Genomic DNA, 72,089 nt, shown 5'->3' with positions numbered 1-72,089 from the left:
GGGGCGTCGTACAAGACGCTCATCAAAAACTTAGAAGGGTTCAACGCTGCTGAACCGAGCAAAATATTGCGGTAAGTTGTGTTTACATGTATTTCTTTGGGTCGCCCTCTCAACTCGCACCCCAATACGTTTCGCGTTGTTTTAAAAATACTTCGCCTCGGTAATGAGATTTCACACTTCTACGATCTATTCCAGGGCGTTCATGGTTGCTCTGTACCGAATAACGACATCACATATGACCCGTGAAATTAGAAAACGGCTTTGGAATATTTCGCTTCCATCTATTCCTATGGCGCTAAGCCTATTTTTCACCTCCAGTCGGACCGCGCTGGCGATATAAGCGCCACCGCTTCGTGCTTACGTCACAGATCGGTGTTGGTCTATATAAGTCAAACACGCTCTGCGTACGCGTTTTCTGCAAAACATCCTCTCAAAGCGCAGTACCTGCCACACTTGCTCTGTCTTTTCCTTCTTTTTGATTATTTAAAAAAATAAATAAATCAACCACTACCACCACCACCACCCTACCCGCGTCGTAAGGAAAGGAGAGAAGGTGGGAGTGAAGGTAGAAGGAGAGAAAGGTGAGCGGTATTGGAGGGCTACGGATTAATTTTGACCACTTGGGGATCTTTAACGTGCGCTGACAGCGCACAGTACACGGACGCCACTTCGTTTCTCCTCCATCTAAACGCAGCCGCCGCGGTTGGGTTCGAACCCGGGAACTCTGGCACAGTAGTCGGGCGTCTTACCACTGCACCACCCCGTGTCCTCTAGCCGCCCTTAAGGACGCACGCGAGTAACTTCATTTCATATATAAGCAGAACTTGACTTCATCAACATAGACAGACATTGCATGGTTACACGAATTAAGAGGAAAACATTATATCTCGTTTGGGAAATATTTGAGTGGGCATGCCTTCTAGCCACCATAGTATCTGCCACACTTGCTCTGTGGACACCTGAGCCGCGCCGTAAGGAAAGGAGGGAAGGTGGGAGTGAAGGTAGAAGGAGAGAAAGGGGAGCGGTATTGGAGGGCTACGGATTTATTTCGACCACCTGGGGATCTTTAACGTGCGCTGACAGCGCACAGTACACGGACGCCACTTCGTTTCTCCTCCATCTAAACGCAGCCGCCGCGGTTGGGTTCGAACCCGGGAACTCTGGCACAGTAGTCGGGCGTCTTACCACTGCACCACCCCGTGTCCTCTAGCCGCCCTTAAGGACGCACGCGAGTAACTTCATTTCATATATAAGCAGAACTTGACTTCATCAACATAGACAGACATTGCATGGTTACACGAATTAAGAGGAAAACATTATATCTCGTTTGGGAAATATTTGAGTGGGCATGCCTTCTAGCCACCATAGTATCTGCCACACTTGCTCTGTGGACACCTGAGCCGCGCCGTAAGGAAAGGAGGGAAGGTGGGAGTGAAGGTAGAAGGAGAGAAAGGGGAGCGGTATTGGAGGGCTACGGATTTATTTCGACCACCTGGGGATCTTTAACGTGCGCTGACAGCGCACAGTACACGGACGCCACTTCGTTTCTCCTCCATCTAAACGCAGCCGCCGCGGTTGGGTTCGAACCCGGGAACTCTGGCACAGTAGTCGGGCGTCTTACCACTGCACCACCCCGTGTCCTCTAGCCGCCCTTAAGGACGCACGCGAGTAACTTCATTTCATATATAAGCAGAACTTGACTTCATCAACATAGACAGACATTGCATGGTTACACGAATTAAGAGGAAAACATTATATCTCGTTTGGGAAATATTTGAGTGGGCATGCCTTCTAGCCACCGTAGTATCTGCCACACTTGCTCTGTGGACACCTGAGCCGCGCCGTAAGGAAAGGAGGGAAGGTGGGAGTGAAGGTAGAAGGAGAGAAAGGGGAGCGGTATTGGAGGGCTACGGATTTATTTCGACCACCTGGGGATCTTTACTGTGCGTCCGTGTACTGTGCGCTAACAGCGCACAGTACACGGACGCCACTTCGTTTCTCCTCCATCTAAATGCAGCCGCCGCGGTCGGGTTCGAACCCGGGAACTCCGGCACAGTAGTCGGGCGTCTTACCACTGCACCACCCCGGCGGACACATGAATAATATATTAATAATTGGTCCACAGGAATGGAAAGGCGCTGTACCTATGGCGCACATCCTGAAGCCTCGGGTAAGTCTCGTGAAATAGTGCATTCCCACAAAAACAGTGCGTACTTGCTGAAACACAACGCTTTGGGAGTACAGCTGACTCTATCGAAATAAACGTTTCATCAAAGAGACGATTACTTCTTACATACCATCTGTGTAAGGGGCGTTTTGCGCTATGACATGCAGGCGAATAACTGTGTTGACTGCTTTCGTAATCAGTACATTACTTTCCTGTACTGGAATTTAGAGTTTACACGCTCTATTCACCATCAGGTTTAGCAGGCGGCAATTGTGGGTACCCTGTACGTCGGAGCCGGCATAATGTTGGGCGGTTCTAAACTATAAAAGCTCACACACAAAAAATTTTTCCGAGGCACCGGTCTATCGGCCGCTGTGAGATGATTAATTCGACCCCTACCTGCAGCACGCTGCTCGAGGTTGTGGTGTGAATTCGACCACTTGGGAATGTTTAACGTGGTGGTAGGACGAAAGCTGCAGTTGCGGCGCGCGTCTTACTCTCCCACTTCTTTTTCCTTCTCTATTTTGTCTGCTGTCCTCACGATTGTTGCCCCACCGGGGTGGTGCAGTGGTAAGACGCCAGACTACTGTGCTGGAGTACCCGGGTTCGAACCCGACCTCGGCGGCAGAGCTTCGGTGGAGGCGAAAGAGGTGTCCTTGTGCTGTGCGATATCAGCGCACGTTAAAGATCCGCAGGTGGTCGAAATTACTTAGTAGACCTCCACTACGGCTCCCTCTCTCTTTCCACTTTCACTCCCACCTTCCTCCATTTCCTTACGGCACGGTTGAGGTGTTCATAAAAACTAGTGAGACAGTTACCGCTCCTTTCTCTTCCTATCAATCAATCAGTCTTAAATCAATCAGACAGCGGAGGTGGCTCTGCTACAGAGCCAGTAGCAGGCCCGTGCATTTTCTTTTCCTTCTTCCTACAGCAACAACAACGATCTAACAAGACGCGAGGCCATTGAATGGCGCAAACTACAACTGGCAGCTTCCCACACCCCCTTTTATACAACAGGATAGAGTTGTCTGTGTTGGAGTGTGTACAAGTTCAAGCCATATGTATGAGAGTTGCCGGAGCTGAGCAGTGTTTGCACATGGGGGTTATCTGAAGCGGAAAGATCCTGTTGTATAAAAGGGGGTGTGGGAAGCTGCTAGTTTGTAGTTTGCGCCATTGAATGGCCTCCCGTCTTGATAGATTGTTGTTGTTGTGGCTGTAGGAAGAAGGCAAAGAAAATGGATGCCTGTCCGTTTCGCCTCCATCGAAACGCAGCCGCCGGCGGTCGCGGTCGAACCCAGGTGCTTTGGAACAGTATAGTCGGGCGTCTTAACCACAACCAGGGCACAGATTGCATCGACGCCGTGGGAGACAACCCACGATCTACGTTGCCAGCTTCAAATCATCTTCATGTTCCAGATTTAGCAAGTAAAATTCATCTGGCAACCATTAAACAGTGTGATAATGGCGGCAATCACGCGGTCACCACTCGAATGCATTGGGTGAACGGGCAGCTTTCCCTCTAGAGTCTTTGTATTAACTCTATGACGTGTATGGTGCCGTGGGAGTTGTGCTGCCGTGCCAACCGTGCGCTCTTATGTTGTACGGTACGTAACGCGACCGTCAGACTACGTATCGACTCACCGTAGTCGGAAGGCTGCAGGCAGGACCGGAACAGAACCGTGGGCTTGCTGTTGAATTTAGGGCAACAATCCACGAACTGAATCCGATTGTCACAGAGTTTGCATCTACCGGGATGATGGCAATGATGGCCCGCAAGCTGCAGCAAGCCGGCGCATGAAAGACCACCTAGCGCTCGCCAGGCGCGAACATGACGAACATTCATTGTCTGAAAAGCATGCCAGCGTTTGCTCGGGCGCCGCTGACTGGGGCGGCTCGGTGGGCACCTGGGATGTGGGTATGTGGGTTTGAGGCTGAGGCTTATGTCCGGAAAAAAGCAAATGCTAAAAATTATTTCACGTCACATTCGTCGAGAGAACCAACGCATTCTCCTTTCCACTTTGGCCCTCGCCGCGTATGCGCAGTTCACGGAGCCGGCTCTCTGCAAGTTCAGGGGCTAGATCCAGCGACGGTTCCATTCGGGGACTGGTTCCTTTCGCCGCTCCTAATTGGTTGTTGCGTCACGTCCGGCGTGACGCCCAAAACTTCCGGAGGCGGCTCCGCGTTTTTCGCCTACGTCACGGGGCGGGGCCACCCCGTGACGTAGGCGAAAAGCGCGGAAAGGAACTGTTTTGCCGGCTGGCGCAGGAACCGCGACGAGTTGGTCTGCTTCGAGATGGAATCGCTCTGCGCTCGCTGTGGCGGCTGATGGCCGTAGTCGAGCCGTCGAGAGATGGCGAGCGCCGCGTAGCTGCTTGAGTACGGCCGTGGTAACCTTTTTTTCTGTTTTTTTTTTTTTTTGGGGGGGGGGGGGAGGCGGCGTTGCGGTTTTAGTAACCTGACGCAGTAAAGAGAGAAAAACGAGACGACGCCTTCTACATGTCTCAGGAGGTTTACGGGAACACTGGCTAAGCCTGTGTGCCGATCGCGAAGCGAAGTGGGGACGAGGGGGCGCATGCCGGGCTGCCGTCAGAAGCAAAGGTGCTCTACGCGCTTTGATCGCTACTTTGCGATCGGGAGCTCTCGGGCAACAGCAGTGCGACCATTTGAATCCGGCAGTCGTAGAGAAAAATAATTCGCATCCGTAATTGCGCGGGCTGAGTTTTTGCCTCCTCCTACATCAGCGGAAGGGGGGCAGACGGTGGCTGACTGGATCGAGTACGGTCAGATTCCATATGTCGTCGGCTGCGTCCTACATTGACAGCTATTCATGGAACGTTCGCGCATACTCACGATGCTTGAGCGGCCGATAAGGCTACGGACGCTGCACCGCTACATAGTCAGGCGCGGACGTGCGGCGCGGTGCCGGTATCAAGCATCTCGTTCGTACTCGCAATGGCGGCAGCAACTCCTCCGTCATAGAGCTAGCGTGATTCGGACTGCATACTACGGGCGGTGTAGACTTCGTTCTTAGGATATTTGCCATTCTGTGCGAAAGACAGAACTTACAAAAATTTCACATCAAGCGAGGAAGCAGACGACGCCGCCGCGTGCGCGACGCTATCTAGCGGCGAATAAGGTACTCATAAGCCAATAAAATTGCTTGGCAGTTGTTAACAGGAAGTTTCTAAGAATATTTCAGTCTATTATTCACTAGTTTGCATACTATGTAATTATTAGATTTAGTTCGTGCTTAACACCACTTTGGTACAAGTATTTGGTACCAGAAAAAGCCACATGCACGCGGTGGACACGCCTACGATCTGGCGCCATCGCTGATTGGCCGCTGTCTTTCCCGTCCTCGCCTTGAGGTGGCGCCCGCTGTCTTGCTGACGTTACAGTGCTATAGTGCCTAGAATATACTGTCAGTATATTCTAGGCACTATAACAGTGCCTAGAATATGCCAATATATTCTAGTCACTATACTGACGTTGTATTGACGCCATCTTGAAAGAAAACGGCAGAACGGTTCACGAAAGGAACCTCCGCTGGATACGCTGTTTTCACGTCCGAGTAGTTTCATTTGGCGCGCAACGCGCTTTTTGTACGCTGAAATACTGCACGTTTTCATAAATGCGTATGAATTATCACTTAGAATCTAAAAATACATCAGAGTATATAAATCAAACACGCTCTGCGCACGCGTTTTCTACAAAACATCAAACAACCCTGACGGTATCTCTCAAAGCGCAGTATCTGCCGCACTTGCTCTGTGGACACCTAAACCGCGCCTAAGAAAAGGGAGAAAGGTGGGAGTGAATGTAGAAGGAGAGAAAGGGAGCCGTATTGGAGGCCTACGGTTTAATTTCGACTACCTGGGGATCTTTAACGTGCGCTGACAGCGCACAGCACAAGGACATCACTTCGTTCCGCCTCCATCAAAACGCAGCCGCCGCGGTCGGGTTCGAACCCAGGAACTCCGGCACAGTGGTCGGGCGTCTTTCCACTCCACCACCCCGGCTGGGCAGGACACATGAATAATATATTGTAACAGTACAGAAGAAGGTGAAGTTTAGAATACAAGTGAAGGAGAAAGGCGTTGAAGAAAAGAGGACTCTTGTGCCGGACGCGCTGCCGTTGACCAGCTGAGCTTTCTGCCCTATCGTCTTGTTGTTCAGCGCTCCGGCGTCTTATCCCCGTCGTAACAAATTGGTGGTCAGGTGCGGGGTACGACTATCCTCAAGACGCATCCTCAACCGCTGGAGCTTCGTCGGAGCCGTCGCCTCGCTGGTCTCCCACCCTTTTCAACAAGAATGGAGCACACTACCGAGGAGCCCCGAACATCAACACGGGACCCTCTACCCCATCTCGCGATGTGCCTCCGACCACCACGAATGCGACGCTACCGTTTCGCGAGCCTCGTTCCTTTGCCGGCCAAGCAGGGGAAGATGTTGATGACTGGCTCACTCATTATGAACGTGTGAGCCGCTATAACCGCTGGGATTCAGTGGCTAAACTAGCCAATGTAGTCTTTTCTTTTCTGACGCAAACGGCCTTGATGTGGTATGAGAACCACGAGGACTCCCTGACAACTTGGGAATGTTTTGTCGTAGCAATCAAGGAATGTTTTGGCGACCTAGCTGCAAAGAAGAAACAGGCCGAGCAGACACTTGCTCATAGGGCCCAGGCTGCCGGAGAAACTTGCACCACCTACATAGAGGCCATACTCAAGTTGTGCAAGACCGTCGACAGCAGGATGACTGAAGAAGATAAAGTAGGCCATCTGCTCAAGGGAATTGCGGAAGATGTCTACCACTTCCTCATTGCCAAGGAAAACTTGAGTTCGGTCTCTGACGTTATCCGGCACTGCCGAACATTCGAGGCCCTGAAGACTCGCCGCATTACACCGAAATTTGGACGGCTCGCAAATGTGACTACAGTGGCTAGTATTGAAGAATCGCCATCTCAAAGCCTTCTGTGCGCCATCCGTGAAATTGTTCGAGATGAGATGTCACGACGTGAGCAGCTTGCCCGGCCCAATGGCTTCGGAGGGGACGTATATTCTCTTCCAACCTATGGGGGTGCGTGCCCGCCGATGTCCGCGAATTTCACCGACTTTGCCTGCCGTGAAGACCTATACACTCCGCGACCAAGACCGGAAGAGAGTTTCCAACAATTCTCTTGCCATCAGCGTAGAGATCCTCGCCCTTACACTAGTCGTACATCGCGCCGACCGCCGGACAACTACATCATCCCGGAACCACCATCTAGATATTCGTCGCGGCCTACCATGCAGGAACCAGCTGACACGCCACTTTTTGACCGACCTCTTCCAGTGTGCTACAGGTGTGGGGTCGCGGGTCATATTTCCCGCTACTGCAATCAGCGCGAACAGTTCAGGAATCCTCCGATGGCATCGAACCGAAGAACAGTCCAGCCCTATATCGACAACTATCGGCCAGAACATCCATCCCGGAGGTGCCGTTTTCAAAACGAAGGGCTCCGCAGCCATTCTCCAGCAGCGTCTGACCGTAGTGTGACACCGCCTCCGTCATTTCGTGTGCGCCAATCCCCGTCACCACGGCGCCGATCTCTACCACCAATGCAGGAAAACTAGCCAGCGCGGCCAATGGAGGTAAGGTCGCTGGACAATGTGCGCTGCTACCTATTATTCCTCCGTCTGTGTTCATGTTAAAGAACAAGGTTAATGTGCTCGTTGATAGTTTACCTACGATGGCGTTGGTAGACACTGGTGCCACTGTCTCAGTAATATGAGTTTAGATTTTAAGAAACTTTTGAAGAACAAAGTTATGTTTGTTTGGGACAAAACTGCTAATTTTTATGTAGTAAGTGGAGAGTTATTGTATCCGGTTGGGGTATGCAGCGTTAAAGTTTCTTTGGGGGGCACAGTATTTCCGGCAGAGTTTGCAGTACTGCCTCGATCTACACACGACGTAATCTTGGGAATTGACTTCCTGCGTATGTGCGGCGCTACAGTTGATTGTCGAACTGGAGAGCTAAGTGTTAGTGGTTCTCTTCCTCGCGAACTTTTGGAAGAGACGTCAAATTATGAAGACGTTTTGTGTGTGTGTGATGAAGTAGTCATACCGCCACATTCTGCAGTGTGTGTCCAGGTGTCCTGCTCCCGTGCTGTTAACGACTCTTTTGAGGCTACTGTGGCGCCTCTTAATTTACAGTGCGTAAAGAAAAATGCGTTAGTGCCGCATTGTTTGGTTCGCGTGAAAGAGGGCCGCACCGGACTGTGGACTATAAATTGCTCATCGGAACCAGTTATTTTGCAGCAGGCTTCAAACTAGCTTCATGTAGTGCAACTCTCCCGAATTGTGTAGCTGTCGTTACTCCTTCCCTAGACAACCCCGCTACTAACTTACCTGCTGACGAAAAGCTTCTTCCGATGATCAGCGCATCCTTGAACCCCTCACAACGACAGATATTGAAGAACCTCTTGTCCCAGCACCTATCCGTCTTTGATTTCGTGCAGTTCGACGGCTCGCAACGTTTTCCGCTGTCGCGCGCACGCCACAGGATTGACACGGGATCTGCCCATCCGATCCGTCAAAAGCCGTACCGTGTGTCGCCGTCAGAGCGTAAGATCATCACCGAGCAAGTCCAAGACATGTTGAACAGGGGTGTAATACAGGAATCCTCCAGTCCTTGGGCTGCTCCCGTGATATTGGTGAAGAAAAAAGACGGAACATGGAGGTTCTGCATTGACTATCGTCGCCTCAACTCCATCACTAAAAGGATGTGTATCCTCTCCGGCGCATCGACGATGCCATAGATTGCCTTTTTTCCGCGTCTTATTTCTCTTCAGTTGATTTGCGATCGGGGTATTGGCAGATTGTAGCACAGCGGTGGCGTAGGTAGCACAGCGGTGGCGTAGCGGTAGAACATCCGCCTCGCATGCAAGAGGACCGGGGTTCAAATCCCGGTGCCGCGCAATTCTCCACCGGATGACAAAAAAAAAAAAAAAAAAAAAAATCCGCGTGTCGATGGAATTGCATATACAGGTTTGGGGTGCGACCTGATGCCGGTGAACACCTCCGGCAACGCACTCCCTCACCAGAACAGGAGTTGGCCACCCTGGTGTAGTAATTGGCCACAACCTCCTATGATAAGCTCCATAAAACCCCGGCCCTCAGTCACCAGCGGCTGCGGAACAACTGACCACGGCGGCGGTCAGACCTGTGACGCAGCAGGGGGTGCTAAGAAAGCCTGGCTCCGCTGGACAGGCCGCCATTGGAAACTGACCCTGGCAACGTTTAATGCTAGAACCCTTGCTAGTGAAGCTAGTTTAGCAGTGCTGTTAGAGGAACTAGAGGGCATGAAATGGGATGTCATAGGGCTTAGTGAGGTTAGGAGGCCGAATGAGGCATATACTGTATTGAAGGATGGGCATGTACTGTGTTATCGAGGTTTACCAGAGAGGCGACAACTAGGGGTAGGTTTTCTTGTCAATAAGTATATAGCGGGTAATATAGATGAATTCTATAGCATTAATGAGAGGGTTGCAGGCATCGTAATTAGGCTTAATAAGCGGTATAAACTGAAGGTTGTACAGGCCTATGCACCTACATGTAGTTATGATGACCAGGCAGTTGAAAGCTTCTATGAAGATGTAGAATCGGCAATGCGAAAAGTAAAGACGCAGTATACTGTACTAATGGGCGACTTCAATGCCAAGGTAGGGAAAAAACAGGCAGGAGACAAGGCAGTAGGTGACTATGGCATTGGTCCTAGGAATAGCAGGGGGGAGTTACTAGTTGAGTTTGCAGAGCGCAATAACTTACGAATCATGAATACCTTCTTCAGCAAACGGAAGAACCGGAAATGGACATGGAAAAGTCCTAACGGAGAGACTAAAAATGAAATCGACTTCATAATGTGTTCAACCCCCGCCATTGTGCAGGATGTAGAGGTAATCGGGAAAGTTCGATGTAGTGACCATAGGATGGTGAGGTCCCGAATTAGCCTAAATCTGAAGAAGGAACGCAATAGATTAGTAAGAAAGAAACCCATCAACGAATTAGCGGTGAGGGGGAGGGCAGAAGAGTTCAGAATCTCGCTACAGAATAGGTTTTCAGCTCTAACTGAGGATGGCGACTTTACCCTAGAGGCAATGAACAATAATTTCAGAGATATCATTACTGAGTGCGCAGTAGAAGTAGGCGGTAGGATAGTTAAAGAGGATACCGGTAAGCTGTCTAAGGAGACGAAAGATTTGATTAAGAAACGGCAGAGTATGAAAGCTTCCAATCCAACAGACCAGATCGAATTGGCCGAGATATCAAAGCTAATCAATAAGCGCAAGGTGGCCGATATAAGGAAGTATAACATGGAGAAAATTGAGCATGCTGTAAAGAACGGGGGAAGCCTTAAAGCGGTAAAGAAGAAATTGGGCATAGGCAAAAACCAGATGTATGCGATAAGGGACAAGGCGGGCAACGTCATCACTAATATGGACAAGATAGTCAAAGTAGCCGAGGAGTTCTATACAGATCTCTACAGTAGCCAAAGTAGTCAGGACCGTAGTGAGATTGGCGGTAGGGAAAAACAGTCAGACGTTCCACCAGTGACGAAGGACGAGGTCAAGAAAGCACTAGAAACTATGAAAAGGGGGAAATCAGCTGGAGAGGATCAGATACCTACAGATTTGCTGAAGGACGGGGGGGATATCGTGCTAGAAAAACTGGCCACCCTGTATACGCAGTGCCTGGTGTCATCGACGGTACCGGAAGCATGGAAGAATGCAAACATTATCCTCATTCACAAGAAAGGGGACTCTAAGGACCTTAAAAATTACAGACCAATCAGCTTACTGTCTGTTACGTATAAGGTATTTACTAAGGTAATCGCCAATAGAATCAGGACAACCTTAGACTGCAATCAAGCAAAGGATCAAGCAGGGTTTCGGAAACGGTACTCTACTATCGATCATATCCATACCATCAATCAGGTGATAGAAAAATGCTCGGAATATAACCAGCCCTTATACATAGCATTCATTGATTACGAAAAAGCATTTGACTCAGTTGAAACCTCGGCGGTGATGCAGGCATTGCGAAATCAGGGGGTAGACGAGCCGTACGTGAAAGTGCTGGAAGATATATATAGTGGCTGCACAGCAACCATAGTTCTACATAAAGAAAGCAATAAAATTCCCATAAAGAAAGGTGTTAGGCAAGGAGACACAATCTCCCCAGTACTATTCACAGCTTGTTTAGAGGAAGTATTTAGAGACTTGGAATGGGAGCAGTTAGGGATAAGGGTAGATGGAGAATACCTCAGTAATCTGCGATTTGCTGATGACATTGCCTTGCTAAGCAACTCGGGGGATGAATTGCAAATAATGATTGATGACCTAGACAGAAAAAGTAGAATGGTAGGCTTGAAAATCAATATGCAGAAGACTAAGGTAATGTTCAACAGCCTCGGGAAGGAACAGCAGTTTACATTAGGTAGCGAAATACTGGAAATAGTAGGCGAATATGTCTACTTAGGACAGGTAGTAACCGCAGATCCAGACCATGAAAAGGAAATATCAAGAAGAATAAGATTGGGATGGAGCGCATTTGGCAAGCACTCGCAGATTATGACTAGCAGCTTACCGGTATCGCTCAAGAGGAAAGTGTACAACAGTTGCATCTTGCCTGTACTCACCTATGGGGCTGAAACGTGGAGGCTAACCAAGAGAGTTCTACTTAAGTTGAGGACAACCCAGAGGGCTATGGAACGAAAAATGGTAGGGGTAACATTAAGAGATAGAAAGCGTGCAGAGTGGGTCAGAGAAATAACTCAAGTTAATGACATTCTAGTGGAAATTAAGAAGAAGAAATGGACATGGGCAGGACATGTAGTGCGAAGAGAGGATAACCGATGGTCGCTGAGGGTAACAAACTGGATTCCAAGGGAAGGAAAGCGTAGCAGGGGGAGGCAGAAAGTTAGGTGGGCGGATGAGATTAAGAAGTTCGCAGGGGTCAAGTGGATGCAGCTAGCACAGAACCGGGTTAAGTGGAGAAATATGGGAGAGGCCTTCGCCCTGCAGTGGGTATAATCAGGCTGATGATGATGATGATGATGATGATGATGATTGGCAGATTCCGATGGACCCTGCTGACAAGAAAAAAACTGCATTTGATACGCCGGACGGCCTATTTGAATTTAACGTGATGCCCTTCGGCCTATGTAATGCCCCGGCCACATTTGAAAGATTTATGGACACAATACTTCGTGGCCTCAAGTGGGAAATCTGCATGTGCTATTTAGACGATGTTGCTATTTTTGGCCGGACTTTTGCTGAACATAACACGCGACTCGCTGTTGTTTTAGATTGCCTACAGAAGGCTGGCCTTGTCCTGAATTCCAAAAAGTTTCGTTTTGGTGAACGTCAAGCGCTGGTACTCAGGCATCTCGTCGACGGCGATGGAGTTCGGCCAGATCCACAGAAGACTGCAGCAGTTGCAGCATTCCAACGACCACAGACTCAAAAGGAGCTCCGCAGTTTTCTGGGGCTGTGTTCCTACTTTCGGCGATTCATCCCAAGGTTTGCCGACGTCGTCTACCCTCTGACATCCCTTCTACAAAAGGACGTCCCTTTCGACTGGACCTCAGATTGTGATGCGTCTTTCCGCCAACAAAAGTTTCTGCTTACGTCACATCCCATACTACGGCGCTTCATCCCCTCCGCTCCGACTGAAGTCCACAAGTCCACACCGATGCAAGTGGGATTGGTGTTGGCGCTGTGCTTGTGCAACGTTCGGCAACAGGCGAGCATGTGATTGCGTATGCAAGCCGTTCCCTCAGCAAACCTGAGCGTAACTACACTGTTACGGAGCAGGAGTGCCTCGCTGTAGTTTTCGCGGTTCAGCGGTTTCGGTGCTATTTATATGGACGCCATTTCACGGTTGTGACGGACCATCATGCCCTGTGTTGGCTCGTCAACCTTCGTGATCCATCTGGTCGTCTGGCACGCTGGGCCCTTCGTCTGCAGGAGTACGACTTCACTGTTTCGTACAAGAGTGGCCGCAAACACGCCAATGCGGACTGTCTTTCACGTCTTCCTCTTCCTACGACCGAATGTGACTCTGGTGATTTCGATCATTACATCGCCTACGTCGTGCCCGAGTTTCCCGACGCCTCAGGTCTGCGCACTGCGCAAGAGACCGACATAAGCCTCGAGCCACTGCTTGCGGAGGCTCGGGATTCCACTGCTTCCAGCCCATTTTGTCTCCGTGATGGCCTTTTGTACAAAAAGGCTTACTCAAGCACCGGCACGAATTTTCTGCTTGTGGTTCCAGAGAGCTACCGCTCGTGCATCTTACGTGCGATGCACGACGACCCCACTTCCGGTCACCTGGGCTCTGCACGAACGCTCCATCGTGCCCGCGACCGGTTTTATTGGCCAAAGATGCGCCAGACGATTGAGCGATATGTGGCGAGCTGCACTGAGTGCCAACGACACAAACATCCTACGTCCACGCCACAGGGCCTGCTACATCCTGTGACTCCACCACGTGGCGCATTTGAGAAAATCGGAATCGACCTTATGGGTCCCTTCCCGGAGTCATCCGACGGAAATCGTTGGATCGTGGTTTGCGCCGACTACCTCACCCGCTACTGCGACACGGCAGCTCTTCCTTCAGCCACCGCTCACCACGTGTCCCTGTTCTTGCTCCGTTCTGTGATCCTCCGCCATGGACCTCCGCGAGTGATCAGCAGTGACCGAGGTCGCCAGTTTATGGCAGATGTTGTGGAAGAGCTTCTTCGTTTGTGTGCGTCGCATTTCCGGCATTCCACACCATATCACCCTCAAACCAACGGCTTGACGGAGCGCACAAACCGCACACTCACAAACATGCTCTCTATGTACATCGCAGCTGACCAAAAGAATTGGGATACTATACTGCCGTTTATAACGTTTGCATTCAACACTGCAACACATGAGACGACTGGCTACAGCCCGTTCTTCCTGCTATATGCCCGTCCTCCTCGGTATTGTCTAGACACCATTCTTCCTTTCTCCGTCCATGACGAACCGCGCATCGCGGAAACTCTTTGTCGAGCCGAAGAAGCTCGCCGTCTCGCCCGTTTGCGAATTCTCGCTTCGCAAGAGCGTTCAAAAGCTCGGTACGACAGCCGGCATAACCATGTGTCTTATGCCCCTGGAGATTTAGTGTGGTTTTGGCGACCTCTGCGAAAGCGTGGGTTAGCCCAGAAAATGTTGGCGCATTACGCTGGCCCTTACGTTGTGCTTAAACGCGTCAGTGAAGTCAACTACCAAATAGCACGTATGACAGCAAGTGGTCGTCGTTCAGCCAGAACCGAAGTTACCCACGTCGCCCAGATGAAGCCGTGTCACTCTCGTGGAAACGAATAACTACCTCGCCCCGGGGGGGGTGGGGGGGGGGGACTTCGTTTGCCCAGGGGGAAAATGTAACAGTAGAGAAGAAGGTCAAGTTAGAATACAAGTCAAGGAGAAAGACGTTGAAAAAAAGAGGACTCTTGTGCCGGACGCGCTGCCGCTGACCAGCTGAGCTCTCTGCCCTATCGTCTTGTTGTTCAGCGCTCCGACGTGTTATCCCTGTCGTAACAATATTAATCATTGGTCTACAGGAACGGAAAGGCGCGGTACCTATGACGCACATCTGAATCTTCGGTTAAATCTCGTGAAATAGTGCATTCCCACTAAAGACAGCGCGTACTTGCTGAATCACAACGCTTTGGGAGTACAATTGACTCTATCGAAATAAACGTTTCATCAAAGGGAAAATTGCTTGTTATGTACAATCTGTGTAAGGCGCGTTTTGCGCAATGACATGCAGGCGAAGAACTGTGTGTCTACACAGTTCTTCGTAATCAGTGTTTGGAGGTGGAACTGGGAAGGAGCATTAATGGTAGCGGCTTCGAGCCGCACGAGACATGCCAGCGCCAACTTCACTAGAACAAACTCAGTTTTACAGCTCCCCATACCGCCGAGCGGAGGAGAGTGTCCCAAGTGGAGGTCGCGAGAACCAGCGGCGCTGCAGTAAACTCTTGCCCTTATTTTGCCGAGCGCGTCGTCTGCTTCACGCGGCGCGAAAGCATGGAGCGGCCAGCACACACGTAGCTTTGCGTGCTGCCGTTGCACTGTACATGTCTACAGTATAATTTTAACAACTGTGCGACAGCTTTGGCTTCGAAGCAACGCATTACCTTAGAGAACGCGTTTGTGTTATGCGCAATTCATTTGTTAATGCTATGAAACAAGTGTGAGCGCCGTCGGATTGCTCACGAGCACTGTTTCTTGCGTTACTCGCTGGTCTGTGTTCTGTAGTATGTCTTTCACGACATAGATCCTGTCAAGCAAACAAATTAGCCAACTTTTCAGTGCATAGGAGCACTCTAACCTTACACCCCAGTCACACGGTCATCTTCAAAGGCGATTGAGTTGATAGCCTTCGACATTTTCAATCGCGATTGAACTCGAAGGAGTTGTGCCGCTGCTACACGGCAAAACTCGAAGGCTATTGAAATAGTTTTGGTGTTTGGAGTCAAACGTTTATGGCACCACTATCGTTGCTTTCGGTTTTGCTTAAGGAACTAAAATCTCTCTATAAATGCAAAATAAAATATAACTGTTACCTTTTTTTAGTAACTGCAGGTGTGTAGTTGTTATTCAAGGACTTTTTCTTTTTTTTTAACACGTTGGCGTTCATACGACTGTGCTTTTCATTGTGTTTGTTTTTCTCGGCATCGCATGCTACAGTATAGTAGAGAAGAGTACATAAATAATACGCCTAAAAAAAAGAGCGATACTATTTTAAAATTATTACGGGTATTAATATTTTACCGCGTAAATTAAAGATATAAAATAATAGCGCTTGTTCACGTTTTTGCATCGTAAACGCGCTGTGCACGTGTGAGCGTGACGCTCCTCGAGTCAACGCTAGCAACCTTGCGCGACATTCGAAGGCCTTCGAGATCTCGATAGAGTTCGGAGCTGTTCCGTTGACTCGATAGACTATCGACTCAATGGCCATTGGAAACGCCCGTGTGGCAGCTTTCGAAGGCCTTCGAGTCGATAGGAAGTCGGTTCGAGGGCCTTCGAAATGCCCGTGTGACAGTGGTATTAGAAGGTAACACAGTGGCTTTCACTTTTTCTACTGCGCTCGGCAGATTGCCTCAATTACACGCAGAAATCTGCTAGCCTGGGCAGCCTGTTCGTGCAGTGCATGAAGTCTGGCTACCCGCGTCAAAAGATATAGTGAATACAGATTACGCATAAACGGCCTCCGTCGTCGCCTAATCAGAAGCGCTTTTCTTAATGTCCCACTTTCGAGGTATGGCGTGGAACATAGCTCAGGATCGGCACTCTCGCACTTCCGTATATATATATATATATATATATATATATATATATATATATATATATATATATATATATATATATATATATATATATATATATATATATATATATATATATATATCAGTTCAGTTCAGTCGTGTCCGACTCTTCGCGACCCTATGGACCATATCACGCCACGCTTTCCGGTCTCTCACTATCTTCCTAACATCCCATAACTTCGTCTGCAGCGCCTCGAGGATGCCATCTAACCATCGCGTTCGCTGCCTATCCCTTCTCCGATGACCCTCAACCTTTCCCAACATCAAATCTTTCTCCAACGACTCCTCTCTTCTCATCAGATGACCAAAGTAGCTGAGCTTTAACTTTAGAATTTGACCCTCCAATGAGCAGTCAGGGTTTATGGTAGGAAATATCGACTGATTTGATCTTCTGGCCGTCCAAAGAACTCTCAAGAGTCTCCGCCAGCACAATTCAAACGCGTCAATTCTTCGGGACTCAGCCTTCTTCACAGTCCAACTCTCGCATACATACATCACAACTGGAAAGACCATGGCACGAGTTATACGGTATATATGTATATATATATATATATATATATATATATATATATATATATATATATATATATATATATATATATATATATATATATATATATATATATATATATAAGATTCAGCGCCTCCTGAGCGACCCACTCACCTCTACAGATGTGAGCCAGTGAGCCGTTCAAGTGGGCCGTCTTGCCCATCTCTATATAGAAGCGCTACTACGGGAGTTGGCTGAAAAGAAGCGAAGAAGGGAAAGGCTGAAAGCTCAATTCGAGCGTCAGAGCTGCCCGAACAACGAGGAGAACGTCTCGCTAAACGACGCAGCAAAGCCGAGTCTGAAATGCCTAAAGCATAACCATAAGCTAAACCATAAGCATACCATAGAATAAACCATAAGTATATCCATAAGTTAAACCTTAAGCATATTCATAGCCTAAATCAGCAAGCATAACCATAAGCTAAACCGTAAGCATAGGCATAGGCTAAATCGTAAAGCCTATAAGCTAAACCATAAGCATCACCCAAGCTTTTCGCTTCGAGATATCCAGGCTTAACCTTAGCTAAGCCCCAGCCAATTTTTTTTAACGACTTCCTAGGGATAGTTTTCAGCTGTTCTCGGCGCTCACTTTTGGGAAGCCTAGCCTGACGCGGAAGCACGACGTCGAGACCGAAGTATATTGCAATAGTGCACTCTTTCTGGCTTACCATGTGTTCATGGCTCCCCGCAAGGAGCAAGATAAATGTTTATGGGGGCCATAATAAATATAAGAATACTTCTGGGAAGCAACTGAAAATCTTTTTTTTTTTAATTTCCTTGGAAATCATATAAGAGCGACGTGACTCATCGTTAACAGGGGCACCCGGCCTTGCAGGTGCAATTGGCATCCATGATATTGCATGGGTTTGCCGACACATAAAACAAAGCCGGATTACACGTGGGGAAGAGACACCGAGAGGGAATAAAACTCACCTCGAAGCTGACGTCGTAGAAGGCGCTTTTAATTTGGGCAATACATTTTTCGAATATATCCAACAGCACTTCTGCACTGTAAAGTTCCTCGCGCACTACACAGATGTGCTTGGCTGCGGGAAGTTTCTGACCGCGCACCAAGCAGTTATTCTTAAAATAAGTATCAACATTCTCGATCGCCCGAAATCCACAAAACAGCGCGCGCTGCGGAGCTTGCTCAGCCATGTCTGTTTTTCCGCGCCCTGCACTGTCGCAATTGGTAAGCACTCTTTTCGACGCACCGACTAAAAAATAACTACGGCAGAACTGCCGAGCGCTGAAAAAGTACGCATGGCCCAATGCCTTAGGGCACATCTCTAGATACAACCTGTGCTCGTCGCGTCCTGCAATTTTTTTTTTTCGTTTTTTTTTCGTTTTTTTTAAAGAGCCAATTGACATACGGTGCCCAGCTGTACTCGGTTTTCGCTTCTGGGGGGTCTAGCGTGCCGCCTACACATACATGCCACCAAAGGGAAAAGCCAGTGTGCAGGGCGCATCATTGACTTAGTTTTTGTTCATTTATCTCCTTACGTTCAAAGTTTAATATTGCTCGGGTTCCTTAAAAAAAGAAAACGAAAACAAAAAACGAAGAGCCACCAGCAGAAGCTTTCGCGCGTGGCTCTTCTACCGCGCGTGGCTCTTTCGCCGGCGGCCTTCTACCAGACGGCATGAACGGGTGGCGGCTTTATTCGTTCTGCTTCTGGTTTGTTTTTCAGCACACCCACACACGGTGGATGTGTCTTATTGTCGTAGTAGGCAGTAGCCACTTGCAGTGGCTAGTCTTGGATAGCCTGGGGGCGCTGCTGTGCGCTCGCGAAAGCTAGCAGGAGCTTCGGCGCGGCTCGTGCGGCGCAGTTAGGCTTATGCGGAATAAAGACTGTTTGTTAGCAGCTCTCGGGCTTCGTTGGCTACCGCTCAACATGGTGTCAGAAATAACGCGACTCCCACAGTAGCCAGCCTGCGGCCCCTTCCTATCGCACGGCCACCCCTTCTACGTCGGCAAACGTCAAAGCAGCGTCTACGGCCTGGACTACGCGGCCGGCACATGGCATCCTTCGTCATTCAGCCGCCCGAGGCATTCTGCTTCACTACTCCAGCCGAGTGGCCGAAATGGAGGAAGCGGTTCGAGCGTTTTTACATGGCTTCTGGTCTCTGCGACAAGTCAGCGTCACACCAAATCGACACGCTCCTTTACTTGATGGGCGACCAGGCCGAGGACGTTTTCGGAACATTCAAACTCTCCGAAGAGAACGCCAAGAACTTGCAGATTGTCCTGAAGCAGTTCGACAATTACTTCATTCCGTGGCGAAACGTGATCTTTGAACGGGCACGCTTCAACACGAGGGTCCAGCATGACAGCGAATCCGTGGAAGACTTTGTGACTGCGCTTCACACGCTTTCCATCCATTGCGAGTATGGCACCCTCCGAGAGGAACTGGTTCGATACAGGCTGGTCGTCGGTGTTCAGGATAAGACGTTGTCTGCCAGACTACAACTTGACGCTGATCTTACCCTTCAGAAGGCGCTTGAGTCCTTCAGGCAGGTCGAAAGCGTACGTCAACAGCAAGCGGAGCGTCACCCAAAAACGCTGACCGTCAACAAAGTTGCAACAGGTAGGCAACAAGTCAAGCATCCTGCAAACGCTACTCATGCCAACGACGACCGATCGCAGTCTGAACCAAGGCCACATCTACGTGCACCTGACGACATTCCGACAACGTGTCGTTGGTGTGGAAAAGACCGACACCCGCGTTCACTATGCGCAGCGCGGTCACAGGTATGCAAGTGCTGCCACAAGAAGGGCCATTACGCATCTGTCTGCATGCCACGTCGGGTTGACATCGTTGAAGCATCAGGACCAGACAGCAAACAGACATTTCTTGGGACGGTCTCATCCTTCGATACATCGATATGGAAGACGACTGTCCTCGTACAAGGCCAACCTGTCAAATTCAAGATCGACACAGGCGCCAACGAGTTTGTCCTCCCTCCCGCGACTTTCAGCATGATTCGACATCAGCCTCCGTTGTCGTGTGCTCCGCGTCAGCTTTTCGGTCCTGATGGGAGACTTCTCGCAGCCAAAGGCGTAGCTCATCTTCTACTCTCCTACCGTGGACGTGAAACGCTGCAAGGCGTCTACGTCCTGGAAGATGTCCACACTTCCCTACTCGGTGTAGCGATCGTGGAGAACCACGCATCCCTCCGAAGCGCCGCGCGCCGCGGAGGATGAAGGGGACAAAAGTACATTCCTTCTCTTCCTGGGTTGAGTAACCCAAACGGGTTGCTCGATAGCGCCTCGTTTCCCTCTTCCCTCGCCGGGCGCAGGAGCGCACCGCTAGGCGTCGCAGACGCGACGCTCATTGGCCGAAAAAGGACAAAGGGCAAGATGCGCCGAGATCGGCGGGAACCGGCTACGGCCGAGGGGAGACGACAGCGAGCCGCGACAACGGAAGGACGCAAGGTAAATACCTCCCCGCTATACTTCTTTGTTGTCGCCATCTTGCCCTTCGAAGTAGTGAGCTGCGACAACGGAAGGACGCAAGGTAAATACCTCCCCGCTATACTTCTTTGTTGTCGCCATCTTGCCCTTCGAAGTGTCAGGCCCCATCCAAAAGGATAGGGTCTCCAGCAAGACCTTCACCAGCGTTCTTTTTGGGAAAACCCAATAAACATCTGGTTCCGGGCAAAGTCCTGTTCTGTGTTGTGTCGTACTTCGCATTACCACTTTGCGGCCGTGAGAACGGCTGCCCGTTGTGTGTGATCGCGGGAGCTCGGTGTTTGCGGCCTAGACCTCAGAAGAGGCTCGACGGCTTAGTAAGAACCCCCACAACTGGCGCCCCAACGTGGTTCTCTCGTGCAGAAGCACTTGAGCTACTCGCTCCCGCCGGACACAATGCCAGACCAGCAGAGTAATCTGCCTGATCTGACGTGGCTCGCAGAGCTCAGCCCCGGGTACAGGGAAAGCCCGGCCCACGGCTCGCTCGCCGCCAACGCGACTCTACAGACGGGACAATTCGCCGCTGCAGGAGCAGCCAGCGAAACACGACGCCCGCAGGCAGATTCCGGCAGACGCCGCGAAATGCCACCCTCAAGAGTTGGCGCGCCTCTGCACTACGCGCGAACGGATTGGGGAGAAGCGCCAGGCACGCCATGTCCGCCCTCGCAGCTACCAAACGGCAGCACAGGGGCCGCGCCAACCCCGCCGACGATCTCGCCACTCGTCGCGGCACCCGAAAGCGAGGCAGCGGCAAACGCCGAAAACCTCGCAGGAGTCCTCGCCAGCGCATTCCAGCAAGCGCTGCAGTCCTTGCAATCCACCCCGCGGATCGGAACACCGATCCCAACGTACAGCGGCTACGGCGATCAAATGAGCGCCAACAGCTTTCTCCTGGCGCTAGACCAGTACGGCCAAGTCAACGGCTGCAGCGAGACCCACATGCTGCGAAGGGTGATACCAGTGGCACTGGTTGACCAAGCCGCTCGGTGGCACCGTTTGGTAGGTCACACAGCGAGCACTATGGCTGAATTCCGCAGTATGTTTAGGGAGGAATTCCTTCCTCACGACTACCAGCAGCGAATGCGGCGAGAATTGGAACTCCGAACCCAAGCTCCCGACGAGTCGCTCGTCGAATACGTCAGGGCGATGCAGGAGCTTTACGATTACGCCGATCCCAACGCTTCGAACACGGAGCAAGTGGAACGAGTAATCCGACAGAGCCACCCCACCTTTGCTCTTTACCTGCGGGGAAGTCGCTGCAGGAACCTGAATGAGCTCGCCGTTGAAGCGCGTCGGGTGCAAGCCGAAATTTCAGCTGCCCGTGCGTACCGGCCCCCGCCACCCCCATCGGATTGTCTGGAGCCCAGCTGCGCCTGGAATGGCAGTGCGCGTTCAAGGAGTGAAAACGCTCGAACGTCACGTGTTTCAGGTGAGGGCGCTTTCCCGGAAATCTCGGATCGCGCTCTTGATCCCTACTCAAACGGGCCGAGGATCATCGAAGCTGTGCGAGAGGTAAAGTGGTCAACCTCACGCCGACCGCCCGACAGAGATTACCAAACACGGTCAAACGATCGAGCGCTGGTGACGCGTGCGGACGGGCAGCGTAGCATGGTGGTGGCACCGGCTCAACAAGCTCTCACGGACGGCCGTACGCGAGAGCACCCTCGTCTGCCTAGAGCCCGGAATCCCGGACCATGTTTCTCTTGTGGCCAAGTTGGTCACTTGGCTCGTGCCTGCCCTGCGAGTCAGGGAAACGAGGTAGGCCTCCGGTAGCAGCGCCGGCGGCCGAAGCTGATCCGAGCGACGGAGCTGCATTAGTGGCACCCTCACTTCTCAGGATCGGAACACCGACCACTACCAGGGCTCCGTTCATAGACCTTGCGATAGCAGGGACTACGTTCCGAGCACTGCTCGACACTGGTGCTAGCACTTCTCTAATCGGAGACGAAGTCGTTTCCCGCCTTCGACAGAGAGGCATTCGGGTGCGAAAACGCAGCCTGCTCCTCCAGTTGGCGAGCGGAGAAGTATGCTCCGGCGGTGATGTGCGCCTCATCGCGCGTTGGAATCAGCGCGCTCGGCGACAGCGTTTCATTCATCTGCCTGCACTCACGGTACCAGTTATTCTCGGCCGAGATTTTTTGTCCCGTACGGGAATCGTGGTTGATATCGGCAATGGTGGTTATCGGGAAAGCCCGTTCGCGCCACTCAAGCCGTTCGTCACAGCACCGACCGCGACGGCCGAAAGGACAGCTTCCGAGGTGGAAAGGAGGAATACCTCCCGAGGAAGCGGCGCTCCCCCTCAGCCGCTGAATACAGCAGCTGCAGCCCGTCCCCATGCCTTGCGCGTGGGCGCGGAAGAGCGTTTACAGGGTCTGCTGGCAAACGCCGATAACCTGACAGACCATGAGCGCGGCCGCGTCTTTTCGTTGTTAGGGAACTTCGAAGAGATGTTCACGGACCGCCCCGGCTGTACCAAGCTTGTACAGCACCGCATCGAGACAGGAGACGCGCAGCCTTGGAAATCCAACCCGAGGCCGGTCAGCCCCGCCAAAAGGCAGGCGATTGACGCGGCGCTGCAAGAACTGATCGATGCGGGCATTGTTCGCCGCTCATCAAGCCCCTGGGGATTCCCAGTGGTGCTGGTCCCCAAAAAGGACGGTAGCTCACGGCTGTGCGTGGACTACAGGCGACTGAATGCGGTCACACAAAAGGATGCATACCACTTCCCGAGCGTGGACGACATTGTTTCGAACCTCGGCGGAGCGCGGTATTTTTCTACTCTGGACGCTAGCAAAGGCTATCTCCAAGTAGAGATGCGACCAGGCGACGAGTGTAAAACGGCGTTCACCTGCCACAGGGGTCTCTACGAATTCGTTAGGATGCCCTTCGGTCTGTCCGGAAGTCCGAGCACCTTTCAGCGGCTGATCGACCGTGTACTGGGAGACGCCAAATGGCATCACGCTCTCGCCTACCTGGACGACATCGTCATCTACTCCCGCCCATTCGAGGAACACCTCGAACACCTCCGAGACGTTCTGGGAAAACTCAGAACAGCAGGTCTCACGCTGAACCCCGCTAAAGCACAGCTGTGCAGGGCTGAAGTCAGTTTGCTCGGCTACCGCGTTCAGCGAGGAAAAGTAGCCCCGAAGCCTGACAAACTTCGCGCTATCCTGGAATTCCCGGTGCCGAATGATGTAAAGGCCGTGCGCCGTTTTCTCGGCATGGTGGGCTACTATCGCCAATTCATTCCCAACTGCATCCGCCTGCAAACCCCTCTAACAAAATTGTTAAGGAAGGCAGCCTCGTGGGAATGGGGAGAGGAACAGCAGGCGTGTTTTCGTCAGCTCTCGCAAGCCATCGCCGATACCGCGTCACTGAAACTCCCCGCCCTAAATAGGCCCTTTTTGATCCAGACAGATGCCTGTGATTTCGGAGTGGGCGCAGTGCTTCTCCAAAAGGAGGACGAGAAACTGCGCCCCGTGGCGTTCGCCAGCCGCGCGCTGACGCCGGCGGAGCGCAACTAATCAGTGACGGAGAAGGAATGCCTCGCTATCATCTTCGCGCTCCGAAAATTCGAGATGTACGTGGAAGGTACAAGGTTCACGGTCGAAACCGATCACATGGCCTTGACATGGCCGACCCGCTTACGCGAGCCGAGCGGGAGGCTCGCGCGCTGGGCACTGACGCTACAGCGCTTCGATTTCGAGGTGCGCTACCGGAAAGGTGCCACAAACGTGGTTGCGGACGCGCTGTCGCGCGCGCCGGTGAATGACCCGTCCCCAGCCGCGGGAGAGGAGGCGCGGCAACTTCCCCGCTCGTCGGGAAAGGAGGGCCGAAAGGAGAAATTCCTGCCTCCGGAGCACGCGCATCTCGTGACAGAGAAAACGCCGATCGAGATTGCATTCAGCAGGGAAGAGCCTATCAAAGCTCAACAGGAAGACTCGCATTGTCGTGAGATGGTCGCCAGTCTGCGTGAAGAGACGGACCAATCGACACAGCTGGTCGAAGAGCGCCCAGAATCCGCGGAGAACGCGGTAGGCGCGAGCTCTAGTGCAGCTGGTATTGCTGCGAGTGAGCTGGAGAGCTTCCTGTTGGACACTGATGGAGCTTTGCTGAAATACGTGCCTGGCAAAGAAGACTCAAGCGAGTGCTTCAAAGCCGTCATCCCCGGCCAACTGAGGCATGCTGCTTTGCAGCACTATCACGACGCAGACGGTCACGGAAGCGCACCAAAGACATGGAAGAAACTATGTCGGCTCGCTACCTGGCTAGGAATGAAGGCTGATGTATGTAAATACGTACGGACCTGCCACGTCTGCCAAGAAAGGAAGCCGCGAGGTGGAAAACCGCCTGGCCTGCTCCAACCGATTGTGAGCACAAAGCCATGGGAAACTGTGGCGTGCGATCTGATCGGACTGCTGCCGCGCAGCAAAAGAGGGCACAAATTTGTGTTAGTGATGACATGTCACTTCAGCGGAATCGCTGAACTCTATCCGCTGCGAAACGCCACAACGAAGGAAATCCTGACGAAGCTCTCAAGATTGTTCTGTCGCTACGGGTTTCCGGAGAGGCTGATCACTGACAACGCCTCGTATTTCACGGCGAAAGTTTTTCGTGATACGTGTGCCGCCATGGGCGTACGGCAGCAGCGAACGACGTGTTATCATCCGCAGTCAAATGTGACCGAACGCCGCAATCGCGATGTGAAGCCACTACTCGGGGCATACGCCCGGACGCGCAACGACTGGGATGAGCACCTCGACGCGATCACCTTTGCACTGCGAACAAGCGAGAATCGCTGCACAGGTTTCACGCCTGCCTTCCTGATGTTCGGGAGGGAACTAAATACGCCAACTGACACCATTTTGACCAAAAGGCAGGATGCTTCGTCAGGCGAAACGGCAATAGCCGACTACGCGCGGCGCATGCGTGATCGCTTGCAAAAAGCAGTGAGCGAGGCCAGCCAAAATCGCGCTAAAGCAAGGGCTAGCCAGAAGGCTGCCTATGATCGCGCGCATCGGAACGTGGAATTTCAAGTGGGAGACTTCGTTCTAAAGCGTAGCCATGTGCAGAGCGATGCGAGCACGGGGTTCGCAGCTGGCCTTGCGCCTAAATGGATTGGGCCGTTCATAGTTGCTGAGAAGCTCTCGCAGTTGAACTACAGGCTGAAAGATCCGAACACGGGTCGACTCGGCAAGCCGATCCACGTCGGGGATCTAAAACAGTACTTCCAACGGGAAGTGGCTGGCAGGGCGGCAGCGCCGATTTCGCGAAGACGCGGGAAAAGGTCAGTGCCCCCACCAACCCCCAAAGCTCGCCCATACAATACCCGCTCTAGGCGAAAACGACCTTGACGGGGTGAGTGGCCTGACAACAACACCTCGACCGCTCAGACGAGTGGTCAAGGAAGCAACCGGTTGTGAGGAAGCGAGGTGGCTACGGGAGGGTCGTATCTAGCAGTATTGTCGGTATGTCCCCTCGTGCCAAACAAAGGGGGGAAGGAAAGGAAAAGCGGATGGTGGCGAAGACGCTACCAAGCTGTTCCCCCTCTCCATCTGCTGCCGTAGGGACCGGGCCAAGTGGCAGGTAACTTTTGGTTAGAGGCGTCAAGGGAAACCAATCGGAATCCCGTATTTGTTTCCCAGAGGGCGCGGCAGGGCGGTTCGAAGTCACTCGGAGCAATTCGTTCGGCCGCCACGCCAGTCGGATCCGAAATGCCGTCACAGACAGCACGCCGCTCGGGCCAGGAATTGAGCCAGGACGGAGCCCGCCTGGTCCGGACTGACGGAGAGACCGGCGTGACGCAGCAGCAGCAGCCCCTACAACAGGAGCGGCCGCGGTCTCCGCGACGGACTCCAGCGGCGGCGGCTGAAACGTGGCAACGGCAGTTCCGGTCCGTGGCCACCTGGACGAGCCAGGAGGGTGCCGAGCCGCCGCGACCATACGTAAGCGTGGCGGCCTGGGCAAACCAGCTCCAGGTGGCGGCGGACCTCGCCCTGGATCGGGTGCCGCGAGACTTCCGCGGCCTCACAGTACGGGAAAGCTGGGCGGCGCACCCGACTTCGGGGATGGCCCCCGATCCAGGTGCCGTCTACTGCGGCACGTGCGGCGTGCTGCTGGTGCATGAGGAGGTGCACAGGGCATCGGCGGTCCACCGGGCCTTCGCGGACCGCTGCGACGCGAGGCAGGAGGCGGAGGCGGTACGAGCCAGGATGGCTCGCGACCCGGAGTTCGCCGCCCTCATACTCCGGGTGGACGTGCCAGGCGACCAGAACCCGGAGTCCCTCCTGCCTCGCCTCGAACCCACGGAGGACCGGCTCGTCATCGACGAGGATGGGATGGCCCTGGAAATGGACCTGCTGGGGAGTTTTTAAAAAAAGGAGGCGAGCCCGGACACCCCCCCCACCCCGGCCCTCTCATCTGGAAGAAGGCGGCAAGGAAATCGTTGCCGGCCTACCGTCGCCTGAATTCAGGTGACGTTCGGTCTTTAGGGAGGAGGAGTGTAGCGATCGTGGAGAACCACGCATCCCTCCGAAGCGCCGCGCGCCGCGGAGGATGAAGGGGACAAAAGTACATTCCTTCTCTTCCTGGGTTGAGTAACCCAAACGGGTTGCTCGATAGCGCCTCGTTTCCCTCTTCCCTCGCCGGGCGCAGGAGCGCACCGCTAGGCGTCGCAGACGCGACGCTCATTGGCCGAAAAAGGACAAAGGGCAAGATGCGCCGAGATCGGCGGGAACCGGCTACGGCCGAGGGGAGACGACAGCGAGCCGCGACAACGGAAGGACGCAAGGTAAATACCTCCCCGCTATACTTCTTTGTTGTCGCCATCTTGCCCTTCGAAGTATCAGGCCCCTCCAAAAGGATAGGGTCTCCAGCAAGACCTTCACCAGCGTTCTTTTTGGGAAAACCCAATAAACATCTGGTTCCGGGCAAAGTCCTGTTCTGTGTTGTGTCGTACTTCGCATTACCACTTTGCGGCCGTGAGAACGGCTGCCCGTGGTGTGTGATCGCGGGAGCTCGGTGTTTGCGGCCTAGACCTCAGAAGAGGCTCGACGGCTTAGTAAGAACCCCCACATCGGCAAGCCCGCCATCAAAGACTTGCAGATGCTAACCTTCGTCGGCACCATTGCAAAGAAGGTGAGCCCAAGAGACGAATTTCCTTCTTTGTTTCAAGGACTCGGAAAGCTACAGAGAGAGCACCGCATTTGCTTGAGCAAAGGAGCGAAACCATTTGCTTTGAGCTCCCCTCGCCGCATAGTAATTCCACTCTACGAGAAAACAAGGTTTGAACTGTAGCGAATGAAAAAAATTGGTGTCATTTCATCTGTGGATGAGCCGACTGAATGGTGCGCGCCTATGGTGGTAGTCCAAAAAACAACCGGTGATGTTAGAATCTGTGTGGACTTCACTGAACTCAACCGTCATGTCCTGAGAGAGTGGCATCCAATCCCGTCCGTCGAGCATACACTCGGGCTACTTCATGGAGCAAAGGTGTTTTCAAAGCTCGATGCCAATTCAGGGTTCTGGCAGATACCACTCAGTGAAGACAGCAAGAAGTTTACTCCCTTCATCACGCCATTCGGGAGGTTTTATCAATAGGCTACAATTTGTCATCGCGTCCGCTCCCGAGCACTTCCAGAAACAGATGTCAAATATTTTGGAAGGCGTCAACAGAGTGGTGTGCCATATGGACGACATTTTTATCTGGGGCTCAGATGAAACAGAGCACTACGAAACACTTCGCACCATTCTCCAACGACTAAAAGAAGACGTGTCACGTTAAACGAGAACAAGTGCCTGTTTCACCTCGACTAGCTCACATTCCTAAGTCACCAGCTTGACCAGCACGGAATCAGACCCGACGAAAAAAAGTTATCAGGCTGAAGTGACATACGTCCCCGGTAAAGACCTCCTCGCGGCCGACACGCTTTCTAGAGCACCTTTGCAGGAGAATAGCGACATAGAGCTAGAAAGCGATGTCGAAGCTTTCGTCCGCTGCATGAGGACAACTCTTCCCCATCAAGCAGCACTGCCTTGAGTGACTAAAAGAAGCCCAGAAATCAGATCGCGTGTGCATATATCGCCGAGAACACTGCACAAAAGACTGGCCTTCTCGACGAGATCTGCCCCTGGACGTAAGAGCTTTCTACGAGCATCGTCAGCAGCTCACCGTAGAAGATGATTTGCTACTCTACGCAACACGTGTGGTGCTGCCACTCACGTGCAGGAAATAAAATTTGTGCCTTTTGCACGAAGGTCACTTCGGCATCACGAAGACACAGGCCCGTGCAAAGGACTCCGTTTGGTGGCCTGCAGTGGCCAAAGACATCGAAACCAGCGTAAAACATTGCCAAGAATGTGTCAAGACGTCCAGCAACCGCAAAATGCCCTTTCAGAGCACTAAGTTTCCGTCAAGACCATGGCAGAGAGTTGCAATGGACCTTTTCTTGTTCAATAGATTGATTGTGACTGATTACTACTCCAGATACCCGGAACTGACTCGTCTAGAGAAGCTATCATCGAGTGCAGTGATCAGACACTGCAAATCAGTTTTCGCTCGACATGGCATTCCAGTAGTGGTGGTCACTGACAACGGTCCGCAGTTCTCGTCCTCTGACTTCACCAGGTTTGCCCAAGAATACGGATTCAAATCACATCAAGTTCACACTACAGTCAGAGCAACGGACTCGCCGAGGCTGCTGTAAAAATTATCAAAACTTCAATGAAGAAGACTCAAGACCCGTACCTGGCACTTTTATCCTACAGGGCGACTCCATTGAAAAAATGGCTACAGCCCCTCTGAACTATTGATAGGGAGGCGGTTAAGGACAAAGCTTCCTCTTATTCCCGGAATGCTTGTTCCCCGTTTGCCAGAGGTCACTAAACTGAGGAATTTTGAAACCCAATACCGCGAACAGCAGCGAAGAAACTACGATAGACGACATGGCGTGCGGCACCTTCCCAACCTTCTGGAAGGGGATGAAGTATGGGTGACGGACTTAAAGCGAAAAAGAACCGTGGTGGCACCCTCGGGCGAGCCTAGATCGTTTATGGTTGACACCGGAGACGGCACTGTGCGACGAAATCGGACCCGCCATTTTGTCCTTTCACCATGAGTTGTTGTTATTGTTATAAACTTTATTTTTCCACCGATGTAGAAGGCCCCCTACTCCCCGCCCCCGGCACGCAGGCCTATGGGACGGAGGCAGGGGCCTCCGCGACTAAAGACAGGCTAAGCGACAGTGTTTCTTCGCGGCGGGGGACTCGCTCCGCAGTAGCAGTTCCCAGGCTTCTCTGCTATTTATGTTTTCCTTGGCGCCAGGGGAATCAAGGCATTGCCAGATTATGTAATCCAGAGTACCCCTTTCACCGCAGGTTTCGCATTTATCGTCCGCCTTTTCCTCCACTTGCGTGTGGAAAAGCCAGACGGGACTTTGGGAAATTCCCAGCTTGCAGGCGCCGCCAAGCGACGGCCTCCTTGTTAGTTAGCGTTCGATCCGGTGGTGGCAGGGACCTTCTGCTAAGTCTGTAGTGTTCTAAAATTTCCTTATAAGTTTGCAGCCTCTCGTCCATCCCATCGCAATCAGGCAGCTCTACGGCTGCCTGGAAGTAGAGAGCTCGGGCTAGCTCGTGCGCCGCCTCGTTGCCGGGGACGGACTCGTGCGCGGGGGTCCAAATAATTCGAATCTTTCTTTCATTAGTTTTCCTTTCTCTAAAATTTTGGCTGCCTCCTTCGAGACCCTCCCTTTTCCAAATTTCCAGGCAGCTGTTTTGCTGTCACTAATAACTATGCTGACTTCCGTTCCAACGCAAGCGAGCGCTATTTCAACTTCTTCAGCCCTGTCTACATTTCGACTTCTAACGGACGCGGCGGCGGCGGGTATACGCCGCGGCCGTTGGCGACCGAAGCCACCGCCGCCCCCGACTTCCCGCTAGCCGCGTCCACGTAGGTGTAACGTAGGCGACCTCTCCCGGCTTCATTTCCTCCGCTTTCTTTGCGAGAGTCTCGGCCCTCTTTTGTCTCCTCTCCTTGTTGTACGTAGGGTGAATGTTTTTAGGTAGGGGAGGGGGGGGGGGCACTATTATATATTCGCGACACTTTCGTGGAATGTCTACTTGTGGCTTGTTCCTCTATCTGACTGCTGCCCCACCCAGCCGAGGATGGTTCTGCCCGTGGTGGTTCTGCTCAATCTTTCTAGTTGCGCCATGCGCACAGCCTCCGCTAGTTCCGTCCAATTGTTGTGCACCCCCATTTCGAGGAGGCGTTCAGTCGAGGTCGAGATGGGTAGTCCCAGAGCCCTCTTCGCGCATCGTCTGATCCTGCTGCCTCTGACGTCACGCGACTCCTCGCGCATGCGCAGTTTGGCCCACACTGTGCCACGCGAAATAGCTCGACGACTATCGTAGTGTTGCTTTCGCAACAAAAACAAGGCGCCCGTGTGCTGTGCCCTCCACTACGGCGTCTTTGATAGCCTGAGTTGCTTTGAGACGTTAAACAGCCCAAACCAAACCAAACCATGCAAAGCAAGTCTTGTTTCAGCGATGGGAAAACAGCATGGGAGGAACATATAGACAAGCGTCAGCCCGTGACGTCAGTGGAGATGCGGCGGCGCTGGCGACAGCAGTGACTTTCGTGGTGTAGGCAAAAGCCCGAATCGTCTGCATTGGATGCGCGGCGCTTGCTGCGTTTTCGGGCATAATTCCCGATATTTCTGCAAGCTGTGGTGCGGTTGATTGCGCCAAGAGGCACAAAAAACAAAATGGCACTTGTTTTAACATGTTCCTTGCGGTCGAATAAAGATGAGAGCGAAGGGCAGCCGCGTTGAGCGCGACAAGTAGACTTCGGTGACGGATTACCTTCGCGGCTAACGTGCGTTGCACTTCTGCACTGCAACTAGATGAGTTCGTTTGCAACCCTTAATTGTCGTGATTACTTTTCGGCGGCAAGACGAAGAGCGCAATAACAATAAACGCCTGCAGCTCGTGCCCGTTTTGATATACTATCAAGTCATAAAAAGTTTAGACGCGATATTCCGTGTGCGTATGATCCCGCAGGGAAGCTGCACTAGTTCCATTCACCTCCAGTATTGCCGGTGCATATATTCACACAGAAAAAGACACAAAACCTGCTGCGAATTGGTAACTGCAATTACCTTGAGCGGTCACTCCAGCGCGATATTGCCGATATATTACAGGCCCGCGGACTTAGTAGCTTTTTTTTTTCTTTTTTACTTTCGCGAGTTTCGAGTGACTCTTCATCACCGGTTCTTAACATCGTTATGATCCAGGCAGTCCCGCAGCATTATTTCTCATAGTCTTAAATTTTCTTTTTGAAGGTCATTATGATCCTGACGAACGTACGAATTAAATATCCACGTGCAACCTAGTTCTGGTCAAGCAGGATATTTAAGTATATATGGTACATGGAGTTTAATGTCCCAAAGTGAAATCGGCTATAAGGAGTGTAAAATAAGCATAATAGATGACGCGAGTCCGAATAAAAATTTCCAAGTATATTCAAGAACATCAGCAGGTTGCGCAAATTTCGCTGCAAGCGATCGTGAAGAACGTTAGTTTGCATCTGCGCTCATGCTTCTCTCCTAGAGAGCAAAGAGGAAAAAAAAAAAAAATGAGAGCATTCTCGCAGGCCTTCATGTATATATTAAACTGTGAATGACCTTGGCTACGCATGTAAGATGAGACAGACGTCAAATGTCTTTTTTATCGAGCAGGCGAGGTTGCCAGCGCACTATGCGCGCGAACATGTTACAATTACTAAACGATTGAGTTCTTATTAAAATATGAAATTCTATGACTTAAGTTTTAGGTAAAGTGAGCTAAAAATGTAATTTCTAGATATGTATAGTTGCCGATAATATCGTTCCTTAAGTGAAAGTGCTTGAAGCAGCTAGAAAGGCGCGCAGTCAAAAGAGTCGGCATTTGAAAGCACACTTCGTCAATCACATCGTCGTCCTCCTTGCATGCGCTAGGAATAGGCCCAGGAGTTGAGCAATGTTGACTATTAGCCTTTCTTGTACATTGCGCTTTCTCGTTTTAATTTAACTTAATCACTCACTGCAGTCGCCTACACACCGTAGCCGCGCACTGTTGAGGCCACGGATAAGGAAGCCACTGCAGCGCTCTTCGCCAGGTAATTCCAGAAGAAATTGACTGATAACGTGCTGAAATACTCTCCAGGCATAAACTAAACTATTTCTACGCAGAAGCGAAGCTTACGCTTCAAAATATTCGCACGCGCGAACTGATTTCGAAGGCAGCGTTGTTTGGCGCAGTGTAGGCACGCTGCGTTTTTGCCTACACCCCATGTCGCTGCCGATCGCAGCGCCACCTTTGTTTACAAACATGACGCTTGTCTATACACAAGATGGTCTGCCGCATGGGCGAACTCTGGCTTTGAATTGAGCATTTATTTCTCAGTAGTGAAGCATGAGAAATGGGGAAAGCTAGCCAGATTAAAAGCCTCATTTGAGGCCCTCTTATTCTTACTTTATTGTTCGACTATAAAAACGAACCAATGAAGACAAAATAACAAGCGAAAGAGGACTCAAAAACTCTCTGCTATGCAGTTTCCCTGCCCCATGGTTTTTCACGGTGCACACAGCTCAGCCTGATATAATGATACGCGGACGTGAACGTCGCGGAGAAAGAAAATGCGGAGGGTAAAGGAGGAGGAGAGACGTTGCAGCGTCTGGTCGCGGCGCGACCGCGCGGCCATGCATACTTCAAAAAAGTGACGTCAGGGCCCCTTAGTTTTTTTTTTTTTTTTACTTCCTCTAAGGGCTGCTCATGGCTTCTTTTCGAGAGAGGTGCCACTTGTGTGAGGGAATCCCTTCTTGTTTTGGCCCTCAGGCATGTTCTTAACTATTATTTTTTTTTACCCCAGCTACGACGACCAGCTGAATCAACCGCTTTTTGGCCGCGGCAACGCTCAAACTCGTCGCTCCCACACTCTAGAATCAAGCAGACAGTCAACTTTTCTCCCTCGGTATTCGACGGCAGCGTCGCGCGCGGTCAACCGCGTCTTTTGCTTCAGCGCTTCTAGCCAGTTCCAGCCAGCTGCCAGTGCCTCCTTGAGTTATCCAGGAGGCACTGCTATCCCAGCTGCGCGCGGGGGCGCGCGCACGCTCAACGTGCATTTTCTGTTGTCAGAAGAATCAAGTCTCGCCTTTTGAGGTCAGGATAATTTCATTTCTGTCATCGCACGTATAAAACCGGAGCGTGCTTTTGTTCTCAGGTACGTGCGTTGTTGTTTAGCGGTACCATGTGTCATAGCCGTGGCGACTGCGTTTGATCAGATTTTAGTGGGCATCCGTCATCGAGTGGCTGAGGCAAACGGTTTGTAAGCCGTTGTAATGGTTGTAATTGTTGCAGGCGGGTGTACGTTGGAGAAGCTGAGTGGCACAGGCCCGCGCTAATTCTAAGGCAGCGTTTCTGTTGCTCGTGAGAGCGTTTCAGCGCAGTCTACGCATATTTTACCTGGGCGATAATTCTGTCACCGACTGACTGCTCATGTCGGGCCCACATCGGACCCCTCTTATGGTTTGCCGTCTGCGGCTGCATTGTGCGCTTCAAAGTGTGTTCAGCGTAATATTTTTTTATTCAGGGAAGCGTTCTGTGTACTGGAAGCACATCTGCTTCACTCCATTGTGCCTACTTCGTAACGTTGTTGTTCCTGTTTAGTTTGAAGTATGGGGTATTGAATCTAGAGTTTTGTTCGTATAACTACGAGCTATTCGACCAGCCATAGCTTGTGCAGTGTCACAGCCCGGCAGACAATCTAAGGACCAGCTGGTTAGAAAAACCATCATGTACAGGCAGAGCCTTTGTCAATATAGCCTCTTAGTTGCTAGTATGCTACACAGTGCTGCATGAATTTGATGAGATGGACTGCACGTGCTGGTTTTTGGCCTTCAGAAGTGTAGCCTTCGGAGTGCTGTAAAATGTTGTCGCTCCGCTGCTGTCGCCTTTATGTTCTTCCAAATTGTACTGTAGTTATGTTGAGAACTGTTGCATGAGAAAGGAACACTTTCGAGCTTGAAATATTTTTTCAGTGGCATAATCAAACTGTCCACATTCATGATGTGACAGTCGCAAGTCATTGAACAAGGTACGTTGCTGGGCGAGTTGGTTATTGGTTGGTTGGTTGGTTTGTGGGGTTTAACGTCCCAAAGCGACTCAGGCTATGAGAGACGCCGTAGTGGAGGACTCCGGAAATTTCGACCACCTGGGGTTCTTTAACGTGCACTGACATCGCACAGCACACGGGCGCCTTGCTTTTCGCCTCCATCGAAAGGCGGCCGCCGAGGCCGGGATTCGATCCCGCGTCCTTGGGAACAGTAGTCGAGCGCCGTAACCACTGCGCCACCCCGGCGGGGTGAGTTGGTTATTCATTGTCAGAGAAAGAACGCTAGCAGACGATGGACAAGAAATGGGAAGAAAAGTGCATGTGTGTGTCCTCCTATTTCTTGTTCGTCGTCTGCTAACGTCCTTTCTCAGGCAAGTCGATGCTTGTTGCAAGTGTTGAGGCTTGGACATACACAACATGGTTTCTGTATCTTGTCTGCTGCTGCTGTTACAGTAGTATTTTCACTTTTGTTTGTTGTGCTCTGCTTGCATTTTCCAAATAATTTCAAAACATTGCTTATTGATAGTCCAATGAAATGAGCATTATCATTTTATGTACAGTCTGGTAGAGTAAGGAGGAAGCAGCATGGTGATCACTTGCAACCTTGTTTTGAGTAAAATTATTTGTGGTGAATGCATTGATTAGTTTATAATAACCAACTGTAGAAATTCATTGTTATGATATAAATGCAGACACGTCTGATAGGCATTGAAAATGTTTCCGTATGTGTAAGTCTTGTGAAGCCTATTATTTCATCTTTAGCAGTACTTTGTGCTCTGGTTCTTCAAGCAGGGAAAAGTTTACTCATAAGAAACAGATTTAATTCCCCCCATGAGAGAGGGATTTTCAAACATACAGTTGCTAGTAGAAGGATAAAACAACTTCTGGTTATGGTTCCCCCAAATTACTTTACTGTAACTGCATTGTTTGCGATACTATGACTGCATTTTGGCGATTCAGAACTCTGCTGCTTACTTTAGCCATGTTGTGGTGTCTAAAATGAACTAACTGTTCTACAGATTGAATTGGCAGCAAGATGGCAGTGCCAACTGAGTGGAAGAACATACCAGAGTATGCAGCCCATGTGGCCACCCTTCTTCCGCAGAGGCCCTTGGCCGCCAGGCTGACCAAGGATTTGCGGTCGCTTCACTCCCCCTTCACCAAGACTCGTATCTCTCTGCCACTTCACTGCACTGCCGTAAGACTTTGCTGCCACATTTTCCTGTGCAAGGACTTTCACGTTTGCTCATCCAAAGCTGTGGAATATTTTTTTTTTACATCATGCATAGTTTGCTGTGCATTTAAGTTTTTCTCTCTTGCATCCACAGGTTGAGTGGTAGGGAAGGCAGTGCTGAAATGTAATCACTGCTCAAGTCATTCCTGAAGTGAAGTGACAGACCACTTTCTTGCCACATTTGCCTCAATAGCATGCTGCTTTTAAATCCACCAATTTTTTATAATTTGTATGTGATTGAGACTTTAATGAGCCAGGCTAGGGAGGAGCATGGAAGAATTGACAGCTTGTTAAATCTTCGCAAGTCAGCTTTCGTGCCAAGAGTCATTTTCAGTAACAAATGCCATTCACAGACTGCATTTTCACCCATTGCTCTGCACACAAAACAGGAGAACATTTTAAGCAAGTTGCCTTGCATTGCAATCTCTTTGTCTCTTGTTTATTCCCAGCAAACAAAAAGTGAACTACAGGGTATTTTTAAGCTCTTTCAGTTACCGTTGAGGGGATGGCATCATTGTACCCCTTCAACAACTGCCCTCTTCGCTTGATCTCGCTGGTAGGTGAAAACTGATTAGGCATCATGTAGAGGTGCAGCACAAAGGAGACAAGAATGTTCTAGTTGTGCTTTCATTTGTCTTGTTGCCCTTGCTTCCTTCGCACCTGCTGGCCCACACGAAGGTACTAAACTGTTTAAGAATCAGGTTGATGCCAATCAAGAGGTGTCATCTACCCTCTACCCTCTCCAAAAAGAATACAATGTGGTGTGATTGGTGCACCTGTCGTCATGCTAACCCCTTTTATGCGCAGAGCAGGCAATGCAAATGAGGTTTCTAGACACAAATTTTTCTTGTAAAATTAGTGGGAACTTGTCCTAAAGAACTTTGCAACATGTTTTTGGTGTGATTGCCACGCATAAAATTAACATGGTGGCATGCAAAGTACCAAGTTTTCTAAAAGCATTTTTAGTATGTATGGCCATGCAAGCGTTAGTCACAAAATGTAAAAAGCTACATATTGGTAGAATTCGACAAATTGGTGGTGGGATTGCTATCTGCTGGATACGAAGGAAGTGAGCACCATTTGGGGAAAGTGATGGGTCAGTGTTACCTGCTCTGCTTATTCCATTGGAATAGACTGCAGGGCCCATTGAAGCACTCTGTGATCGGCTGAAGCAGCCAAAGTGACTGTGCTGCTTAGCTGCTCCCTGATGGGCCATAGTTCCAGGCGTAAAGGCATTGAGATGCTCATTGCTACCTGGATATGCTTGACTCTGCAATGCTAATTTTTTTTGCACGGCCTTTTAGTAGTGCAGACGAGGCTACAGTGTCTATAGTCCAGAGGCGCCTGTTCTGAAGCAATGCCCCATTCTATTTAAGCAGCTAAAGTGTCGCTTCAGTTCTGTAGAAGAGGTGATCAATAGCTGTGGCCAAGAAGTTGGCTATTTTTGTTGGTGAACACAGTGATGTTTTCAGACATGTCGAAGTGCATTTTTATATTCGAGGAAGCTTGACTAGTGCTACATGGAATTGCAGCACTAGTCAAGCTTTTCACGTCATGGATGCAGTTGATCTCATTGCGTTTTTATTTTTCACAAGGATCGATTACCATTGTGTTCATTCATTCTGTTGATGATTGCTTCTTTGAGCAACCAAAGTTATACCCTTGTTACACGGCCACTTCCAAAGGCTACTGAATCGGTAGCCTTCGATATTCTTAATTGGAATCAGACTCGAAGGAGCTGCGCTGCTGCTACACGGAAAACTTGATTGCCGTCGAGCAGATCCAGTCATCCCACACTGAGGTGCTGTGGTGCCACTGTCACCTCCAATCATTTTGCAGTCATGCAAGCAGTCAGTCTAGACACTTAACCTAAATAAGGTTAAGAATGAAATTATTATTCGTTACACTATTGTTCACTCTTGAAATAAATTTACTTGTTTAGAGAAGCTAATTGCATTCATGCACTTTTTGGGAAGCTGGTATTGGTTGTTGTTGTATCACTGGCAACAGTGGTATTGCATTTGATGCTGCAATGTTCCAAAGTCAGGGCTGAGTTTCTTTTCCAGGAAAATAAGCTGTATAATGTAAACGCTAATCCTTCAGGAATTATACCGCTTTGATATCATTCCAAAGCGCATTGCTACATGTGCTTTGCGTCTGAGGGTGCACGCTGCTGCTGCTTGAAAGCCTTTGAGATTTTGATAGACTTGCAAGCTGCTTCCATTCACTTGATAGGCTATTGGCTCAATGGCTATTGAAACAGCCTGTTTGCTCAAAGGTCTTTGAGTCTATCAATAGGCTATCGGTTTGAGGGCCTTTCAAATGTCCAGATCCAGGCTCACGTTTTCACCGCTGTGCTTTGAGGCTTGAGGCTGCTGCCCATAGGATCAGCTCAAGCAATCCTTCCTTCTCTTGCTTTGCCTTGCTTGCTGAATTAATTAAACTTGCAACAAGAATGAATTGAGAGCATAGCTTCAGAGTGTTCGTCCCGGAAGCTTGTGTAAGACCTCCATGCACAAAATGTTGAGCTGCTCCAGAGAAATGCGAAATGCTTCTCTTGGCTGAACTTCTGGCTTTTTATGCTCAAGCTTTGCTCGGAGATGGAACTTAATGGTCACTGTCAGTCTCCATTTATACTGTGCCTCCTGGTTTGTCGACATTTGTGGCATTCCAAAGCCCGGTGCCGATGGTGTTGAATGCAACTTTTTTTACAGTCTCATTGAGCTGCTCATTTAGCATAAAAACAAAGGTGACACAGCAAACATATTTTCACCCTGAACAAAGGGCAAAGGTTGTGTCCGTTGTGAGGTGAGTGAAGTTTTGGAGAGGTCAGGGCATGTACTGTCAGCAGTATATGAAACACATACGAGATTACTGAAATGGGAACAGCGAATTGAGGAGGTTTTAGGGGAGGGATACTGAACACTAAGGAACCTGATTTTCAGTTTGTTGGCAGGAAGGCTATTTTATGTAAATATTAATGTACCTGGCCTGTCATTCTTGCCCGGCAGCTAATATTTAATTCTTTTGTTTGCATTTCCTTTGTTGGTTTTAATGCACCCTCACTGTTTGCAACTGTGGTATAACCTGTGCGATTGCCACTCGGCATCATCATTGCGGTACGGCTACTCTGCAGTCGTACATTGCTGTTGCTATGAAGTATGTGTTTTGTTCATTTTTCCTCCATCTTCTTTCTTGTTTTATTCTGTGTTGCACTTTGTGTCTGCCAGAGAGCAGTGTGTGTCATTTTTCTCGGTGCTTGGGAAGAAATGTTTATTTTCAAGGAAGTGAAGCACAGAGTGGTAGTAGTTCTAACCCTCTGGGTGCCATCACAGGTACTTTCATAAAAAGCAATGCGAAGTTAACGACCCACTGTTTCAGTCAGTATTGAGGTGCATTGGAGAATATTCTCGTACTGCTCAAGGCTACCATGTTTAAAGCGATGTAGAAGTGATGTCTCTCATGGTAGTAGTTGAAATTGTACATTCACAATAGATTGGCATTGTCAGATTATTTTGCCAAGAATTCGATTCCATATCAAAACGAAAGGCTGTCAAGAGGCATTGCTGTAATGTCTGGGTAGCATGTGGAAAGGAATAAAGTTGAGCCCCGCTACAATGAATGCCACTTCAACGAAATATTTTCAATTCTTTGTCAGCTTGCCATAGAAAGTAATGGAATAACTTGCTCACCACACTGAACTATTTTCAGGGCGTGTTTCGAGTTAACGAAATTTTTGCTAAGTGGAATGAAGTTTAAAAATGTGTGTTGTGAATAAAATAAGCATATTGCCACCTATTTGTGCACTTCCGTAGGTCCACACTGCTTTGCTTCACTAAAAACATTTGCTGGAATTGATATGTGCTCTTACTGGCCCACCCATTCACACACACGAAGGTTGTCATTGCTTGGTGGTCATGATGTTTGAGCGGCTACCTTGGGACAAGGTACAGGTAAAAATTTCATCAGAGCCAGAGCTGCAATCTGGGTAAACATCACGTGATAGCATAAAAAAATGTAGCTTGTTTGCCCTAGTCATTTTTCACTTATGCTTGTGTACTGCACTTGATGTTAGCATGGCAACTGTGTCGAGCAAGTGAAAGTTTCATTCTTTAGAAGACAAGGCATGGAATGATCTCCAATGCAGGAAAAAAGGAGAGGTTGCAGCAGATTTTGGCCTCTCGCAGAGCACATTCTCAGCGTTTCTGAAGTCAAAAGATGCGATATCCAAATCTCTCTCTGGGGGATGTCCGTGAAATGTCAGATGCTGACGACTTTGCAATGCAGTTGTTCACTGAGTGGGAAGATTGCACCATAACAATCATGACAGAAAAGAAGCAGAAGCACCTGACCGAGTTCTGTACAATTTAATGAGGTTTTTGGACTGTATAATCCAATCTGACTGCTTTTGGCCTGGTTTTATTTCAGCGAACGTTCACTTTAGTGAAATATTTCTCTCGTGTCCTGTAAGTTTCGTTGTGGCAAGATTCAACTGTAGAAAAAGGAGGCCCCGCTCTCCGAGCTGCACTGCAGCAGTTTTTCAGGGTGAAATTTGAAATTTTTTGTGTTATAGCATATAACTGTGGATTTTGCAGGTACAGTGCAGTCCGCTTATAACGATATTGAGAAAACCAGAAAATCTGATTGTTATAACCGATTATCATTATATCTGGACCGGCGAAAAAATAAAAAAGCCCACACCCACATATTTTCCCATGAATGTAGGCTTGCCTTTCAGCGATGAGTAAATCGGGTTGAACAACGCTAATCAGCATAAACAGCAGTAAGCACTTCATTACAGGATACATCAAAAGCCATAAAATAACTTAAGCATTCTTAAAAAAGTTGGAAATCACGGTCGCTTGAGTAGAAGATGAAGCTTGACAATCGCTGTGACCATCGCTTCCAGTAGCACGTATGCTGACGGCAGTACTTTTTGCGTGCGCGAAACCGATTAGGGACTGGATGAACTGCAGGACTTCCCCAGCCTTGATGATGGTTAAAATCGTAGAGTGCGAATGCCCGTATTTTTTCATGAGGCCTCCAACTTTGAACCCTGCCATAAATCCCGATTAATCAACTGTTTCATGTCTCATGTCGAGAGCTGTCACACCGTAAATGCAGTCGGCGCAATGTTCCATGGACGCATAATTGGCAATGGCAGTGACGATATGGCCACACCCTTTACACGGCAATGATGATAGTGTGGAATTCTTCACAACAGTTCATTTTTGCCGCATTTGTTTAGTTGTTATGTCATTCTCTCCTTAGTAGTTTATTTTTTTATTAAACATTCAGAAAAATTTTCGTGGTAAACGTCTGCCGGGTGGCGATAAAGCTATCATATCCGATGTACCGCCGATAATCGATCATTATAGCTGGTTTATTTTTACATTGGGCCAATCGGAAAATTGATAAATGCCAAGAATTTGATTGTTATAAGCGATATATTGTTATATCTGGTATCGTGGACTGCACTGTACTACAAAGTTTGGGAGGCAGTTATCATTTATCTGCAACTTGCTGATGACATTGCCTTGCTAAGCAACTCGGGGGATGAACTGCAAATAATGATTGATGACCTAGACAGGAAAAGTAGAAAGGTAGGCTTGAAAATCAATCTGCAGAAGACTAAGGTAATGTTCAACAGCCTCGGGAAGGAACAGCAGTTTACATTAGGTAGCGAAATACTGGAAGTAGTAGGCGAATATGTCTACTTAGGACAGGTAGTAACCGCAGATCCGGACCATGAAAAGGAAATAACAAGAAGAATAAGATTGGGATGGAGCGCATTTGGCAAGCACTCGCAGATTATGACTAGCAGCTTACCGGTATCGCTCAAGAGGAAAGTATACAACAGTTGCATCTTGCCTGTACTCACCTATGGGGCTGAAACGCGGAGGCTAACCAAGAGAGTTCTACTTAAGTTGAGGACAACCCAGAGGGCTATGGAACGAAAAATGGTAGGGGTAACATTAAGAGATAGAAAGCGTGCAGAGTGGGTCAGAGAAAAAACTCAAGTTACCGACATTCTAGTGGAAATTAAGAAGAAATGGACGTGGGCAGGACATGTAGTGCGAAGAGAGGATAACCGATTGTCGCTGAGGGTAACAAACTGGATTCCAAGGGAAGGAAAGCGTAGCAGGGGGCGGCAGAAAGTTAGGTGGGCGGATGAGATTAAGAAGTTCGCAGGGGTCAAGTGGATGCAGCTAGCACAGAACTGGGTTAAGTGGAGAAATATGGGAGAGGCCTTCGCCCTGCAGTGGGTATAATCAGGCTGATGATGATGATGGTGATATCATTTATTGCTTCTAGAGTGGCAGTGCCATCAGTGCTGCCTTCAAAAATAACACACAGGTGGAGGTGCATTTATAATCATGGGGCCTGTATAAAGGACCGTGAAGAAGGCCAGGGTGAATGCTGTGGCTTTGGAATATGGGGAAAGAAGAAGTGGAATTATGTGTTGAAAGTGGCACTCAACTAGTATGCTAGTAAAGACTAGCATGCATGAGTTATACCCAGGGACACAGCAGTTGGTCATTGCAGAGTCTTCCTTCCTGTTTGATGTAAAAGTTTTTTCTGCAGGCTAGTCAGTCAGGTAGCAGCAGCCCGATGCAGAAGAAAAAGAGAGGTAGATAATCTGCTCTTCCTTGGTCCATGCAGCACGTGCACAGTTCTATCTGACTGGCATGGCAGAGCCCTTATTTCTGGCTTCCAAAATTGTGACGCCGGGCTTCTCCTGTGTTCTTTCCTGCCTCCATAGCCACTGGCAAGAATGTGGAAATGATATGCATAGGAGTGTAACCACAGCTCTTGCTCTGGCATCACCATGTTTAAACTCTGTGATAGCTTTGACTGTGACTGTCAATGGGGGCCAGATCTGTGTTCATGAACTTTGCCGCATCAACCTGACCAATTGCAGTGCTGGTCCGAGCTTGACGCCACCTGTCCTGTGGTGGCCAACCTGCTTCCAGTGCTGAATGAATGGCTAGAGTGCCTAGGTGTCGAGGTCTATGAATTCAAGCCTGGCAAGTTGGCACTCTGTGCCATTCAGAATGACACCCAGGCTTGGGTAGACACCTGGGAAGGAACCATCGCAGTTGTCTTGCTGCACTGCCTGCTGACCAGGCATCGATGCCTTGAGGTGCGTGTTGACAACTCCCATCCACATTCCTCCTGCTAGCACAACCCCTTTCCTCATACTAGTCATGAGTAAGGCCTTTAATGCACTTCGCATTATTTAGAACTAATAGCGAGAACTTTCTTTTTCCGAGCATTTCAGCATTTCAACTATCAATTTAGATAGTTCTCGATACAGCACAACACACTCGTCGCCTTCTCGTCCCCTTGTGTCCCCTTCTCGCTTACGTCAGTTGCGCTGTATCAAAAACTATGGAACACCAACTTGCCTAAGCATCCACATTAGCTAAAGCGGCTTTTGCCATTAAGCTCAAGAGGCAGCAGGGGAAGCCAACTTTTCTAAGTTCTTGGGTCAAAGAGTGTTGTGTAAGTGCTAAGGATAGGATGGCTGCAGATGCAAAAGAGAAAGAGAGGGCACTGAAAAGAACTGAGTGGACTAGGGGAAGCAAAATGGGACTAACTGGCTTAGGACTGAATACATTGAAACAAACTTCTGAGGTACCTGAGGTAAAAGATTGTACAAGTGAAAGTTAGCTGAACTTAAATAATTGCGTGTAAGCTTAGTTCCAAGAACCGTCGGAGGTTCAAGTTATATTTCAACCCATTCATTTGTCACAATACTAATTTGCTAGCGAAGAATGCAGTAACCTTTGGCAGTAACCTTTGGCAGCACTTTTGACCTCTAGAGTACAGTGGTCTACTGGAGAGCAAACTCCAAGCAGATCATTGCTTCAGCAGGTCATGGTTAACCAGCATGCATATGTATACCTTTGTTGGAGCTAAAACACCTAGTAGGGCTGAAACAGTTGGCTACGGCTGGCTGTGGAGCCAATTAAGCGTGCAGAACCAGCTGTGAATTTCGCTGGCTACAAGCGTGTCCAGATAGCCAATTCAGTTTATAGCTAAATAATGGGCACTTTTTGTCACGCAGTAACAAAATGTAGTTTTCAACGTAAAAATAGGCAACAAAAGTGCGGTTTGTGCTTGTTGAAGTGTTTAGTATGACATGGGAGACACATGTTAACGCTGCGGGAAATGCTTGTAGAACTGAAATGAGCAATAACTGAATTTTGTTAAATTGAAGGGTGTTTGCATAACATTCATTGGAGTTTCTGTGAGGAGATTCAGTACAGTTCGCACAATTGAATACTTCGTTTAAGCAACATTCGTTCAAGTGGTATTCTCCTGTAGCTTGATACAGTAGCGCAGAGCACAGCGCGGATAGTAGGTGCAGCTGCATGGGAGGCCGCATGCATTAAAGGGGTAGGGACACCAAATTTTTGTGCTGTGCTTTTGGGTTGTAAATATGTGTGTAGTGATTCTGTAAGCATAGATCACGGTTTTAGAAGCCCAAAATCGCATTGCATAATTTATTACCGTATTATTAGTACACAACAATTTCGGTTTCGGTTTGTAATTGCCAGGTTTTCACTTGACGTCAAAAAACAGAAGACATAACATTGAAATGTCGCGTAAGCGAAAAACTTGTGCCATGAACAAGTAGGCACGTCGTCTGTTCTGCTTGCAGTGTGACTCCGCAATATGCTCTCATAGTGGAGTCACAGTGCAGAAACAGTTGCTCAACTGCATCCAAAAACACAATGTTTGCGTCGTTTTGGCGATCCCATCACGCCGTGCCAACACTATTTGGAAACATGTAATTGTCGCCTGCAAACAGTCGTCGCCAACTCGCTCTCTGTCACTTGTTGCTCGTAGCAGTGCCGATGTCGGCCACTCGCTTCATTACAATTTTGCTCAAATGCGTACGCTATACAAGCGGCTGGAAAAAATGAAAAATGAGAGAGGCTTTGACTATGAAGGAGTGCGCGTAAATGCTCACGAGTATATAGTTTGAATCGCACTGATCTAGGCACCACTTTCGTACGCCGTTCTGAGCACCTCTTCATGTGTGCGATTCTGGTGATTGTTGAGAGAAAATTCACAAATTTTAGCAAATCAAAATGGTCATCGTGTATAGTTTTGGCAACAGTGAACTGAAATTGACAATAGACCTTCCTGCAAATTGCAGCGCCGCTCATCCCTTGGCGGATCCGCGCGGAGCATGATGGGAGAACGGGGTGATCGCCTCTCGCGTCGGCTGCTGGCAAATGTGTTGGCGTGCTGTGCCGCTGTTTTCTGCCATCTTGCGTCTTCTTGTGCGCATTGTTGTTGTTTCCTTGCAAAATGCAGCAAGCGCTGGATTGCTTTGATGGTTAGCTGCTAGTCATTGTGCAATTTTTTCATAACTTTTGAAGCGAAAGCTTCACTATGCCATGTAAAGCCAAGGTCGCTGTGCGTGGCACACGCTGCTACAGCGGATGCACTGTAACTATGGCGGTGTTCCACCGCATGACTCTTGATGCGCGCATCGTCGAGGAGAAGGGTTGTTTTCATGCTGCGCATACGCGTGCCACCACAGAGAGCTGCAGTGGGCGAAAGCCGGACTTTTCATGTTGGCTGATGATCCATGTATTTAGAACGAAACACCCAACTGTGCAACACGATGCAAAGGAATGGTCAGCACAACATAATTAAAAGAAAACAGCAGGAAGCAGCAGCGCAGCAAGGATGCTGAGATGGCAGAAAAAAGTTCGCCTGCGAACCGGCAGAGCAGTGTGCCTCACCTGCTCACCGAGTAAATCAGAACTGTTGCTCTTATACCCTTCAAGGTGCCTCACAGACATGGGTCGACCGCCAAATATTCGAGTCAACATTGATAATCAACAAGTTCTCGAGGTTGATAAGGTGCGTATACTGGGCATCATTATTCAGAACAATGGCAAGAATACTGCCACTGTTACTAAGCTCACAAACACAGTCCACCAGACCATGAGACTGATTAGACGAACTGCGAACCATCACCGGGGAATGCGGGAGAACGACCTCCGCCGCCTTATATACAAGCATTTGTGGCGAGTCGAGTGGTGTACTCCCTTCCATACTTGTTTCTTTCCAAGGTGGAGGAAGGAAAAGTAAATTCACTAATCAGGCAAGCCTATAAAACGGCCCTCAATCTCCCCACACACACGTTGAATGCCCGTCTGCTCCTTATGGAGGTTCACAATACCCTAGATGAACTTATTGAAGCCACTCACACAGCACAAGTTGGATGCCTATTATCCATCACAACAGGGAAGCTTATTCTTTCTTCCCTAGGAGTCAGCTCTATAAGCTCCCTCAGACCCATGCACTCCACCCCGGGAGCAATTGTCTCTTTTAACAATCTATGCACTCTCGAAAGACATCCACCTGATCCATCACCTAGCTCGGCGAGAGGCCAGAGCCGCGGCACTGCACAAACACTATCTTGCAGATACCAGTGCAGTCTATGTGGACGCCGCAGAGTATGCTACTCATTAAGCCTATGCTTTGAGCGTGGTTTCCAACACACTTAACCCCATAGTTTCTGGTTCGATTAAAGCTGCGTCCTCGTTAAAGGCAGAAGGCGTCGCAATCGCCTTGGCAATCTCCTCAACCACTGCCACACTAATCTTTAGTGATTCAAGAACAGCAATCCGCAATTTCGCACGAGGCAGGATTCACACGCTTGCTTCAAAATTCTCAATTCTATTCAACCCCTGACCAGATTAGTTGAACTCCTATGGGTACCTGCTTATGTGGGCGACACTGGGAATAAAGCTGCCCACAACATAGCTCGAGTGCACGTCAACCAAGCAGGGCCAGCTACAGACCCAGGCAGTGCACGTGAACGCCTGGTTACCTATAACGATATTACTCTCCACTACAGGGAGCAATGACTCCAATATCCGCCCCCACACCAATCGCTCTCTACACCCGAACAGGTGACCTGGCTCCAGCTTCAGTCCCACACTTTTCTATCTCCATCACACCTTTCCCATATCCGCCCTGGCCTTTTCTTCCCTGTATGCACCCTCTGCGGGGCACCTAAAGCAGACTTTCGCCACATCCTCTACATCTGCTCTGAGCTCCAGCCATCCCGCAATTGGCAGCTACACACATAGAGCGCTGGGAGATCGCGGTGTCCAGTCCGCACCCAACTGCACAAAAGGAACTGGTGGGCTGGGCTCTAATACCTCTGTTACACGGCCGGCTTAACCACGGTTACGCTTCACCGCCAATCGCTGTTCGCTGTTGTTGCACAGCTCGCCGCCCTTCTCGGTTAGGCGGCCATTGCCCATCAATTACAACAACCGAAGCGGCGCTTTGATCAACGGAACGAAGCTGCGTTTACAAATATTTATAACGGGGTTTCAGGAGTACCAGAGTGCCGTCTGATGAGGTGTCAACAATGCGGCAGCGCGGTCGAGCACCGCACGATGGCAGCACCTTCTTAACCGCCGTAAACACCGCCACAGTGGCCCCTCCTCCCGCAAACCGTACGCGAACGATGTGGCGGATCGCTAGCGCCGACGTGCGAAATAAAGCATGCTAAAATTTGTTGCCGTCTGGAATACTGAGCCGAATATCAAGAATGAAGCCCTCGTGACGATCGCTGACCAGCAGCAAATTGCTGGTAAGAGCAGTAGCCGTGATACAAGCAAGTTTCTGCTCAAGCCAGCTGCCGCCGGTGCATTGCGGCTCATCCGGTCCGCTTGTACTAGCTCTGCGATTAATGCATCGCCTGAGTTAATCCTATCATTCTTGTACTATGGCAGAATAGGATTCACAATAAGGCAGTTTCATAAGTAGACGATTTACGACAGCGTTGATCAGTTCCAAAGCACTGACTGCCGCGGCTTCGAAGCAAAACAATTTAGGCCTAGCAACGACTAGGGATGGTCACGCACGGCGGCGGCGTTCGCCACAGTAAGTGCAACATAGCGCAGCCTGCTCGGGGCATCCCATGCTGCAAGCGTTGCAAGCTCGTGTACTTTCATGATACAGCTAAGGCCGCACATTTTTTGACATTCAAGCCGTTCAAATGATACTGCAGGCAGGACGGGGCTTCAGTACGCAGTCGCTGCGCTGTCGGCCGTAACCGAAGACGTCGGGCGGCCCAGTAGACACTGCCTATTCTATACACCGATCTTTAAATGTGATACAGTGGGCAAATGAATAACTTTGTGAAGCAGAGCCGCTTGTTCATTGCTTTTCACGTGCATGCATGGAGTAAACTGCGAAGAAGTGTCCCCATAATGCAGTATCTTTAAAAGCTAAAATGAAAGTCCTCCAAGACTGGCAATGAATAGAAAACTGCTATCGCGAAATGGCATGGCATTCCAAAATGCACGGTTTCGAGGATTCTCAATGATCAGGAGAAGATTGAGACGGCATTTAACAGCAGCGCATTCACCCCCAACAGAAAAAAAATGCAGGAGGCCAACCGCGAGCAGCTCAAGAGATACTTTTTTCTGTGCTTTAAGCTTGCCCGAAGCTCAAACATTCCAATAAGCAAACCTATTTCGGACTAGAAGGCAAGCGTGATTACACTCCTAGTTTATTGACTGCTAGTTAAGAGGGTTCACCAGTTGCAAGGCAACTCAGATTTAAATTTTTTTGTGTTCATAGATGGCAGCACTTACACGCCACAAAGAGCAGGTAAATTCTATTCCAATCCAGTTGTGTAAACCCCGTTGCAACAGAGAAGTATTCGTTCTTCCGCATGTACAAAATAGGACCATTCAAAATTTGCCCTGAATATATCAGTAAAAGGTCAGCCCTAGAGGACCATGCATGAAAGGAGACACTTTTTTGCCACCATGCCATGGCTTGTGTTGCCTGAAGCAAGGTTATGGTGTAGTGAATAGGGTAGCTGAGTGAGGTAGCCCATTCTCCGTGGGTTGGGGACAAAAGCCTGTCACCTCCACTTTCCTGCCTAGCCTGAGGCGGATAGGGAAATAGCAGGGGTCGAGTGCGCTCACTGAGAATGCATTTAGGCCTTCAGCCTACAATGGGGCATCTATTAAAATACATAGGTGTGGTATACTGTGCGACACTACGCACTGTAAGTGTAATCACAGCGCTACTCCCCCAAAACACAAAGGGAGTCCTTAATAGGAGATATCGTGCACAATGCAGTTTATTAAATAAGGACAAGTAGTGAAGTTCTGCTGAGTCCCTAGTCACATGGGAATCAGAGGGAACAAGAAAGCGGACGAGTGCACTGCATGTGCTCGTAACACTGTAACATAAAACAAATGAACTTGCCTTGTAAAGACCGCATGAAGTTTGTTAAGAGCAAATGAACAAAATGGCAAGCTTCATGCAGTGATGATATGAACAGCAAACTTCACCTGCTTAAGCCTTCCATTCAAAAATGGAAGTCATGCAGTCATAAAGGGCACTTTATCGAAGTACTATGTTGCATCTGCATTAGTCATACATATTTCATACAAAACTTTACACTCAAACCTACTAGTGAAGCATGTGGAGATAAGCTAAAAGTAACCATGTTCAACTGTTATGCACAGAATCTTAAAAGAAAAAGCATTTTAGATCTCTCCTAATAAACGCACCCCGTTTCATCCAAGCTTCTTACTAGGCAAAATGCCCTTGTTGCAATTTCATGCGTTTTCAATTGTTAAAACAAGCAAACCTCCTAAACAAATTATGAATCTATAAAAAACTATTTTTTAACACAACAACACATTCAACCCTGTGTTTGGCACATGGTGTCCTTAGTCTAACACATTTAAGGGCGGTGAAAATGGTAGTTTACGTAAGCCATAGTTTGGGGCTAGCATTTAACTCTGCTGTTTTTACAGGTGATGTAAAACTTCTGTATTGACACTTTATTCTCAGAGTCAACAGTTAGCTAATTAATATTTATCAATTAATCAAGTTACAGAAATGAAAAATCTACTTGAGACTATGTCATGCAACTGTAAACAGCCCTTATTTTGGTTTCACAGAGATAGGGCCTTGTTTAAAACCTTTATTACGTTTAGCTTGGACACATGTTATAACCAGAAAATGTTAATTTAGGTAATACCAAATTTTGAAATGGTTTGTGGGTAAAATAGATCTCAAGGAAAATAGGAGCATGGCATTAATACTGGAAATAAGTTTGCATTTGTAAAGCTGTTCTTAAATTGTAAAATATACAAAGAGCATCCTCAAGAAAACCTTCACTGATATCTTTGTACTTGTTTCATTGATATGTGCACTTTATGCATTTTCATTCAGATACCTTTTCATTGTAACCTTTTATTCATAGGTGGCAGTAGTTTCTTTTTGTCATTATTGATGTATTTTCTTGTCTAACTACACTGAACATTCTCTTTCTTCATTTCTTTCTTACCACAATTTGTTTTTGTGTGCAAATTTCTGTTCTTGCTTTTAAGCATGCTTCAAATATTGTCTAGCTTTTTGTACATGTTTTGTGCCCTGCCTGTAAAAATCCCTCTGGGGATTGAAAGCATTTTATATGAATGAGTAAATAATAACCATTTAATATGCATATCATCTCTCATAGCCTGAGTTACTTTGGGACGTTAAACTGCATGACCAGGCCATTTAATATGCTCAGGACGTCCACAAGTGGCATTTGGTGTTTGTGGTGGGCTTGGACCATTTATGGGGATCCTCTACATAACGGCTGGCATGGTGCAGACTAGGGTCAGTGTGTTGTCACTAATGTACTGCTGAGGAGATACATGTGCCCTTACGGCGGCTGGCAGAATAGCAGCGTGCACAAGAAATGAAGGTGACGTCAGACAGTGGGCCAAGTCATACAGTCGGTGACTTGGCATTGCTGGTAAAATGTCAGCAGCAGTCAGCTGTGGTACAATGTAATGGACAACTTGCCGAACTTTGTAATTCAGCTTCTCTACAAGGCTTGTTCTCCAACAGAAAGGTCTCGTTCCCAGATGCCACTCTTGCATTATTTGAAGAATCGAACAGAAGGAAGTTCTTCCTTTTTAAGTAAACTCAGGAATGTCTCCAGTTGACTTCAAGATGACTCAGGAGAAGGGTCGGAAAAGTATAATGTTTGAATACCACCTCTTTATATGTGAAATAGAGGGTGAATGGCGCAGGGATTGTCCAGTGCCTCGCTGCTCGAGTGCGACTGGGTTTGGTTGATTCGTCGTGCCCCTTCCCTGCGACACGTTTGCGACTCGCAATTGTGAATGCGTCCTAAAGAGGTGCCTGCTTCTTTGCATTTCAACGAAGACTGCGAGTGTCGTGTGGTAACGAGACTTTTCGATTGGAAAAGAAGCTCTGCAGAGAAGCTGACTTACAGAGTTCTGCAAATTGTCCATTCTAAAACCTGTTCCTTTTCATTTCATAGTTTCCGGTCCTTCATCATTGGCTAAAGTGGGCCGTACCCCAGGCCTCAGCCATAATGAAGAGTAAACGCAGGGTGGTGTGTCCTGTAAGCCACTTGTGAAGGACAGGAATTTAAAGGAGCCAAATGCTGATCTAAACCTGTCATGAAATTACGGTGGAAATGAAAAGCTCTTTCCCTGTTATACAGCTGCACTGCAATATCCAAGATATAAGAGTTTACTCTTTGATTTGGCAGTGAAAATCGCATAAAGCAAACTGATGCTGTCGTCTTAAGGCAAAACGATGACATTGGGAAAATATCGCCAATTTCTTTAAGTGGAAAAGTGGCCTTTTTTTTTTTTCGCGAGCGCTAAGAGTTTGATTATATTTTCATTAGCTTTATTGTGCTCTTCAATAAAAGGCTTGCTTTGCACCACCAGTTAGGTACTTTTAGCTTCTCTCACTAGATGGTGTCACACTGTTTTGGATTTCTTGGATGAAGCTCAATTGTTTGTCAGCCTTGCTGCATTCCTATGCCATAATAGCCTTGAGTGTGGAACTGAAATGGGTGCTACTCTGCAAAAGAAAATGTCCAAATACTGTCTGGCAGATGAGATGTCAGTTTTTGACACAGCATTGTTGCCGACATGTAATCACCATCAGGCTTGCTAATCATGGTTTTGAGCATTGGACGTAGCACGAACTGCTCGAAAAATTTTCATCAAAACTTTTCTACACTATTCTTAAGGAAGTCATTGTAGAATACACTTTAGACAGCAAGCTTCCCATTGCACTGAAAAATATTGAATGCTTTAAGTAGTGTTCAGTCCTTTTGAAAAAAATTAGCACAGAGCCAGCGTAAGAATCAGTATATTTTGCTGTTATAGGTGCAGTTTCTTCAAGATAGTTTTTTTGGATGAGAATCCCTTGTGTCTAAGCTTCCAAACAGTAGTCACAAGTTCTTGTTGGTTTTAGTTTGATGAAGTGGCAGAGAAAATGTTGCTTTGCTCTTTATTATCCAATTCTGATCAATAAATGAGTTTTGCTAATGAACAACGTAACGAGAAAAAGCCGGACAGTCTCTTTTTCATTGTGAACAAAAAACTTGTACTGTAGAATTTTCTTAGTCACCTCTATTAAAGGAGGAGCATGTTATAGCCGCTAACTGTGCAGAAAAGAAAGGTATGCTAGGTGTCTTCATTAACCAGGCATATGGCTAGATAAAGGTGCTTCTAGTTGTTAGAATTATTGCTCTGCTGTGTCTTTCTTTTCTATGTGCAGGTCTTTGATGCGTTCCACTTTGTGGTGAATTCCTACACAATGGTGTTCTCTGAGGCTTTGCGGAAGAGCGAAGTTAAGATACTGCGGGTGACTAAGTGTCAGGTGATGAACAATGCAGCACTAAACCTCATGAACAGTTTATGTGGCTCCGAGTCCCTCACTGAACTGACCTTTAAGTGTGCATTCCATTTCAGCAACATCAATGGTGTGGAGCTTGCGGTTGCCAGCATCGTTGCTGAGTCAAAGTCACTCCGGCTCCTTCATGTTGCCTATTGTTCACTATTTAGGGGCTCTGCTGTAGCTCTCATTGAATCTCTGAAAAAAAATGAGAGCATTCAGGAACTTGTGGTGGATGAACATGTGCTGACTGATAAGCAAGGAACTGCGTTTTCCAATTTTCTTCGTTGCAACAAAAAATTAAGAAAGCTGGCCATTGTTAGCAAGGGCATTGCTACAGCTTGGAAGATGGACGTTGTTTTTAATGCACTCCTAGATAACTCTACGCTGAATAGTCTACGGCTTAAGTACTTTGACCTGGACCTGGTCACTGCCCTGGCCTTTGTTCGGCTCATCACCTGCAACAAAGCTCTGTTGGAGGTGGAATTTTCCTACTGCTCTTGGTTTTTAGATGCTGTGCATGAACTCCCATGTGACCAGAGTGGTAGTGAGGACCCAATCTACAGTTATGCTGTCGGTTTGCTTGGCAGTGTTTCTCAAGCCCTGCCTTTCATGTTAGCACTGAACAGGACATCTTCGTTGAGAAGGCTCTCTTTGCGACATATATTCCATGAGGAGGAAAACCACCAACTTCTTGCAGAAGTTGCCAACTGCCGCTCACTGGAGCAGATCTACTTTGACAGAGTACATTGCAAGAGGTCATTTTACAGCGCATTGCAGAGTACGCATGCTTTCAAGAAGGTTAGGCTAGGCACCTGTGTTTCAAAGGTGGATGACTTTGTGTGGGCCCTGCAGTCGTATGGTGATCTCTTAACCATGGGTACCTACCAGTTCAATGGCCTGGATCAACAGGCATTTCACAAGGTTGTAGCGGCCCTGCCACTGCATGACCACATCACTGGGCTAGATCTGCGACTCAACTACAAGCAGTACAGCGTGACGAAGGAAGACGCAACTCTCATCGCTAACTACCTGTCATCAACGCGAGTCCTGAAAAACGTCTGTATGAGGTTTGACCTCTCAACAGAGCTTGCACATCATGTTGTTGAAGGCCTGTGCAAGAATGACACAATAGAGAAGCTGTCTATTGAAGATTGGCAGATGGCTGACGATGACATAGGCAGGATGTGCAGTTGGGTGGCTGCCAGCAGGAAGGTGTACCATCTCTCCTATGTCTGTGCTGAGCAGCGAGCATACGGGATGCTCGTCAGTATCCTGGCTAGGCTGCTCCCCAGCAACTGCACACTCACCTCTGTGCACATTGTGGGGTACATGTGCAACAACAATGACTGGCGGGCCGTTAAGCAGCTGAAGCGGCGCAACCTGTCCCTTGTCGAGTGCGCTGTGAGCTTCTTGTTGGGCTCTACTCTGAAGCGGGCAGCATCCGCCTTCGAGCGTGTGTGGTGGCATCCGCAAGTGACGTCCAGAGCTCAGTATGAACTCCAGCTGGGCCCCGCAGAAGTGAATGCAAGGTTACAAGAGTGCAAGCGGCGCTTGCAGATGGACTTCTGGCAGATCACTGGCATTGTGCGCAGTGAGCTTGTCTGCCACGAGCGGGCTGACCAACAGAAGCAGATTAGCCAGCTCGGAATAGATGCATGGCTGTCAGTGCGTGCTTTCCTGACCATCAGTGATGTGCTGGATGAGCTGCCGAAGAAACCGTCACGCAAGAGGATGCGAAGCTGAGATGTGGATGTGTGCACCTTCTCATCATTCCCTACTGTGCAGTCTGCAACACGTTCTTGTGTTTTGAATCTCCATTCGGCACACTGATGGGAAGGAAATACAAAAGGAGGACTCTGTGGATAACTTCAAGTAGGACTTGCGACTAGTCATCTTGGAAATCATTGTGTTTTTGTAGGACGATGCTATATTGCTCTATACATATATAAGTTCGTTATCTAAATGTGGTTCTGGGCTCTATTGGTAGCTGCAGAAGCTGTTCAATTTTATGTGAAGCAACCTTGGCAAAGGGAACTTTATGGCTGCATTCTAAGAGAGGGTGTCTTTAAGTTTTTTTTTTTTTGAAGTTTGAAGTTAAAGTTTATTGAATATAAAATGTGCAGTATTATTGGTTTCCATGTTTGTGGCTCTGGATAAGTGACAATGCATAAATTCCAAAGCAGGACTCTAGGTCCTTGTTGCATTTGAGGGTAGCATATTGAGAAAATTTGTACGAATTATTGTGAAGTAATTATTTCTTACTGTGCATCTGTTCTGCCTTGGGGGAGTCCTCTAAATATTGGACCAACACCATTCTTTTTTCGATTTGATCAGTTCAATTTCAACCTAGCTCTAAACTGTTAGCATTCCTTGTTACCTTATTATGTTCTTTTTGAAAGTGCTGAAAAAGACAAGGACCACAGAATAAGCACATAATGATTCTGTGGTGTTTGTCTTTTTGAATGTTTTCACAAACAACATAGTAAACTAAACTTGCCCAAATGCTGCCTCTGTTGATTAGCTTAACTAGTAGGACGACTGTCCCGGATAGGCTGTGGTCCCACGTTTGAACGCCGGACAAGAAGTAATTCTTTTGCCTTTTGCTTTCCTCCGCAATTCTGTGCAGCAGTGCCGAGTCGTGTATGCTTGTGCAATGTTGTTAAAAATCCAGAAGGCTTTGCAGTTTTCACGTGAAACTATTGCTTACTTTGTTAGAAAATATGCAGGATGGTGCTAGCCTGGACTACCTTATTGTTATGTGATCTGTCCACGCTGTGTTGTGCTGTATTGGTTGTTGCACATGGATGCAGAGCATTGTCGCCCGCAGGGGCACCTGTTAAAGCAGGTGTTTGCGTGTACTGTGCGACACCACGGACCCCAGCACCCACGCTTAGCCGTGCGTGGCATCGCCGTGTCTGGGGAAAAGGGGATCCTGGTGGTTGAGCCGATGCCGAGTGTTTGGACCTTTATGGCCCCTCGGCGGAGGCAACACGCCACTTTGGCTCACGCTTCCCATAGACGGTACCCCCGGGCTGACCCACCCGGGGGAAATCGGCAGTCGCCTTTTCCTGTCCTCCACTTCATCTTTCACTTTCCTATCTCTTTTCTCAGCACTGTCCTGTCTCCTCCTCATTTCTTGTTTTTCCTTTTTTCTTGGCGGCGAGGGTTAACCTTGTGTGGAGTAGCTACCTTGAGTTGCCCATATTTGGTTATAGTAGCGGTGTACTGCTGGCGTGGGCAGGACTTCTTGCAAGTTCCTGTCCCGTCCCCTCGTTGGGCTCCATGGTGGGTGGCAGGCACAACTACCGAAAACACAAACCCTTTCATGGATTCTTTCTCCCAAACAAATGATCGCCCTCCAAACAAACAAGGGCGGACCGATGCTACAAGCCATTTCTTTGTGAAAACAAAAGAGACTTTCCCAAAGTTCCATGTCATACATAGCGAGGAGCTAGAAAAACCTGCTCGAAAAATCTCCCCTTTCATAGTGTCAAAGTGTCTCACTAAAGACCTGGACCCTGGATACAAAGTATCAAAACTTGCAAATGGTGACCTCTTGCTAAAAGTACAAACCAAGTGCCAGTCCTCCAACCTGAAAAACATTGTGTCGCTTGGGGACATCCCCGTCGTCATCACTCCCCACCGATCCTTGAACATTGTAAAAGGAGTAATATCTGAGATAGACTTCATTGCTCTCACTGAAGATGAAATGGCAGAAGGACTAGCAGACCAAAACGTCATAGCGGTTCACAGAATAAAAATCCGAAAGGATAACAAGGAGATCCCTACGAAACATCTGGTTCTGACTTTCAATAGCTGCACCCTCCCAGAGTCAATTGAAGTCGGATACATCAAAATAAACGTCCGACCGTACATCCCAAATCCGAGGAGATGCTTCAACTGCCAGAAATACGGCCATGGTTCGCAAAGTTGCCGTGGCCGCAGAACTTGTGTGAAATGTGCTGCGAACGACCACAACTCTGATAACTGCACCGCAGACCCACGCTGTGCAAACTGTGAGGGGGATCACCCCGCATACTCTCGATCCTGCCAAAAATGGAAAGAAGAAAAGCAGATCATAACACTAAAAACAACAAAGAACATCACATACAAAGAGGCACGTACCCAGTACAACAAAACCAAGAACACATTTCAGTTCACAGCGAAACCAAATCTCGCCGATGTGGTGCGACAGGGCGGGGCACCACAACGGCCTTCGGCACCTACCCAGAGCTCAAACGAGGCTGAGGTAGTGCCATCCCCTGCCCCGGTGGAAGCAGCTCCCGCTCCTCCACCACCCCCCAAAACAGGCTACGCGTCCCTGAGGGTCGGCGGGCCACAAGACCTCCGCCCACGAGGCAAGGTCTAAAAAGAAGGAACACGTGCCTCTGGCACGTTCGTCCAGCACCTCAGACGAGGTAATGGACATAGGCCAGGACAGCTCTTTGCCGTCTTCGTCACAGAGACGGCGGAGCTCCTTGGAGCGAACCAAAACAGACAAGGCCCGAATCACAGGCCCTGGAAAAAACCTAACTTAATTTCCAAGCTTTCAACAAAATAAGATGGCATTCCTGGTACAGTGGAACAGTAGAGGACTTCTAAAGAATATTAATGACATAAAAGACATTCTAGATACAGTCTCGCCAGTTGCACTGTGCGTACAGGAAACAAATTTAGGTTGCATGCACTCAAATATACTGAAAAAATATCAAGTCTTCCGCCGAGATCGAGAGCGAGCAAGCAGGCTTTCGGGTGGTGCGGCCATCATATTGCAAAGTGGAGTTCCAGCTCAAGAACTGAAATTAAACACTCCCTTAGAAGCTGTAGCAGCCACAATAATTGCCTTTAAAACTCTTACTGTGTGTTCTGTCTATCTTGAACGAAATCTTAAAATAACACTCCATGATCTAGAAAACCTTTTTTGCCAACTACCAGAGCCCTACCTAGTAGTAGGAGATTTTAATGCACACTCTCCTTTGTGGGGAAGTGAAAAAAGTGATACACGTGGATAGCTTATCGAGGATTTTATTCTTAGTTCCGACATTTGCTTATTGAACTCCTGTAAGCCCACGTACTGTTCACCAAGGTCAGGAAAAATGAGTTTTTTAGATTTGGCTTTTAGTTCACCTTCCCTTTTTAATGATTTTAAATGGGATGTTCTGAACAACCCGTATAGTAGCGACCACCTGCCAGCATTAATCAGCTTATCATCCTCACCATCAGTCATGCCGACCAAACCGAAATGGTGGAAACTTCACTTAGCAGATTGGGAGCTTTTTAAAGTAGAGGCTAATCTAGGAGCAGTTTTCTCAGATGCCCTTAGTGTCGACAGACTAAATGAGTTGTTCACGATTTGCATTATCACTGCCGCTCACCTTGCCATTCCACAGTCCTTAGGTGTGGTGCGACAAAAACACAAGACGTGGTGGTCTTGGGAATGTAAGGAGGCCAAAAAGCAACAAAATAAAGCATGGGGTGTTTTCCGAAGGTACCCTACACACGAAAATCTTACAGCTTTTAAAAAGGCCAAAGCTAAAGTTCGATACATCCGTCGCAACTCTGAAAAAGAATCCTGGCAGAAGTATGTCACGTCAATAAATAGCTCAATGACGTCTAAGAAAATGTGGGAACAAGTTCGTAAACTCAGTAGAAACTTTTCCCCGTTTACAATTCCCATCCTCACAGCCCCTGGTGTTCAGACTAGCATAGAAGAACAGGCAAATATACTAGGCGAACATTTCACACACGTTTCAAGTTCGTCACACTACACAGAAACATTCTTAAAATACAAAAACAGTTGAGAAACAAAAACTCCCAACAAGTGGTGGCAGAAATGAATCATATAATAGTTTTATTACACTCCAAGAAGAAAAGAACGTCCTTGCTGCTGGAAAACAAACTGCGCCTGGCCCTGACGAAATTCATTACGAAATGCTGGCTCATTTATCTGAATCCTCTGTAGAGGCAGTTGTGAAATTCTTTAACAAAATTTGGACTCTCGGTAAACTCCCAGAGGCATGGAAACAAACCATTATTGTTCCGTTTCTGAAACCAGGAAAGCAGCCGACCTCATCGGGCAGTTACAGACCCATAGCTCTGACCAGCTGTTTAGCAAAATGTTTTGAAAGTGTTTTAAACATCCGACTAACTTTCATCTTACAATCTCATAAATTTCTTAATGTTCATCAGTGTGGTTTTAAAAAAGGGTGCGCAACGACCGACCACTTAGTGCGTCTTGAAAATACTGTCAGGGAAGCGTTCATACATAAACAAAATTGCCTGGCCGTTTTCTTTGACATGGAAAAGGCATACGACACGACTTGGAGGTACGGGATCCTACGCGATATAGCAGATTTGGGCATCCGACGCCGGATGCTAAATGTTCTGAAGGACTTTCTATCAGGTCGTTCATTTCAAGTACGTCTCGGTACCACCTTCTCGAGGAACTTTATTCAAGAGAATAGGGTACCTCAGGGGTGCATTTTAAGTACAACTTTGTTTATTGTAAAAATGAATTCTATTAGCAAGGTAATCCCAAAATCCATTATGTTCTCGCTGTATGTCGACGACCTTCAAATAGCCTGCACATCCTCAAACATATCAATTTGTGAAAGACAAGTACAAATAACACTGAATAAACTAGACTCATGGGCTTTTAAAAATGGGTTCAAATTTTCCCCACAGAAAACAGTGGCAGTAATGTTCTCGCTGAAACGAGGTATACAGATCAATCCCAAGCTACACCTAAATGGGATTGAGTTGCCAGTAAAGAGCGAACATAAATTTTTGGGTGTAACGTTCGACAGAAAACACATTCCTACCTCACATAAACATCCTAAAGAGGAAAGCCATAAAATCTCTAAACATACTGAAGGTTCTCTCTCGGAAACACTGGGGGTCTGATAGGGCGTGTCTTCTACATATATATCGATCTGTTGTGCGGTCTAGCTTGGACTACGGGTCCATAGTCTACGGGTCAGCTAGACCATCATATCTAAGGAAATTGGACCCGGTTTAGGTTTACGCCTTTCTTGTGGCGCTTACAGAACATCCCCTGTTGATAGTCTGTATGCAGAGACGAATGAGCTTCGCTGAAAGATAGAAGGGCTTCACTCACATGTGCTTATGTGCTTAGAATAAGGTCACAGAAAAAACACCTCTGCTATCCAATAGTCTCAACATGCCGCTCACGAGTAATTTTCACAAATAAACCACAAGCAATGAGGCCACCGGTAATGCGTTTCGAAGACATTTGCAGTGAGCTAGAAATTCTGGACACCTTGCCCGACACTGCACCAAAAAACAGCCCCCTACCCCCATGGTACAAACTTCCAAATCTCTGTGATCTCACTCTAAGACACTTCAACAAAAGCCAAACTCTTAAAGAGCATATAATACAAGAATTTCGCACAATAAAAGAAAACTACAATAATTATACAGAGTTTTATACAGATGGATCAAAAACTTCTACTTATGTTGGCTGTGCCGTAGTTGAAGAGAACTGGGAACAAATAATTAGGCTTCCTCAGTGCACATCAATCTTTACAGCTGAATCCTATGCTATCCTGACAGCTGTAGAAAGAATAGTGAAGAAAGGCATTGGGAACAGTGTCATCTACACCGATTCGTTGAGTGTACTGATGGCTTTAAATCACAGAAATGCTGCCATGCCTCTAATCGGTGGCATAATACATAATGTAAAAATGATCACGACACAAGGACATAACATAGTGTTCTGTTGGGTCCCTAGTCATGTAGGCATTGACGGCAATGAAAGAGCAGACAAATGTGCTGCACTTGCCCACAACAAATTGATTCAGAAAGTAAATATACCACATAGTGATTGCTTGAAATTAATAAAACATAAACAGATGAATAAATGGCGGTCCAGATGGAACAACCAAGAAAATAATAAGTTGCGTCTCATAAAGCCTGTACTAGGAGAATGGAAATCGAGCACACATCAACAACGTTTTATGGAAGTGATAGTATGCCGTCTTCGTATTGGGCATACACATCTTACACATAACTTTCTGCTAATGAAACATAACAAACCGACCTGTGAAGAATGCGACGAGATACTGTAAACCACATTCTAATTACATGCTCAGAACTTGAGGCACTACGGAGAAAACATTTTACTATATTTTACAATCATACCATCCCATTCCATCCCACCTTGCTTTTAGGAGAAAGAGCACTTGTAAACCTAGCATCTGTTCTCAGTTTCCTAGAAGAAGGAAACTTTTTAAATAAACTATAGATTTAACATATCCATTTCCTTTTTTGCAACCAAAACATACATTAACCTTGCTCTTGGCGCATGATAGCCTTAGTTGCTTATGCGCCATAAAACCCAACACAACACACACAACGCAGAGCATTGCCAGTAAAGCACACCTTAATTGACTCACTTCGTTGTGAATATTAGGAAAGAGGCGGAGGTGGTGTAATGTGTGATGTGTCAAGGTGTGTCATTATATCCTCATGGATATTATGTAGATTTTGAGTATGGCTGCGAATCAAAAATATACACACAAGATGAGTATTTTTTGCAGAGCTAGCGAATGGATTATGTAATTTGGAATGTGGACCGAACAGCCTTAAGCTACGCAAGGCAGCTGGAGAGTCAAATGTGAGTATGAGTGGAAGGAAAGCAATTGCAATTGCCTGAAGATCCAAAGGAGGTGCATGTATCCATGCTATATGTTGCGCGAGAGTTACGATGAGGATGGGAGGGACTGTACACTGCAGTAGCTCCCTGCAGTGCTGTGTGTGATGCATCAGTGTATATTATGCACCCTGGAGGTAAGTGCATGGCTGATATCAGCGGCGAAGCAGGGAAGTGATTGTCTATGAGTTGACAGTACCACCAAGAAGAAAGTCTGTCTACGATTGAGCTGGAGCGACATTTTGTGTGCTCTGTCTGACACTGGTTGAGTTCAATTGACGTTGTTGAGCGTACTCTTGCACGACGGGTATTCTTGTAAGACGTGGGATATAGGTTATGGCGGGCATATCTTCACGGTTGATAGTTTGAAGGTCGTTTCATTGTCGACGAGTGAGGCGATGAAATTGTGCCTGGTACACTATCCACGGCTGAAGGACTGAGTGCGCAAGCTGACGAGCAATATCAGAACGCGCTGCGCCTAAGCGCACAGCTATGCGACATATCAGACTGAGTGTTGCGTGAGCCGGTTTACATGTAGTGTTTACCCAAGGCATTCAGTCCCAAGTGTATGAAGAGGCTGCTTTCCATAAGCCAAATGCGAGTGAAACATGATTTATTACACGATAGGGACAGACCCAAAGCGGGGAGTCAAGATGTTAAGGCATCCAACACGTGCTGGAGCATCTACTGTTGTACTGATTCATCTGGATGACAAGCCCACAAGGTTACGTTCTTGGCATACGCAAGAACGTATATAGAAGGCATGTTTTCTTGGGCTCGGACAAAGGAATAAAAGCCATGTTGAATATTGTGAAGTGAGGACGGAGCCCTGGGGCTCTCCACGGATGGAGGTAGTGACCAAAAGGATTCCCATGTACACGAATACTAAAGGTTCTGTTTGTTAAAAAGGAGGGAATTGAGAGAAGAAAGCGCTTTGGGAGCCCGAGGTCCTGTAGGGTGCCAAGAATTGCTAAGTGAAGGACGTCTTATGCCTTTGTGATGTCTGTAGCGGCCACAATACGAATCAAATGACCCTGGGGAGTATGGTTAAGCATGTCAGCAGCCAAAGATGCAAGGCAGTCTTCCATTCCAATTTGAGGATGGAACCCGATTTGAGATTCTGGATAACAAGCATTTGATTCCAACCACCATGACAAGCGAGCTGCTAGAGTGTGTTTGTAAAGCTTGCAGATAATGGGCGTAAGGGAAATAAGGCGGAAGGCCATTTGAGAAACTGGCGGCTGACCTGATTTGGGTATTGGAACAATATAATGTTTCCATTCTCCCGGAATTATTCCAGAATGCCACATCTCATTGAATCTATCAAGCAGAGATTGTAAAGCAGACCCTTCCAAATTACGAAACAAGAAATTAGGTATGCCATTGTGTCCAAGGGCAGTGTCTGTCTTGAGGCAGTCTATGGAAGCCAGCAATTCTCCCATAGTTAAGTCTGCAGTAATCTCGTCAGGGTACTTAGGCATTGGTAATACTGGAGGAGGAGTAAGAATACAATCATGATTTGGGAAAAACTGGTGGGCTGCCTGTTGTGCAAATGAAGCTTCATCCACATTCAGGGCCAGGCGAATGCTTTCGGTGTAATCAGCTACTTGAGAAGAGCATTCCATGGTGTGAAATACACATCAAAGATGCCAATTGCCCTGTGTACATGAGAGACGTGCACACCATGTAGCCCAGCGTTTCCTGCTAAGTCGCCTTGAGTAGCACCGCGCACGTGCAGTAGCCAGATGAAAAGCGGGAATAGCTGAAGGGTCAACGGGGTTACGAGAAGCGTAAAGATCCACCTGGCGACCCAGAGATTTAAAAGGTGCTTGTCCGGGTTCGGGTCATCCCCATTTACAGTAGTGGAGAATGCGTGAATCGACAAAACAGCCGAAATTGTAGACAGAGTGGTAGATGGATTCAATGTAGGCAGTGAATTATCAGAGCGAACAGCGTCCTAAGACGGCCGAAGATTAAGATAGCGCTGTGGTTGCTGCCCCGAGTATCTGGTTCAACATCCCAACGAGGGTTGCCGGGGCCTAACCGCCATGACAAATCAGGTGAATATGGACCGCCCCGTGGGCATGTTGTGAAGTTGGCGGTTGATTTAGAAGATGGAATGAATTATCTAGGAAGGTGCCATGAATGTGAGCACCCTGGGAGGAATCCATAGGGTAGTCCCACGAAGTGTGAGCGCCGTTGAAGTCTCCGCCGATTAAGATGGATGTACCCGGGTAGTTATTACGGAGGAATCGAATCCAACCAAGGTTGGGAGATGCTGTTCCTGGACGACCACAAAAAGACACTAGAATCAGTGGTGTATGCGAAGGTTTAACAAGAAGGCCGATGACCTCTTGCCGAGTGTTGGACCAGCGTGAAATATCGATTGGTGTATGGGGAACAAAATGAACATAAATTGCAGATTTATTTGGATGAATAGAGGAAGGGATGCATTGGCAATAGGGGATGGAAGGAGAATGGTACGCGCAGAAACCAGAGAGACAGGGAAGTGAATTTTTTTCTTGGAGGAGGAAGGCCCAGGCCTTGAGTTTGCCATTGCGCAGGTGGATGTTCACTTCTGGTGCCTTATTAGCAAAACCTCGGCAGTTTCACTGCACCACCAGAGATGATGCACTGTCCACAACGAGGTCGAAGCGCTTCAACTATCGGGGGGTATGCACTCTGCTTGGGACATCAGTGCCAAAATGTGGCCCATTTTTTTGCGAAGATACTTCGTTAGCTAGTTGTGGCCTTGTTATAATCCTTCGAGTTGGCTCTGAGCGGCGCTGCTCTCCGCACTTAGCGAGTTCTCTCAGTGGCATCGCTATTGTCACTCGCACCCGGTGCAGAGGCGCGGCGGCAACCCCCCCTCCCCTGGTTGTGCGCATTGAGAAGGTAAGAGGGAGAAGAGGATGGGGAAGCAACTTGCAGAAAGAAAAAGCGGCGCAGCTCGAGGTATCGACTAACTGTCGACGATGCGGTGCTCAGTCCAAAAGCCAGACCAGACGCACCGCGGACTGAATACAGGTAGCCGGTGTTGTTTTCCCACGCCTCATGGCTGGATATCACGTGCAGTCGACGTCACCCTTGGGTAGAGTGCTCGGAAAACGCACGTCCCTGCAAATACGGCCAGATATCACCGCAGCTGGTAGTTCTTGCGGCAACACTCGAGTGAATGTGGTGCCACAGATAGCCGCAACCAAGGTAGACACTAGCACCTAGCTCAGAAATCTGGAACTGGAGTCTAAATTCGGCTTTTGTAGCGCTCTACACAAGAATTCGCCTTGCTAGCACCGCGTGTACTTATCGTCCGTAGGGGCTCTGTTTTTCTACAAAGCCTATGATACACCATCGCGTATGTGCTCAGTCACAGCTTGAAAAAGAACCCATCTGCTTCTGCTCATGGCGTCATTTGGGGCCTCTAAGCGATCGTAAGATCAGACTCTTCCAAACACAGACCTTACTGCCAAGTGCCACTGCAACAATCCTTTGATCAGCGCTGTGGCTGTTCCAGGCGCGTTCCAAAAATGAAGGCGCCTCTGAAATGTTGCAACCGGAAGTCTTCGTCATGCTGCAGCTATACTGTCTTGGGGTGTTTGGCTGTATTGGTTAGTACCAAGAGGGCAGTGGTTATCAGCGAGGTCGCATAATGGAAGTTCACATGCACAGAAACACTCTTTCTGCTCACTCTGTAACCGAACCCGTTCCTCAAAACTTTCAATGCCACGCGTTGTAGTTAGATCACAAGCAGAACCTTGCATGTGCCACATGCATAAGTGAAAGAGCACTGAACAAGGGTAAAGGGGGGACGCTGCAGTTCGCAGGTCGAGCCAACGTTTCGACAAGTGGACTTGTCTTCGTACTTGTCGAAACGTTGGCTCGACCTGCGAACTGAGGCGTCCCTCCTTTATTTTTGTTCATTGCCTTTTCATACCGTGTCAACCATCTTCCTCTCATTCTACCTGGATGCATAGGTGAAAGCCTTTTAAGGTAGAAAGCTGGGCTAGTTGGTGTGTCTTCATTGATAAAAGGACTAGCGCATTTAAAACGGACACAGACATAGAATAAGACAGGACGAGCGCTCGTCATGTCTTCTATGTCTGCGTCCATGGTCCATGTTAAAAGCGCTAGTCTTTTTATTAAGAGCCTTTTACTAAGCATTCTCTACTTTTAACTTTTCTTCTCTCCTTCCTTCCAAAGATGGAAGTTGACTTTCGCATCCAAACTGCAAAGTTATTAACGCACATTGATGCCATACCAACAAGAAAATATTCAGCGCGAAGCGGCCTTTTCGAACTGGCAGACAATGGACATTTCCAAGCTTGTTTTTTTTCCTAACTCTTTCAGTTGCCTCTCTCATTTTAACAATGCCTTTGCATTTTTCAGAGAAAACCGTAAGAACCGTATGAGCACCCTCGGGTACATTTACTCTCAATTCCCCCTTTTTTAAGCACTTGGCCTTGCTAAAGGTGCCCTCCTATTATTTTTTCTAGTCAGCGCATAGTGATCGAACTTGCCATTCCACAGAGCAACAGGCATTGCGTGCCTCGCGGCGTTTTGAAAGTGTAAGGGGGATGTTTGACTGGTCCAAGGAGCTAGAAAGGCACAGGAGATAAATGAACAAAACAAAATACAAAAGATACCGTCAGCAGTCTGCGCTACGGAAAGGAGAGTGAACTGCACATACACAAAAAGAGTCGATGCAGCGGCGAGGCCCCCGACGGGTGTCGTCTAGCTCCGACGCAGAGATTTCCGTTGGGTCGGCCGCCGACGGGTGTCGTCTAGCTCTGACGCAGTGGTGTCCGATCGGTATTGGGTTAATGCTGGTGTTTCCAAAGACACACATACAGATGTCCGATCCAACGTTAAAATGACTTGGAGTTTTGGCATAAACACTTACCAGTCAGTGGCACCAATGTGCACCTTTTCGCGTCTTTACGCAATAAATAATTTCGCCCTCCACCCTTTCCTACGTCTCACTGCCCGGCTGCACCCCCCTCGCGACGCCACTGAGTTTTCTTAAAGGGTGACAAGCCTCTGCGATGGCATTTTCAAGTGGGGTGTTGTCATCTGTGTTGTCTGTGGCTTTACGTGTCGGTGTGGCCTTTCTTTGTAGGCAGTCAGCAAGCAGCTTGTGTATGTGAATGTTTCTGAGTAGACACATGAGTTGGAGTCAAAGGTAGGAAGTTCAGGGAAGTGATTTTTGTCACATGCAACAGCATCGAAGCGATTGCTTAGGGTGACATCACTGTTCCCAGACGCCTTGTTCATCTTTACCCTCTTCTTTGGACAAACGGGAGAATGAATATTGTGACATGGCAATTTGCGTAGGGCACATAGGCCTGCTGACTCGTCCATATCGACCACTGCTGCAGGAATTGGGGCAGGTGTTTTGCATATGCCCTTCTTTATGGCAATGATAACAAGATAAGGCATGGACGAAAGGGCTGTGGCTTGAGGATAGCACTATAATAGGTAAGGTAGCCTGCTAGACTTGAAGGGCCGTGAAGGGTAAGGAGGTACGTGCCTCGGCGTGCCATAGGCTGGGCTTAGAGTACTATGTGTGTTGAGCAACAAATATTTGCTCTTTCTTCGTCAGGAGGACGAGTGCTGTCTACACAGTAGACGATGCACCGTAGGGTGTCAGGTTCAGATGCAAAATATATCTGTACAGGGACATGCTTGCTTGAGTCCGGGGGGATCTGCCTAACCGCGCACATTTTCTCAGCGGCCACTAGGGAAGGTAAGCTCACCATAGGATGGTGTTGGAATGGCGATGAACGACAAATCCGCAGTAGTTTGAAGAGCCTAGAACGTGATCAAATGTGGCTTGAACATAACAGGGAGGGATGGCAGTTATGTCGAAGAGCAATGTAGGCTTGATGGTGACACGCAACTGTTTTGGGGTCAGTAGGAACGCACTTGAAGGGTTACTCATGGGGTGTGTCTATTGAGGTGGTGGGGACGCATTCGATATGGGTGGCCTTGGAAGGGAAGACACAATTGGTGCCACGGGCACGCAGTTCCTTGAAGCATTTGATGAAATGTCAGGGGCTTAGTTGGCACTATTGATGCCAGAAGTGAAGACGCAACAGGTGCCATGGACACTGTTCCTTGAGGCAGTGCGAGAAGCACGGGGATGAGGGAGTAATCCATGTCATAGCGTCTGGAGATGCTGCAGTGGGAGAGTCCGTTGACGCCGAAGCTTGCATCGACATGGAGAGTGCAGGTGGCCGCGTGACTGTTGCTGACGAAGCAGAATTCATGCCACAGATGCGTAGCAGGGCCTCGCTCAGCTGCGCCGAGATAAGCCTAACTTGCGCCTGGGATTCTCGGCTGGGTTTCTTTAGTTGAGAATTCGCTCACCTTGCTGGAAACCTCTTAGGAGGGGTGTCCTTCACTTCCGTTTGCACAGAAGGCAGTTCCTAGTCTTTGCAAGGTAGCAGAGAACAGAAGAAACAAGAATAACACAGAGCTCAGAGCAGACACGTCTCACCTTGGCTGGTGACTGCAGTGTTCAGATTGCCTTCTCGACAGTACACTGTAAGCTTTCTTTTGCAGTTAGAATCCATTGCCTCCAAGAATGGTTCAGGGACATTTCTGGGTGAGGGGAGGGGTTGCTAAGAAGGGCATATAGCGGGTTATATTCCTAGAATTGCTGCTAAAAAAAGATTTAAAAAATAGTCACAAGAGTGAGCGCCGACTGCTTCACTGTTCATCAAACATTATGCTCCTCAGCGTCTGAACAAGTTCTTGTCATCTACACACCCCCCACCCCAGCACTGTCTTTGCCTTAATGTTCGACAGGTAGACTGTGTATAGCACCAAATTTGTGTTCTGTGTTCTGTCTTTGAAACGATGTGCAGTGCATTACGAAACATGAACTAGGCAAAAAAGTGGCAAATAATAATTTTTAAATATAATTAATTAAATTCATACTAATCTGCACTATCCCATGAAGAATGTCTTAGCATTGTTTAAACCTCTGAAGAACGGCTGTGACGTCATGACATCATGCTAGTCATTCGACGGTTACAACTTCACGAGCCTAAATCCTGAGCAGGTGTAATAGACCTCGCAACACCTTGGACTGGGATGGTCCCTCAATGAAGCCATGTGACTCTACCTCACCATTTGCCTGAGTGCAAGTTCGGGGGCAGCAAAGGGCCAGTGGAGTGTGCGTGTCATTTGCTTCAATGCTGCTCGCTGCAAAGCAGCCTTCATGCTTTGTTGTTCATTCTTTGCTATGTTTTTGATGGAGCACAAGGATATCTAGAGAAGCTTAACATTTAGACTATGTCAGAGCAAATATAGAAATTATCATACATTATTATATGGTTCAGGACCAGCTTTATTATAAACATGCCTCTAGAAATACACTGAGTGTGATTTCTCTGAAGCATAAGCATAACAGCCACCTGACTGACCGAAGCATTAGCAAAGGATCTATTCCAAGTCCAGCTTTAATGATTCCTGTTCTATACACGGCCTTGTTTTATCTGTGAGAGAGAGAGAGAACAACTTTTATTTAAAATGCCTGCAGAATCGGTTAGGCTCCCTCCAAGCAGGGAGGACAAGCTTTTACCGCGACGCGGCCACTACGTCAGTCTCGTGCGTTGTGCTCCTTGAGGTCTTGTTACGTCCCTCGCTACTTCCGCGGGTTCGAGAGGGCCGCCGCCCCCTTCTTGGGGGTGCTGCCCCCCCTCTCCTCGGTTTCGCTCGGTCGCTGCCTCTCTAGAGCTGCCGAGACCTGCTGGACGGCCTTGAGTTGTGTCTCTTGATCATAGCTCCTCGTTGCAGCCTCTAGCTGCGGCGGGATCGTCGTCTTCTCGCTGGCTTCGCGCGGATTTACGCTACAGTCCCAAAGGATGTGAGCCGCGGTGGCTCTCTCCTTCGCGCACAGTCTACACATGTCGCTCGCGTGCACACTCGGACACGTGCTTAGCTAGCACCGAGGTGAGCAGGGACCCCGTCTGTAACTGTCTGTATAACACTGCCTCCTTCCGGGTAAGCCCCGGGTGAGGTGGCGGCATAGTCTGTCTGTTCAGTCTGTACCATTTCACTATTTCGTTGAAGGTGGTCATCTTGTCCTTGGCACTGCGCCGCGACCAAGACTCCGAGTCGGCCGTGCTTGCAGCCGCGCGGTTGGTTAGTCCTCGCGCGGCCGAGTTGGCCGTCTCGTTGTGGTTCACGTTTCCGCGTTCCGACACGTCACTGCCCATGTGGGCCGGAAACCACTTGATCACCACAGGACTTTTGTGTCCGATGTCTTCGGCCTTGCGCAGTATGCGCGCGGCCTCACTACATACCCTACCCGTGGCGTAGTTCTTCACTGCCGTTCTAGAGTCACACAACACTGTAGTGCATCCGGGGTCGGAAACGGCCAAGGCGATGGCCACCTCCTCCGCCCGGTGCGCTTCTCGAGTCCGGACGCTCACCGCGGTCTTCGTTGCACCCGTCGATGCCTCGACAACCACCGCCGCGTATGCGTCGGTGTTCCCTCGATACTCCGCCGCGTCCACGTAGGCGGCGCCGCCTTCTCTGGCGTGAAGGTCTACGAGAGCCCTGGCCCTCGCCAACCTCCGCTCCCTGTTGTGCTCGGGGTTCACGTTCTTCGGGATCGGGAAGACCCTGAGCTTTCTGTTGATGCTATCTGGTATAGGTACGTCTTTCTGCTGCTTGCCTTCTCTCGGTTCGAGGCCAAGGTCCCGCAGTATCTGTCTTCCGGTTCTCGTTTCAGAGAGACGCTCGAGTTGCGCCGTTCTCTGTGCTTCGGCTATTTCGTCCAGCGTGTTGTGGACTCCCAGCGCCATGAATTTTTCGGTGCTCGTGCCCCCGAGGAGACCGAGTGCCGCCTTATACGCCTTGCGTATGGTGGCGTCTATCTTGTTACGTTCACTCGGCCTCCAGTTGTGGAAGGCGGCCACGTACGTTATGTGGCTAACTGCGAAGGATTGAACGAGCCTAGTCAGGCTCTCCTCCTTCATCCCCGCTTTTCTGTTGGACACCCTCTTGATGAGTCTCATTGCCGCAGCCGCTTTGCCCGCGAGCTTGTTGACCGTTTCACCGTTGGCTCGGTTTCGCTGGATGAGCAGCCCGAGTACTCGAATCTTCTCGACCTCCGGTATTACTTGTCCTCCCGCCGTTTCGACCGTGATCTTGGGACGCTCGTACTTGACTTCCATATTCTTTCTTTTCCTACCCGATCCTTTCGGGGGAATCACCAGCAGTTCTGACTTGGCCGGAGAGCAAACGAGTCCAGACCCGTCCAGCTGCTCCTCGATGGCGTTGACCGCTTCTTGCAGCGTTGTCTCGATGTGTCCGTCGCTTCCTCCCGGTACCCATAGCGTAACGTCGTCGGCGTAGATGGTGTGCCGGACTCCCGCTACTCTTTCTAGCCGGGTGGCCACCCCGATCATCACGAGGTTGAAGAGTAGCTGGAAGATTACCGACCCCTGCGGAGTTCCGATGCTGCCCAGCTTCTTCTCTTCGAGCTGCAGGTCTCCCGCACAGATTTTGGTGGTCCGTTCCGTCAGGAAGTCTTTGATGTATTGGTATGTCCTCCTCCTGCCCATATTTAGCCTGGATACTTGGGCCAGGATAGCCGAGTGCCTCACTTTATCAAAGGCGCTCTGCAAGTCCAGCCCGAGTACGGCTCTGTTGTCCTTGGTGTCCGTCGTATCGTCGATGATCTCGTTCTTTAGTAAGATCATGGCGTCTTGCGTCCCGAGTTTGTTCCGAAACCCGATGATGGAATTTGGGTAAAACTCCGATTCTTCCAGGTAACGCTGCCACCTGTTCATGAGAACGTGCTCGAGGACCTTTCCCACGCACGAAGTGAGCGAGATCGGCCTGAGGTTCTCTATGTTGGGCGGCCTGCCAGGCTTGGGGATGAGGATCGTCTTGGCTGCTTTCCATTGCTTGGGTAGCCTTCCTTCTTGCCAGCACTTGTTGTAGAAGTTCGTGAGCGTTTCGATGGCCGCTTCGTTGAGGTTCTTGAGTGCTCTGTTGGTCACTCGATCGAGACCCGCGGCAGACCTTCCATTGAGATCCTGCAGGGCAACTCTGACTTCCCAGGTCTGGATGTCGCGATCTAGCATATCGTTCTCTTTGCCTTGGTAATCCGGGTGTCTTTCCGTGGGGGTAGTCGGCAGGTACTTGGCGTCCAAGCGCCGCTTGACCTCGTCTTCCCCGTGTTCGCAGATTGCCTTGTGTAGGATCCTGGCCAGGTTGTTGTGTTGGTGGCCCTTGGTCTTGGTTTCGTCGAGAAGGTTCCGCAGCATGTTCCACGTCTTGCCCTTGTGCATCTGTCCGTCGGCTTCGTTGCAGGCCTCGTTCCACTGTTGGGTGCATAGCACCCTGCAGTGGACCTCGATCTGCCTGTTGAGCTCGGCGATCTTCTTCCTTAGACTTCGGTTGGTTCGTCGCTTCTGCCACCTCGCCTTTATGGACTGCTTGGCTTCTATCAGGTGGGCCAGCCGACTGTCCATCTTGTCTATCCGTTCGTCCGTCTCTAGCTCTTTGGTGGCTCCTTCCGTCGTCTCAACGACGTTGGCCGTCCATTGCTCGATGTCCGTAATGTCCACTTGCTCCGCGGGTAGCGCCTTTCGAAAGGCGTCCCAGTCCGTAATGCGATGCTTCCTTATGCCAGTGTTGCCTTGGCCTTCGAGCGGTACGACGACCTCCACGATGTAGTGATCGCTGCCCAGCTCTTGGC

The 72,089-nt window shown here is 48.8% G+C and overlaps 1 protein-coding gene across 1 annotated transcript; it reads left to right on the top strand.

Annotated features, from left to right (window-relative positions):
- Positions 1-33,807: 33,807 nt before the first annotated feature.
- LOC146202863 (uncharacterized) lies at positions 33,808-55,542 on the top strand. The gene is made up of 4 exons (XM_084588386.1): positions 33,808-33,845; positions 35,842-35,934; positions 42,893-43,114; positions 52,582-55,542. Exon 4 carries the CDS (start codon positions 52,621-52,623, stop codon positions 54,442-54,444), a length of 1,824 nt encoding a protein of 607 aa, XP_084444512.1. The 5' UTR covers positions 33,808-33,845; positions 35,842-35,934; positions 42,893-43,114; positions 52,582-52,620; the 3' UTR covers positions 54,445-55,542.
- The last annotated feature ends 16,547 nt before the right edge of the window (positions 55,543-72,089 follow it).

Source organism: Amblyomma maculatum, chromosome 1 (assembly GCF_055883805.1).
Source record: "Amblyomma maculatum isolate TAMU_Amacu chromosome 1, ASM5588380v1, whole genome shotgun sequence".
NCBI classification, from domain to species: Eukaryota; Metazoa; Arthropoda; class Arachnida; order Ixodida; family Ixodidae; genus Amblyomma; species Amblyomma maculatum.
This window is presented reverse-complemented; position numbering and strand designations above follow the sequence as displayed.

What these genes read in the sequence shown, in the direction of transcription:
- LOC146202863 (XM_084588386.1), top strand. Translation starts at nt 52,621, where the DNA reads ATGGTGTTCTCTGAGGCTTTGCGGAAGAGCGAAGTTAAGATACTGCGG.